At 48.6% G+C, this 72,089-nt stretch overlaps 1 protein-coding gene, 1 long non-coding RNA gene and 2 pseudogenes across 2 annotated transcripts; 3 read left to right on the plus strand and 1 right to left on the minus strand.

Moving 5' to 3' along the window:
* Positions 1-10,358: 10,358 nt before the first annotated feature.
* Positions 10,359-42,466, minus strand: LOC147119447 (uncharacterized; annotated as a pseudogene).
* On the plus strand, positions 20,405-22,359 carry LOC147119448 (uncharacterized). The gene has a single exon (XM_085983648.1). It carries the CDS (start codon positions 20,405-20,407, stop codon positions 21,872-21,874), a length of 1,470 nt encoding a protein of 489 aa, XP_085839774.1. The 3' UTR covers positions 21,875-22,359.
* LOC147119449 (uncharacterized) lies at positions 27,176-37,243 on the plus strand. The gene is made up of 3 exons (XR_015078033.1): positions 27,176-27,579; positions 29,086-29,229; positions 36,177-37,243. It is a non-coding gene; the product is annotated as an uncharacterized LOC147119449 (long non-coding RNA).
* Positions 30,966-31,945, plus strand: LOC147119450 (uncharacterized; annotated as a pseudogene).
* Positions 42,467-72,089: the final 29,623 nt, after the last annotated feature.

Below are 72,089 nucleotides of genomic sequence, written 5' to 3' on the forward strand. Positions count from 1 at the left end.
AATGGGGAGCTGGTGATACGCGGATTTGAGGTCGATAGTCGAGAAGACTCGGTATTGCGCAATCTGGTTGACCATTTCTGATATGCGGGGTAAAGGGTAGGCGTCCAGCTGGGTATAAATATTAACAGTCTGGCTGTAGTCAATTACCATCCGTTTCTTTTCGCTATTTTTAACTATGACTACTTGGGCACGCCACGGACTGGTACTGCATTCAATAATGCCTTCCCGCAGGAGTCTGTCCACTTCCGCCTTGATAAAGTGTCTGTCTTCCAGACTGTACCATCTACTTTTGGTCGCTATAGGCCTACAGTTCGGAGCGAGATTAGCAAATAAAGAGGGCGGGCTGATTTTTAAGGTTGATAGGCCACAGACTGTGAGTGGCGGCTGGGACCCGCCATATGCTAGCGTAACACTTTCGTGGTGGCACTGGAAGTCCAGGCCCAAGATTACATTAACACAGAGTTCTGGCATCACGAGGAGTTTAAAATCCTCGTAGTCCGTGCCTTTTACAGTCAGTGTTACCACACAGTAGCCCAAAATGTCCGAAGTGTGGGGCTTAGCAGCCATAGCAATTCTGCTCCATGTAGGGGTTACCGTTAATGAGTGCCGCCGTACCAGGCTAGGGTGGATAAAACTCTCGGTACTCCCACAGTCAATTAAACATTTCGTTAAATGCCCATTTACCTGTATGTCCATCATAGATTTTGTCAACGGGTGTGGCCTGGATTGATCCACCATGATCGAAGCCACTGTTGGGCCCTGGGCGGCCGTTGAGTCGGGAAAAGATGGCGGATCCCAAGATGGCGGCCCGCACGGCACGCACGAGGCGGTGACCGAGTTGGAAATCGGATTCCCCCTGCAGACTTTGCTAAAATGCCCCTTTTTCTTACATTTGAAGCATGTAGCGTCCTTCGCTGGGCATCGTTGTCTGGGGTGCTTGGCCTGGCCGCAGAAGTAGCATTTCGGGCCTCGAGACATTGCCGCTGTAGTAGGACTCCTGGGTGAACTTCTGTGTGGGGACTCCGGCGGTGCAGTGCTGGTCTGAGACCTGGATGGGGAAGATGGCTGATTCCAAGATGGCAGCCCGCTCGGCGCGCACGAGGCGGTGAGGGCCGCATGGCCGGAAGAATAAGAGTCAGAGTTTTTCTGGGCCATGTCCAACGATCGCGCAGTGGCCACTGCCTTTTTAAAGTCCAGGACCTCCTTCTCCAGCAGTCTCTGCCGGATATAATTCGATTTGAGGCCCGTGATGAAGGAATCGCGGACCAATTCGTCAGAGTACACGTTGGCCGTCACGGCCTTGCAGTTACAGTCCCGGACCAAGTCCTTTCGGCCTTGTAAGAAATCGTCCATTGATTCCTCAGGTCGCTGCCTGCGTGTAGCCAGCAGATGTCTGGCGTACACTTCGTTTACTGGCCTCTGGTATTGGGCCTTCAGGATAGTGATGGCCTCCGCGTAAGAGGTGGTGTCCCGGATGAACGAATAAATCCGATGACTAACGCGAGTAGTCAGTAGACTCAATTTATCTACCTCGCTAGCGGATGAGGCCCTCGCGAAGAGTTCGAAGCATTTGAGCCAGTGTCCAAATTGATTTGATGCTTCAGCAGAATGTGGATCCAAGTCCAGACGCTCTGGTTTTAGGAGTCGATCCATCCTAGTATTCTTAAGTGATTAAAATTGATGTGCCTTCAATAACCACAAAACTAGAAGTTATAGACTTTAACAAGTTGGCTTTTAATCACTAAGATCAGAGCTAACATCTCAACACACCGACTGGCTCACAGGAATGAGTCATACAGATCCTGAGATCTTTAAGTAAGAGAAGTCAGGGGCGGAGCCAAGAGCCAAGACCTGGAACCTTCCAGGTTAGTCAGGAAAGAGGAAGTGAAACTATACACCGTGTGGGGGAGGGTAATATACATGAGTGCAAAACGGATACAGGCAAGACAAACAGATTTCATTACAGGAACAGTTTAGGATTCAGCAAAGGAGGACAAAGGGATTAATTAAGAGGGGAAAAATAGAGTATGAGAGAAATCTTTCAGGGAACATAAAAACTGACTGTAAAAGCTTCTATAGATATGTGAAGAGAAAAGGTTTGGTGAAGTCAAACGTAGGTCCCTTGCAGTCAGAATCAGGGGAATTTATAATGGGGAACAAAGAAATGGCAGACCTACGTAAATACATACTTTAGTTCTGTCTTCACAAAGGAGGACACAAATAACCTCCCAGAGATGTCGGGGATAGAGAGGGAGGAACTGAATGAAATCAGTGTTTGTAGGGAAATGGTGTTATGGAAATTGACGGGATTGAAGGCTGATAAATCCCCAGGGCATGATAATCTACATCCTAGGGTACTTAAGGAAGTGGCCCTAGAAATAGTAGATGCATTGCTGGTCATCTTCCAAAATTCGATAGACTCTGGAACAGTTCCCATGGATTGGAGGGTAGCTAATATAACCCCACTATTCAAAAAAGGTGGTAGAGAGAAAACGGGGAATTACAGACCGGTAAGCCTGACATCAGTAGTGGGGAAAATGCTAGAGTCCATTATAAAAGATGTAATAGCAGAGCACTTGGAAAACAGTGACAGGATCGGAAAAAGTCAACATGGATTTACAAAAGGTAAATCGTGCTTGTCTAATCTACTGGAATTTTTTGAGGATGTAACTGGTAGAATAGATAAGGGAGAACCAGTGGATGTTGTGTATTTGGACTTTCAGAAGGCTTTCGATAAGGTCCCGCATAAGAGATTAGCATGTAAAGTTAAAGCACATGGGATTGGGGGTAAGGTACTGACTTGGATAGAGAACTGGTTGGCAGACAGGAAGCAAAGAGTTGGAATAAACGGTTCTTTTTCCGAGTGGCAGGCAGTGACTAGTGGGGTACCGCAGGGATCGGTGCTAGGACCCCAGCTATTCACAATATATATTAATGATCTAGACGAGGGAACTAGATGTAATATCTCCAAGTTTGCAGACGACACAAAGCTGGATGGGCGTGTGTGCTGTGAGGACGATGTCGAGAAACTCCAGTATAATTTGGACAGGTTGGGTGATATGGCAGATGCAGTATAATGTGGATAAATGCGAGGTTATCCACTTTGGTGGCAAAAACAGGAAGGCAGATTATTATCTGAATGGCAATAGATTGGGAGAAGGGGAAGTGCAACGAGACCTGGGTGTCCTTGAGCACCAGTCGCTGAAGGTAAGCATGCAGGTGCAGCAGGTGGTTAAGAAGGCAAATGGTATGTTGGCCTTCATAGCGAGAGGATTCGAGTACAGGAGCAAGGATGTCTTGCTGCAGTTGTACAGGGCCTTGGTGAGACCACACCTTGAGTATTGTGTGCAGTTTTGGTCACCTTATCTGAGGAAGGATGTTCTTGCCATGGAGGGAGTGCAGCGAAGATTCACCAGACTGATACCTGGGATGGCATGAATGACGTATGAGGAGAGATTGGTTGATTGGGCTTATATTCGCTAGAGTTTAGAAGAATGAGAGGGATTTCACTGAAAGTTATAAAATTCTAACAGGACTGGACAGACTAGATGCAGGAAGGATGTTCCCGATGGCGGGGGAGTCCAGAACCAGGGGTCACAGTCTAAGGATAAGGGGTAGGCCATTTAGGACAGAAATGAGGAGGGATTTCTTCACCCAGAGAGTGGTGAACCTGTGGAATTCTCTGTCACACAGGGCAGTTGAGGCCAATTCATTAAATATATTCAAGAAGGAGTTGGATATATTTCTTGAGGCTAAAGGGGTCAAGGAGTATGTGGAGAGAAAGCAGGGACAGGGTACAGAGTTTGAATGATCAGCCATGATCTCATTAAATGGTGGAGCAGGCTCGAGGGCCCGAATGGCCTACTCCTGCTCCTATCGTCTATGTTTCTATGTAATCACATCCAGGACTGAACCATGTTCATTCTGACACTTGGGGTTTGTTTCTGCTGATATTAATAACCCCTATAACTGTGATGGAGTTTAATATTCTGGATATATAGCTGATTGACTTGTTGGGGCTGCAGTGTTTGTTTAAGAACTGCTGTTTGATCTTTCCCCTTAATTTCTGATGAGAGTCCCTGAATTATTTTAAAATAAAATTATTAACTTTTACTTCAATCGTATATTAATCTTTGGTACAAAATCTACAATTCAGTGTCTGAAAGGTTCTGCTGATGAACATCTCCAATTAGAAAGTGCTAATTAATCCTCGCTGACAATTCTTACTGACTTGCACATTACACACAGTGGCACCTCCATTATCCACCAGAAAGAAGGGGAATGGGAATTGGTGGAGAATCGAGAGTCCCCAAATGTTGCCCCTCCCGTCTGGTACAGCAATCCCTCGGCACGGGAATGGAGACAAGTCCAGTTATAGTAACGGTATGAGTTAAAGGTATTTACTCAGACGGGCGGAAGGTGGGAAGTGGTGTTCCACGGGGATCGGTGCTGAGACCACTGTTGTTCACCATTTATAAGAATGATTTGGACTTGGGAATCAGAAGTACAATTTCAAAATTTGCAGATGACACTAAATTGGGGGATGTTGTTAATATTAAGGAAGACTGCGATAGCATCCTTGTAGAATTATTCAGTTGTGTTCAGTAAATAGCAGCATCTTTTAATTTGCTTTGACTGATCACATCACTATATAGTTATGTGAAAAACAGAAATCATTAACAGCTCCCAATTTCAGAATTGTCAGATTCAAACTCAACTTCTTCCAAGTACAATCTAACATTTCAAAAATTGTAATGGATGTAGGCGAGATATTAGGACTGTTGTCTAACACAATCCAAACACAGTGACACAGAGAGATGGGCAGGTGTAGCTTCACAGTGAATCCTTTCAAGCCTCACTTAGAAGTGGCAGACTGGCAATCTATTGTTCACTAATGGATTTGTGATCTTTGTAAATTAAGAAAGAAAATGCATGGAAATGTGTCAAAGAGTTGATTAACAGAGTGGGGCATGATCTCCCTTTGATTTCTATTTCTGACACCAAGCAACAGAAAAAGGTCATTACAACACGACATAAACAGACTCTTCAGGTGTGAGACATCAGACTTCAGAACAACACGTCTGTCAGCTCTGGCCACAAACCTCAGTACAGTCAACCTTTCAGCAGCTGCAGCCCTGATTAAATAACTAGTAGTTTAACATGTCTAGTCGAGATTTTGTATTAAAATAGAAGAAGTGTATTTGTGACACACACACAATTAATAATTAGAGTTAGAAAGACAGTTAGAAAGATTACCTGTAATCATCTGGCATTATTCTCTGACTATATAATCTGTGTCTATAGGCATCTCTCCACTTCAAAGGAGCAGCGCTCCGAAAGCTTGTGATTTCAAATAAAACTGTTGGACTATAACCTGGTGCTGTGTGACTTCTTACATTTGTCCACCCCAGTCCCAACACCGGCATCTCCACACCCCAATTAATAATTACATCACAATGTGATTGTGAGGATCGATTATCGCCTCTTGATACCTTCCGTGCCCACCGGTCGAGGAAGGTATCAAGTGAACCGGTGGACACCACCTGCTCCCTCTCCAGGGCCACCCGGGCAGGGACAAGACCACGCGACAGCTCCCTGCAACAGTCTCCACCCCAGATCCCCAATGGTGCAGGGAATGACCCCCGTGTAGAGAGCCCTCCACTGGGGAACCTCGCCTCTGCCGGACGGTAAGATGACCCGTCAGTCTGCTTGAGATTGGGCAATAAACTAAATTAATCAATAAATTATACAGAAACCCAAGTCGTCAGCCCTGGTGTGAAGTACGCTGGCCACCACTTTTCCGTTACTGACACCTCAGGCCCCACCCAGTCTGGTTTAATTACTAAATGTTTTCTAACTGATTTCTAACTCGAGTTCAGGCCTGTCATTCTGGGACCTCATTTTATTGTGTTGACTTACTGGAAAGGCTTATAATGGCTTTAATAAACTGACAAGATTTTTATTTTAAAAGCAGGAAAGAGGTGAAAAACGCCACTAGCGATGCCTCAAAACTCACAGAGAAATCCACTTCATCAGCGCCCCTGCCACAGGACTCAATATCCACCCCCTCCACCACTGGTGCACTGTGTCTGCAGTATGTACGGTCTACAAGATGACCACGGTCAGGCCGTGTGGAGTCAAAGGTCAGGCAGCAGAATGGATGGAAAGATCGCAACAAACTTCCCTTAACTCCAACCCTCTGATTTCTATTTTGTAGCCAGCTTTCCATCCATTCTGTTGCCTGGCCCTTCACTCCACACGGCCTGACCTGGGTCATCTTGTCGATCTTACAAAATGTTTATGGATAGCAAGCTGGTTACAGAACAGAGAGTAGAGGTTGGGAGTAGCTACTGAGACTGGCAAAAGGTGGGACGTGGTGTTCCACAGGGATCGGTGCTGGGATCACTGTTGTTCATAAATGATTTGGACTCGGGAATCAGAAGTACCATTTCAAAGTTTGTCGATGACACCAAATTGGGAGGTAGAGTTAATACTGAGGAAGACAAAATGCAAGAAGACATTAATAAATTTCAGAATGGGCGTGTAATTGGCAAATGAATGTCACTATAGATCAGTGTGAGGTGGTGTGTTTTGGTGGGAAGAATAAGGAGGCCACTCACTACTTGGACAACAAGGGGGAGAAATTGGGTTGCTTTGCGCCCCCTGCGATATTCAGCGGGAGGTTAGCGGCGGCGGTAGCCGATAACTCCCCGTGGCACTGCACCGCCGGCAATGATGTCATCACCATGCGCAGCACCCCGGCTGCAACCTTGGGTTGCGACCCCTGACCTATCGCCGGACGATATATCCGACAGGGTCAGGGGTCATTCCTGCAGCCACGGCGATGCCACTTAAAGGGCAGGTGTCGGGCGGCAACTTTTTATTTTGACCGACTGCCAGCACCTGCCCCCTTCCCGTTCTTCGGGCTGTCGGCCGCGATCGCTCAGCCCGGCGCTCCTCTTGATCCGACACCCCGCTCCCCGGTGGTCCAGCAGGGCCCCAGTGTGTGCAGTGCTAGGCCCCTCCCCTTTAATCAGGGAGAGAGGTCTGCTATGACGCGGTGCTATGTGCCGACGGCTGTGGCGCATGAAGTGCCGCGGAATTCACTGGTGGCGCCTCAAGAGGGAGGGGAATGCTTCCAGTAGCACCCCGCCTCCTGCCTGGGGTGCTACCACTGAATTTAATCCACAGGGGCACTAACTTTTTCGGGGGGCTAAAATTAGCCCTGGCGACGTTAGCGACCCAAAGGGGGCGCCACTGAATTTTCCCCCTAAGAGTCTAAATGGGCTGGAGGAGCAGAGGGATCCAGGATACAGATACACAAATCACTAAAAGTAGCGACACAGGTTAATAAGGCCATTAAAAAAAAGCACTGGGGTACATTCCTAAAGGAGCCTCCTATTCCATGCCTAGGAGCTCTGAACCATGGCAGAGAGCGGCTGGGACACATTTCTCACACACCTCGAGATTAACCCGCACGGAGCCTTTGCTGTCAGTGAAGAGAGATGAGAAAGACCAAAGTGCCGTTTGCCCCTCTCAGTGTGGCCCTGAAGGACTGTGTCCAGGCTGAAGTTCTGTTCCCGCCGTACGATCCTCCCCCAGATTGTCCTTTCTGAGCTCCAGCCAGGTGATGCTGAACACTCAGGTGGGAAAGAAGAAAATCTGCAACAATGTGTTGAAAACAAAGCTGATTTATTTGGCATGTAACCAGAATATTAAATTCCAGCTCAGTTACAGGAGTTATTAACATCAGCAGAAACAAACCCCAACTGTCAGAATGAACATGGTTCAGTCCTGGATGTGATTAACAGCAGCAATAACAGCAAAATCCAACCCCTGCGGTCACTTGTGAACTTGCTGGTGTGTCAGCAGGTTGGATGACTGAGGGAAACATAGAAGATAGGAGCAGGAGTAGGCCATTCGCCCCCTCGAGCCTGCTCCGCCAATAAACAAGATCATGGCTGATCATCCAAATTCAGTACCCTGTCCCTGCTTTCTCCCCATATCCCTTGATCCCTTTAGCCTTAAGAAATATATCCAACTCCTTCTTGAATATATTTAATGAACTGACCTCCACCGCCCTCTGTGGCAGAGAATTCCACAGGTTCACCACTCTCTGGGGTGAAGAAATTCCTCCTCATCTCAGTCCTAAATGGCTTACCCCTTATCTTTAGACTGTGACCCCTGGTTCTGGACTCCCCCACCATCGGGAACAGCCTTCCTGCATCTAGTCTGTCCAGGCCTGACAGAATTTTATAGGTTTCGATGAGATCCCCTCTCAATCTTCTAAACTCCAGTGAGTATAAGCCCAATCGACACAATCTACAATAATAATAATAATCATAATCAACTTTATTGTCATTGTTAGTGCACAAGTGCAGTGCAACGAAATGTAGGCTTGCGGCTCCCGAGAGTGTACATTTAGATTAAGACATTTAAACATTCAACATTCATTTGGCTTGTAATACATTTAACATAAACATAGTAAAGTGCATTGGCAGATGTGCAGGCTTTAGAATTTATTTGTGGAGTTCAGTAGGATGACAGCCCTGGGAAAGAAGCTGTTCCTAAATCTGGTCGTTCGGGTGCGAATGCATCTGTAGCGTCTCCCAGATGGCAGGAGGGCGAACAGACTGTGGCTGGGGTGGGTAGGGTCTTTAATGATGGTCCGTGACCTCCGTAAACAGTGTTTCTGGTATATGTGCTCTATGGTCGGTAGCCGGGTGCCGGTAATGCGTCATTCGTCATTCCTGCCATCCCAGGTATCAGCCTGGTGAATCTTCGCTGCACTCCTTCCATGGCAAGAACATCCTTCCTCAGATAAGGCAACCAAAACTGCACACAATACTCAAGGTGTGGTCTCACCAAGGCCCTGTACAACTGCAGCAAGACATCCTTGTTCTTGTACTCGAACCCTCTTGCTACGAAGGCCAACATACCATTTGCCTTCTTAACCGCCTGCTGCACCTGCATGCTTACCTTCAGCGACTGGTGCACAAGAACACCCAGGTCTCTTTGCACTTCCCCTTCTCCCAATCTATTGCCATTCAAATAATAATCTGCCTTCCTGTTTTTGCCACCAAAGTGGATAACCTCACATTTATCCACATTATAGTGCATTTGCCATGGTTCTGCCCAATTACCCAACCTGTCCAAATCGTACTGGAGTTTCACAGCATACCCTCCCACCCAGCTTTGTGTCGTCTGCAAATTCGGAGATATTACATCCAATTCCCTTGTCTAGATCATTAATATATATTGTGAACAGCTGGGGTCCTAGGACCGATCCTTCCAGTACCCCACTAGTCACTGCCTGCCACTCGGAAAACGACCCGTTTATTCCAACTCTTTGCTTTCTATCTGCCAACCAGTTCTCTATCCAAGTCAATACCTTGCCCCCAATCCCATGTGCCTTAATTTTGCACGCTAATCTCTTATGCGGGACCTTATCGAAAGCCTTCTGAAAGTCCAAATACACCACATCCACTGGTTCTCCCTTATCTATTTTACCAGTTACATCCTCAAAAAATTCCAGTAGATTAGTCAAGCATGATTTACCTTTTGTAAATCCATGTTGACTTTGTCCGATCCTGTCACTGCTTTCCAAGTGCTCTGCTATTGCATCTTTTATAATGGACTCTAGCATTTTCCCCACTACCGATGTCAGGCTTACCGGTCTATAATTCCCCGCTTTTTCTCTACCACCTTTTTTGAATAGTGGGGTAACATTAGCTACCCTCCAATACATGGGTACTGTTCCAGAGTCTATCGAGTTCTGGAAGATGACCAGCAATGCATCTACTATCTCCAGGGCCACTTCCTTAAGTACCCTAGGATGTAGATTATCAGGCCCTGGGGATTTATCGGCCTTCAATCCTGTCAACTTCCCCAACACCATTTCCTGACAAATACTGATTTCTTTCAGTTCCTCCCTCTCATTAGTCCCTATGTTCCCCGACATCTCTGGGAGGTTATTTGTGTCCTCCTTTGTGAAGACAGAACCAAAATATGTATTTAATTGGTCTGTCATTTCTTTGTTCCCCATTATAAATTCCCCTGATTCTGACTGTAAGGGACCTACGCTTGACTTCACCAATCTTTTTCTCTTCACATATCTATAAAAGCTTTTACAGTCAGATTTTATGTTCCCTGCAAGCTTACTTTCATAATCTATTTTCCCTCTCTTAATTAATCCCTTTGTCCTCCTTTGCTGAATCCTAAACTGCTCCCAATCCTCAGGTTTGCTGCTTTTTTGGCCAATTTATATGTCCTCTCTTTGGATCTTATGTTATCCCTAATTTCCCTTGTTAGCCCTTCCCACACACGGAGCAGGTGAACCGCCTCTCCCCAGTGTGAACTCACTGGTGTCTCAGCAGGTGGGATGACTGAGTGAATTCCTTCCCACACACACAGCAGGTGAACGGCCTCGCCCCAGTGTGAACTCGCTGGTGTCTCAGCAGGTGGGATGACTGAGTGAATCCCTTCCCACACACAGAGCAGGTGAACGGCCACTTCCCAGTGTGAATACGCTGGTGTGTCAGCAGGGTGGATGATTGAGCGAATCCTTTCCCACACACGGAGCAGCTGAACGGCCTCTCCCCAGTGTGAATTCGCTGGTGTCTCAGCAGGGTGGATGATTGAGTGAATCCTTTCCCACACATGGAGCAGGTGAACGGCCTCTCCCCAGTGTGAACACTTTGATGGCATGTCAGTTCCCTGGAATTTTTATAGCACTTCCCACAGTCCAAGCATTTAAATGGTCTCTCATCAGAGTGAATTCGCTGGTGTCTCAGCAGGCTGGATGAGCGAGTGAATCCCTTCCCACACAGGGAGCAGGTGAATGGCCTCTCCCCAGTGTGAGTGCGCTGGTGTACAGTGAGCTCAGATGATCGCCTGAACCCAGTCCCGCAGTGAGAGCACCTGAACGGTCTCTCATCAGTGTGAACACGTTGATGGTACATCAGATCCCAGGAACGTTTATAGCACTTCCCACAGTGGGGGCATTTAAAAGGTCTCTCATCAGTGTGAACTCGCTGGTGTCTCAGTAGGTAGGATGAATTAGTGAATCCCTTCCCACACTCAGAGCAGGTGAACGGCCTATCCCTGGTGTGACTGTGCTTGTGTGTCGATAGGCCAGAGGATTGGCTGAAGCCTCGTCCACACACAGAACACGTGTATGGTTTCTCCCCGCTGTGAACGGTGCATTTTGCTTCCATGTTCAGAGGCCGATGATATTCAGATCTGATGTGTCGAGTGACTGTCAGATCTTGATGTGATGTTTGGTTTGAGTTTTCCACCTGTAAATCCTCCCCTTCTAATGCCCGGTAAAATTAATATAAAACAGGGAGCGTGAGAGAGAACCCACAAAAAAACAAAGGCAGTGTAGTGATCAATAACATGTCATTCTGTGGTGGACACTAGGTGGAGCAGTAGAGCTGTATAGAACTGTATGTATAAAACTGCACTACCCAGCTGTATAGATATTAAGACTACATTACCCATGAGGCTAGGCTACTCACAAGGCAACAGTCAAGATGGCAGCCTGCACACAGGAGCACAAGGCTGCATCTCTACAGATACTGTACCAAGTCCACATGGCTCAATAAAGTAACTAGCAAAAGCTAGCTGTGTTCATAATAAGAATGTCTATTTATTAATGAACATAACATGGTACCAGGGTGGTGAAGATCTGCTGAAAATTGTGAAAAGCGACATGGAGAATTTGAAGCCACCAGAGCGTTTGAATCTCACAGAAAAAATCGACTACAACTGGCAGACTTTTAAACAGCAATTCGAACTCTACATTGCAGCCATCGGATTCGGTACGAAGCCAGACGCAAGGAAGATAGCGTTGCTGCTTACGGTTGCAGGCCCACAGGCGATAGAGGTATTTAATACATTTGTATTTAATCCAGAGGAGAACAGAGAAAAATTAGAAGATGTGCTAAAAAAATTTGATGCACATTGCTCTCCCAAAAAGAATGAGACGTATGAAAGATACATCTTCTGTTCTCGAACACAGCAACAAAATGAGACTTTTGTTAGCTTTATAACTGATCTGAAACTGAAAGCACAGACATGTAATTTCTCTGAGCTCAAAGCATCCATGATTCGTGACCAGATTGTGTTTGGTATTCATGATAAAAAAGTCAGGGAACGTCTGTTGAGAGAAACCGAACTAAATTTGGAAAATGCAGTGAAAATATGCCAAGCCAGCGAGTTAGCTCGAAATCACGCGAAGACTTTCAGTGAAATCAATAATGATGCGAATGTAATGAGTGATAATGCTGCTGTCGGTGCTGTGTCCTACAAGGGGAAGAAACGTGGGCAGAACAGAAATGAAAAGCAATCGGAGGATGAAATTTTTAATTGTAAATGCTGTGGTTACAAACACCAGTTAAGACAATGCCCAGCGTTTGGAAAAATGTGCACAAAGTGTAATGGAAAGAATCACTTTGCCAAACAATGCTTTTCAAAAGTAAAAACGACGAAAGGGCAACGAGTTAATGTGATTGAGGACACTGATTTAAGTGAGACATTTTTTATAGGAATGGTGTCATGTGACGATATCAAAAAAGATACAGAAAATGTGCAGCCCTCAGAAATAGACAATGCTGAACATAAACTTAATGCAGTAAAAGAGGACAAATGGATGATCCCACTGCAGATAAATGGAGCATTAGTTACATTGAAACTGGACACTGGGGCAAAAGCAAACTTAATCAGTATGAGTGACATTAACAATATGAAAGAAAAGCCCAAAATACAGAAAAAGTCAGTACTACTGAAGGACTATAATGGACAGAAAATAGATAGCTTAGGTGTATGCAGACTTAAAGTGACAGTCAAAGACAAAGTGCATCATCTCATGTTTTCTGTTGTGGCTGAAAGGCTTGATTCACTACTGGGTGACAAAGCTTGTGAAGACTTAGAATTGGTCAAGAGAGTCTACCGTATAAACTGTGCCATAAGCTGACCAGATGACTCAGGTGATGAAGCAGAGAGCCCATCAAGGATGAAAAGGCCAAAGGGTATCCATGTCTTCAAAAAGTCTAGTTTCTCCAAGAAGAAAGAAAAAGACTTCAAGGTCAAAGAGAAGCCAAAGGAAGAAAAGCACAAAGAGGAAAAACACAAGGAGAAAAAGTCCAAAGATATAACCGCAGCAGATGTTGTTAAGCAGTGGAAAGAGAAAAAGAAAAAGAAGAAGCCTGCACCAGAGCAGGAAGCAGTTCCGGTGGATACTCCTTCTTCCCTCAGGCCAATCTTTGGTGTTCCATTAGCCGAGGCTGCTGAGAGGACTATGCTGTATGATGGGATCCAGCTGCCAGCAGTTTTTCGAGAGTGCATTGACTACATTGAGAGTTATGGCATGAAGAGTGAAGGAAACACTGAAACCTTCTCCAAGCAAAGATCGCAAGGAGACCTCGATCTATACAAGAGCAGATTGATGACAATGCCGCAACTGCATCTCGTCATTCACCGCCAGAACAATCTCATGAAGACACATCAGACTTACCCGTGTTGAGAAAATCCACACATGAAGTAAAAGAGCCTGATAGACTTAATCTTTGAGTACAATGTAAAGCTTTGAAAATGTGTTGACTGTTTTGAAAATGTTTATGTTTATAGAGCACTAACAAAAGTGTTACTGATATTATCTTTATTGTTTTCTTAAAAGTTGATTGATATTGATTTTGTTAAACCTCCAAAGAAAGGGGGATGTAGTGATTCTGTGGTGGACACTAGGTGGAGCAGTAGAGCTGTATAGAACTGTATGTATAAAACTACACTACCCAGCTGTATAGATATTAAGACTACATTACCCATGAGGCTAGGCTACCCACAAGGCAACAGTCAAGATGGCAGCCTGCACACAGGAGCACAAGGCTGCATCTCTACAGATACTGTACCAAGTCCACATGGCTCAATAAAGTAACTAGCAAAAGCTAGCTGTGTTCATAATAAGAATGTCTATTTATTCATGAACATAACAGGCAGGTTGTGAAATTGAGCTCAATGAATCTGGTCATTTTTGGGGTCAGCACTAGAAAAAAGTGACCATGAAAGCTGCCGGATTGTCATAAAAACCCAACTGGTTCACTAATGTCCCTCAGGGAAGGGAATCCGCCACCTGGTCTGGGCCTACACAAGACTCTGGCCTCTATGGGAGGAGAGAGAGAGGTGGGAGTGGGAGGGGAAGGGGGCGAAGGAGAGGAACTTTGTACATCTGCAACTCGACCAGAACTTTGACAGAACATCCAAAAGCCGCAACCTCCACCACCTAGAAGGACAAGGGCAGCTGTTGCATGGGAGCACCATCATCTCCAAGTTCCCCTCCAAGTCACACACCATCCTGACTTAGACATATTCACCGTTGCTGGGTCAAAATCCTGGAACTCCTTACCTAACAACATTGTGGGAGTACCTTCACCACACGGACTGCAGCGGTTCAAGAAGGTGACTCACCACCACCTTCTCAACGGGCAACTGGGGATTGGCAATATTCGCTGCTCTTGCGAGCGACGCCCACATCCCAAGAATGAATTAAAGCAAATCTGTATATGTAAACTTGATTAAAAGCCTCTACAGAAATACTTGTTCCTAAAACAATGCTCTTTTACATTGTAGGGACAGTGTCTGTGCAACAACCTAATCTCCCTCCGAATCCACCTCCTTTGACAGTCCCACATTGGAAATTGTTGGACCCTCCTGGGCTCAGAAGTACTGGGGGTTAAACCCAGCAGCTTCTCCTCCATCTCCACTACAGCTCAAACTGAAACAACAAATAGAGCTACACAGGCGGTCAGGGACCTACCTTCCGTCAGCCTGCAATAAAACTCTTCCCCACAGCCGCTGACTAATGGCGGCCGCAGCACCCACAATTCCCCACGCCCCAGAAACCACTCTATCCATGGCGCTGATTTCCCCGCTGAGAGTGCGCATGCTCCCTGGGGCCGCGGGCCATTCTGGGAGCCTGGCTCCTGTCCTTTGTTCTGAGTCGCACTCGGTGGAACCGGCTGAAGAAACCGGGAAGTGGCGACTCAGATGGGGGAGGCGCTGCACCCTGGGTTTCCTGGTGCCGGGGCCCTGGCTGCACGTCTACCGGGCCCGGCCGCTCTGATTCTGATTGAGTTTTTTGATGAGGTAACAGAGAGGGTTGATGAGGGCAATGTGGTTGACATGATGTACATGGATTGGCAGCATAAAAACATAGAAACATAGAAGATAGGAGCAGGAGTCGGCCATTTGGCCCCTCGAGCCTGCTCTGCCATTCAATGAGATCATGGCTGATCATCCAAACTCAGTACCCTGTCCCTGCCTTCTCCCCATATCCCTTGATCCCTTTAGCCTTAAGAAATATATCTTACTCCTTCTTGAATATATTTAATGAATTGGCCTCCACTGCCTTCTGTGGTAGAGAATTCCACAGGTTCACCACTCTCTGGGTGAAGAAATTCCTCCTCATCTCATCCTAAATGGCTTACCCCTTATTCTTAGACTGTGACCCCTGGTTCTGGACTCCCCAACCATCGGGAACATCCTTTCGGCATCTAATCTGTCTAGTCCTGTTAGAATTTTATAAGTTTCAATGAGATCCCCTCTCATTCTTCTAAACTCCAGTGAGTATAAGCTCAATCGACCCAATCTCTCCTCATACGTCATTCCTGCCATCCCAGGTATCAGTCTGGTGAATCTTCACTGCACTCTCTCCATGGCAAGAACATCCTTCCTCAGATAAGGGGACCAAAACTGCACACAATTGTAATACCCACTGGAAATGTTATGTACGCTAAGTATGGTTATCAATCTTTAACTTAAGACACTGTATTATCATTGTTATAAATCCCTGGGTTAAAGTTGCCCATGTGAAGGTACGGCAAGAACTTTTAAGGACACAATGTGACTAAGAGCAGACTTTCCATAATTCTGCACCAGTATCAACTGTTGCAGACAGTGAGGCTGCGCAGTCTCCAGGCAGAAACCCCAGGAGGAAGGGGTGGAGTCGGGTTTTTCGAGCGGGAAAGAGAAGCGACTGGAAGAGAAGAGGGCAGGAGCTCTGAAAAGAGGGCTCAGGAGGCAAATGGCTGCCGCATCCCGTCCCGGGCTTCCAAACTCGGCCGCCGCCCTTCGTATTAGTAGCTCTGCATCCAGAACTCAAAGTGGGATTCAGTGATCGTGAAGAGAATTCAACGAAGGGGTTCGGAGTCGTAAGTCTTGCAGACATTATACATACCATGAGCTCCAACTTAAGCGCGCCAACGAAAGAGTGCACTCGAATTTGGACACAGGGACAGATTCTCCTTTGAATCCATATAAATGGAGAATGTATGTTTATTATGTCTAGATTCATTCTAATGTATGCAAATGTCTAATTTAGGTCATTGACCCGTAATCTTCTTATACTGTCTGACGTTAAAACTATAAAGTAAGATAATTAGAATTAAGCCATGTAGTAGTGATCTCCTTACTGGACTATAGAATACTGTCTACAACAGAGACCACATCTCACATATATCTAGAGAACCGTGAAGAGGTTACACAATACTCAAGGTGTGGTCTCACCAAGGCCCTGTACAACTGCAGCAACACATCCTTGTTCCTGTACTCAAACCCTCTCGCTACAGAGGCCAACATACCATTTGCCTTCTTAACCGCCTGCTGCACCTGCATGCTTACCTTCAGCGACTGGTGCACAAGGACACCTAGGTCTCGTTGCACTTCCCCTTCTCCCAATCTATTGCCATTCAGATAATAATCTGCCTTCCTGTTTTTGCCACCAAAGTGGATAACCTCGCATTTATCCACATTATACTGCATCTGCCCAATCACCCAACCTGTCCAAATCATACTGGAGTTTCTTGGCATCTTCCTCACAGCACACACGCCCACCCAGCCTTGTGTCGTCTGCAAACTTGGAGATATTACATCTAGTTCCCTCATCTAGATGATTTATATATATTGTGAATAGCTGGGGACCTAGCACCGATCCCTGCGGTACCCCACTAGTCACTGCCTGCCACTGGGAAAAAGAGCCGTTTATTCCAACTCTTTGCTTCCTGTCTGCCAACCAGTTCTCTATCCATAGACATAGAAACATAGAAGATAGGAGCAAGAGTAGGCCATTCGGCCCCTCAAGCCTGCTCCGCCATTCAATGAGATCATGGCTGATCATCCAAATTCAGTACCCTGTCCTTGCCTTCTCCCCATATCCCTTGATCCCTTTAGCCTCAAGAAATATATCCAACTCTTTCTTGAATATATTTAATGAACTGGCCTCCACTGCCCTCTGTGGCAGAGAATTCCACAGGTTCACCACTCTCTGGGTGAAGAAGTTCCTCCTCATTTCAGTCCTAAATGGCTTACCCCTTATCCTTAGACTATGACCCCTGGTTCTGGACTCCCTGGCCATCATAAACATCCTTCCTGCATCGAGTCTTTCCAGACCTGAAAGAATTTTATAGGTTTCGATGAGATCCCTTCTCAATCTTCTAAACTCCAGTGAGTATAAGCCCAATCAACACAATCTCTCCTCATACATCATTCCTGCCATCCCAGGTATCAGCCTGGTGAATCTTCGCTGTACTCCCTCCATGGCAAGAACGTCCTTCCTCAGGTAAGGTGACCAAAACTGCACACAATACTCAAGGTGCGGTCTCACCAAGGCCCTGTACAACTGTAGCAAGACATCCTTGTTCCTGTACTCGAACCCTCTTGCTACGAAGGCCAACATACCATTTGCCTTCTTAACCGCCTGCTGCACCTGCATGCTTACCTTCAGCGACTGGTGCACAATAACACCCAGGTCTCTTTGCACTTCCCCTTCTCCCAATCTATTGCCATTCAAATAATAATCTGCCTTCCTGTTTTTGCCACCAAAGTGGATAACCTCACATTTATCCACATTATAGTGCATTTGCCATGTTTCTGCCCAATCACCCAACCTGTCCAAATCGTACTGGAGTTTCACGACATCCGCCTCACAGCTTACCCTCCCGCCCAGCTTTGTGTCGTCTGCAAATTTGGAGATATTACATCCAATTCCCTCGTCCAGATCATTAATATATATTGTGAACAGTTGGGGTCCTAGGACCGATCCTTGTGGTACCCCACTAGTCACTGCCTGCCACTCGGAAAATGACTCGTTTATTCCAACTCTTTGCTTTCTGTCTGCCAACCAGTTCTCTATCCAAGTCTGTACCTTGCCCCCAATCCCATGTGCCTTAACTTTACACGCTAATCTCTTATGCGGGACCTTATCGAAAGTCTTCTGAAAGTCCAAATACACCACATCCACTGGTTCTCCCTTACATCCTCAAAAAATTCCAGTAGATTAGTCAAGCACGATTTACCACGAATGTCCTCCATCTGTGCTGTAACCATTCTATGATTCTATAAAATATTAGCAAGTTTGTTCCACAGAAGTACAGGGCGTATCTGCTTTTATTCATGAATTTAAAAAGTCGCTATTAAAACCTGAGCCAGTGTGTTCTGAGACAAAGAGCCTTGTGTCCAAAAAGGGGGAATAAAGGCCCACAGCCTCCCCTGGCACCGGGCCCTGAACAAGGGACTGGAGAAACTCGCTGCCCTGCGGATCAGACAATCAGCCTACCCTAGTCCCGCCCCTCGGGCACCCCGATTGGATGGAGGACCCGCCGCCAGCTCGCTCCTCCAGCCCCGCCCTGCTCGCTCTCTATTGGTCGGAAGCTCCCGTCAATCAGGCCGTGGGCCCTGGTCACGTGTCCCCGAGAAGCTCACTCGAACCGTCCAGCTAACGCCGTTCGGTCCGGGGCCTCGCGGACTCTCAGGTTTTTCTATTTCTCTTCATTCTCTCCCGATCCACCCCGCGCGATTCTCTACCCAATCGGAGCGGAGAAAACTCACTTTGCGTCACCGATCGCGACTCTGGAACCGATACCAAGGCCTTTCCCGGAATGCCGCGCGCCGACTCCGTCCGACAGGACCCGAGTGCGCAGGCGCAGCTCCGTGTGGGGGAAGTGGGGGTTGGTGTCCTCTGGGCATGCGCGGTTATCACCCTTGGTGACCGGGAGGACTCGCTGTGCTGGACTTGGCCCAAACCGCCGCTCCGTTTGCGCATGCGCGGGTTCTTGGCTGTCAATCAACCATCACCCAGAAGAGGTCGCTGCTGAGACCAGTGGAAAAAGAAAGACTTGCATTTCTATAGCACCTTTCACCACCACCAGACGTCCCAAAGTGCTTTACAGTCAATGAAGTACTTTTGAAGTGTAGTCACTGTTGTAATGTAGGAAATGCAGCAGCTAATTAGCGCACAGCAAGCTCCCACAAGCAGCAATGTGATAATGACCAAATAATCTATCATTTTGTTACATTGATTGAGGGATAAACATTGACTAGGACACCAGGGATAATTTCCCTGTTCTTTCCTACATTACAACAGTGACTACACTCCAAAAGTACTTCATTGGCTGTAAAGCACTTCAAGACGTCTGGTGGTCATGAGAGGCACTATATAAATGCAAGTCTTTCTTTCTCGAAATAGTGCCATGGGATCTTTTACATCCACCTGAGAGAGCAGACGGGGCCTCAGTTTAACGTCTCATCCGAAAGACGGCACCTCCGACAGTGACGCACTCCCTCAGTACTGTACTGGAGTGCCAGCCTAGATTTTTGTGTTTAAGTCTCTGGAGTGGGACTTGAATCCACAACTTTCTGACTCAGAGGCGAGAGTGCTACCAACTGAGCCACTGGCTGACACTAAAGAACAAGCAGTTCTGACGAAAGGTCATCGACCTGAAACGTTAACTCTGTTTCTCTCTCCACAGACACTGCCTGACCTGCTGAGCATTTCCAGCAGTTTCTGTTTTTATTAAAGAAACGAGGGAGTGATTGCTGACAGAAAGAATGTTGGGTCGTCCTGCGCATGCGCACCTCCCTGGCGGCTGAGGCGAAACACCGACTCGCCCCCACCTGAGCCGCGCACACGTACCAGATGTTGCGGCTCCGCATGTGCACCCGATGTTCCAACCGCGGGGTTTTGTGCACTGAGCATGCGCGTTGCGGACCGATCGGGACGGGCGATTGTGGAGCAGGAGGGAGAGCGCGGGGGCCATGAGCACATGCGCGGGACTCAGAGTCAACAGAGCGCTTTTTGGAGCGCCAGGGCTTGTGGGTATTACAGCCGCCATTACTGCTGATCCTTTCAACCAACCTGTGCAGCAGCTGGGGCCTGAAAATCAGCTTCACTGCCCCTAGGGTCGGAAAGGGGAAAATTAAACAACAGTTTGCTTCTGATCCTTTTCTGAACTCAATTTACAGGGTTATAGAAGTGGATCAGTTACAGGCGGGAAGCTCAGACCAAACATCACGTCAAGATCTGACAGAGTCGCTCGATTCATCAGGACCTGAATATCATCGGCCTTTGCACATGGAAGGAGAAAGCAGTGATCGCAGCGATGACAAACCGCACACGTGTTCAGTGTGTGGACGCGGATTCAGCCGATTGCCTGACCTGGCGAGACACGTGCACCGTCACACCGGGGAGAAACCGGGTAAAGGTGGGGATGGCGGGAAGGGATTCAGTTCCCCGTCTGCAATAGAGGTTCAACAGCGCAGTCGCACCAGGGACAGTCCGTTCACCTGCTCCATGTGTGGAAAGGAATTTGTTTGTTCATCCCACCTGCAAACACACCAGCGAGTTCACACTGATGAGAGACCATTTCAGTGTTCTGACTGTGGGAAGAGCTTTAAAAGCCCTCAGGATCTGAAGCAACACCAGCTTGTTCACACTGACGAGAGACCATTTCAGTGTTCTGACTGTGGGAAGAGCTTTAAAAGACCCGGGCGTCTGAAGGGACACCAGCGAGCTCACACTGATGAGAGACCATTTCAGTGTCCTGACTGTGGGAAGAGCTTTAAAAGCGCCCAGTATCTGAAGGAACACCAGCTTGTTCACACTGCTGAGAGACCATTTCTGTGTCCTGACTGTGGGAAGAGCTTTAAAAGCGCCAGGGATCTGAAGCAACACCAGCTTGTTCACACTGACGAGAGACCATTTCAGTGTTCTGATTGTGGGAAGAGCTTTAAAAGCCCCGGGGAACTGAAGCAACACCAGCGAGCTCACACAGATGAGAGACCATTTCAATGTTCTGACTGTGGGAAGAGCTTTAAAAGCCCCCAGTATCTGAAGCAACACCAGCGAGCTCACACTGATGAGAGGCCGTTTAAATGTTCTGACTGTGGGAAGAGCTTTAAAAGCCCTGGGGAGCTGAAGGGACACCGGCGAGTTCACACTAACGAGAGACCCTTTAAATGTTCTGAGTGTGGGAAGAGCTTTAAAATCCCCCGGGAGCTCAAGCAACACCAGCACCTCCACACTGGGGAGAAGCCGTTCACCTGCTCCGTGTGTGGGAAGGGATTCACTCAGTCATCCCACCTGATGGCACATCAGCGAGTTCACACTGACGAGAGACCCTTTAAATGTTCTGACTGTGGGAAGAGCTTTAAAAGCGCCAGGCATCTGAAGGAACACCAGCTTGTTCACACTGATGAGAGACCATTTCAGTGCCCTAACTGTGGGAAGAGCTTTAAAAGCCCCCAGGATCTGAAGGAACACCAGCTTGTTCACACTGATGAGAGACCATTTCAGTGTTCTGACTGTGGGAAGAGCTTTAAAAGCCCCAGGGAACTGAAGGGACACCAGCTTATTCACACTGATGAGAGACCATTTCAGTGTCCTGACTGTGGGAAGAGCTTTAAAAGCCCCCAGTATCTGAAGCAACACCAGCGAGCTCACACTGATGAGAGACCCTTGAAATGTTCTGACTGTGGGAAGAGCTTTAAAAGCTCTAAGAACCTTAAGAGACACCAGCGTCTTCACACTGATCATAGAATCTAACAGCACAGAAGGAGGTGATTCGGCCCATCGTGTCTGTGCCGGCTCTTTGAAAGAGCTGTCCAATTTAGTCCCAAACCCCAGCTTTATCCCCAGAACTCTGCAAACTAGTCCTCTTCAAGTACATGTCCAATTACCGTTTGAAAGTTCCTGTGGAACCTGATTCCAGCATCCTTTCAGATGGTGCGTTCCACATCTTAACAACCCTCTGTGTGAAAACAATTCTCCTCATTTCCCTCTAGTTCTTTTAGCAACTATTTTAAATCTGTGACCTTTGGTTACCGACCCACTTGCCAGAGTGAACAGTTTCTCCCTACTTGCTCAATCAAAACCCCTCATCATTTTGAACACCTCTATTAGGTCTCCTCTTAACCTTTTCTGCTCTAAGGGGAACAATCTCAGCTTCTCCAATCTCTCCACATAACTGAAGTCCCTCATCCATGGTACCATCCTGGTCAACCTCCTCTGCACCCTCTCCAAGGCCTTGACATCCTTCCTAAAGTGTGGTGCCCAGAACTGTACACAAGACTCCAGCTGAGGCCAAAACCCTGCAGCTGTACAAAACCCTGGTTAGACCACACCTGGAGTACTGTGAGCAGTTCTGGGCACCACACCTTAGGAAGGATATATTGGCCTTGGAGGGAGTGCAGCGTAGGTTTACCAGAATGATACCCGGACTCCAAGGGTTAAGTTACGGGGAGAGATTACACAAATTAGGGTTGTATTCCCTGGAATTTAGAAGGTTAAGGTGTGATCTGATCGAAGTTTTCAGGATATTAAGGGGAACAGATAGGGTAGATAGAGAGAAACTATTTCCGCTGGTTGGGAATTCTAGGACTGGGGACATAGTCTAAAAATTAGAGCCAGACCTTTCAGGAGTGAAATTAGGAAACACTTCTACACACAAAGGGTGGTAGAAGTTTGGAACTCTCTTCCGCAAATGGCAATTGATGCGAGATCAATTGTTAATTTTAAATCTGAGATTGATAGGTTTTTGTTACCCAAAGGTATTAAGGGATTTGGGCCAAAGGCGGGTGTATGGAGTTAGGTCACAGATCAGCCATGATCTCATTGAATGGCGGAACAGGCTCGAGGGGCTGAATGGCCTCCTCCTGTTCCTATGTTCCTCACTAGTGATTTGTAAAGGTTTAGTGTAACTTCCTTGTTTTTGTATTCAATGGCCCTATTTACAAAGCCAAGTATCCCATACGCTTTCTGAACCGCCTCAACAACTTGCGGTGGCACTTTCAAAGATTTGTGAATATGGACCCCCAGGTCCCTCTGCTCTTGCACCCTCTCAAAATAGTCCCATTTAGATTATACGGCCTCTCCCTGTTGTTTCTCCCAAAGTGCATCACTTCACACTTATCCTCATTTAATTTCATCTGCCTTGTGTCTGCTCATTTCACAGTCTGTCTCTGTCCTCCTGAAGTCTGCTACTACTATGCTCACTATTTACTACGTTGCCAAGTTTTGTATCATCCGTAAACTTTGAAATTTTACACCTATACCCAAGTCCAGGTCATTTATATATAACAAGAAAAGCAATGGTCCTAATCCCGACCCCTGGGGGAACCCACTGCATACTTCCCTCCAGTCAGAAAAACATCCCTCAGCACTGCTCACTGCCTCCTCTCCCTTAGCCAATTATATACCCAAATTACCAACAGCCCTTTAATTCCCTGTGCTTCTATTCCCCGAGTAAGTCTCTTATGTGGTACTTTATCAGATGCCTTTTGAAAGTCCATATATACAACATCTACTGCACTACCTTCGTCAACCCTCTGTTACTTCATCAAAGAACTCAATCAGGTTAGTCAGACACGATTTACCTTTAACAAATCCATACTGGCTGCCCCTTATTAACCCATGCTTTTCCAAATGGGAATTAATTTTGTCCTTGACAATGGTCTCTAGTCGTTCACCCACCACTGACATTAGACTGATTGGCCTATAGTTACCAGGTTTATCCCTCTCCCCTTTTTTAAACAGGGTGTAACATTTGCAATCCTCCAGTCCTCTGGCACCACTCCCATATATCTGAGGGAGATTGAAAGATTGTGGTCAGAACTTCTGCTATCTCCACCCTAGCTTCCCTCAGCAACCTAGGATGCATCGCATCTGGACCGGGTGACTTGTTAACTTTGAGTGATGACAACCTATTGAGCACCTCCTTTCTATCCATTTTTATTCTATCCAATTTCTCTACTCCCCCCTCCTCTACTGCGACATTAACTTCATCCTCTTCTTTTGTGAAGACAGGTGCTAAGTACTCATTCAGTACCTCAGCCACGCCCTCTGCCGCCGTATGATGAGCCCTTATTTGGTCCCTAATTGGCCCCACCATTCCTTTAACCTTTTACTTTTACTACCCTTAGAGGATGAGACCGGGAAACTAGTGGTGGGGAACATGGAGATGGCAAAGAAGCTGAACAAATATTTTGTATCAGTCATTACAGTAGAGGACACTAAAAATATCCCAACACTGGACAAACAGGTGGCAATGGGGGGGGGGAGGAGCTAAACACGATTAAAATCACTATGAAATGGTTCTCGGTAAAATAATGGGACTTAAGGCGGATAAATCCCCCGGACCTGATGGCCTACATCCTAGGGTCTTGAGAGAAGTGGCGGTAGGGATTGTGGATGCATTGGTGATTATTTTCCAAAACTCCCTGGACTCAGGAAAGGTCCCGGCAGATTGGAAAACTGCTAATGTAACACCCTTATTTAAGAAGGGAAGTAGACAAAAAGCTGGAAACTATAGACCAGTTAGCCTAACATCTGTGGTTGGCAAAATGTTGGAGTCCATTATTAAGGAAACAGTAACAGAGCATTTGGATAAACATAATTTAATAGGACAGAGTCAGCATGGTTTTATGAAGGGGAAGTCATGTTTGACAAATTTGCTCGAATTCTTTGAAGACGTAATATACAGGGTGGATAAAGGGGAACCAGTGGATGTAGTGTATTTGGACTTCCAAAAGGCATTTGACAAGGTTCCACACAAAAGATTACTGATCAAGATAAGAAATCACGGGATTGGGGGTAATATACTGGCATGGGTGGAAGATTGGCTATTTAACAGAAAACAAAGAGTTGGGATAAATGGTTCATTCTCGGGCTGGCAATCAGTAACTAGTGGTGTTCCGCAGGGGTCAGTGCTGGGACCCCAACTCTTTACAATCTATATTAACGATTTGGAGGAAGGGACTGAGTGCAACATATCCAAGTTTGCCGACGATACAAAGATGGGAGGGAAAGCAGTGAGTGAGGAGGACATAAAAACCTGCAAAAGGACATAGACAGGCTAAGTGAGTGGGCAGAGATTTGGCAGATGAAATATAATATTGGAAAGTGTGCGATTATGCATTTTGGCAGAAAAAATCAAAGAGCAAGTTATTATCTAAATGGAGAGAAACTGCAAAGTGCTACAGTACAAAGGGACCTGGGGGTCCTGGTGCATGAAACACAAAAAGTTAGTATGCAGGTGCAGCATGTGATCAGGAAGGCCAATGGAATCTTGGCTTTTATTGCAAGGGGGATGGAGTATAAAAACAGGGAAGTCTTGCTGCAGTTATACAGGGTACTGGTGAGGCCACACCTGGAATACTGCGTGCAGTTTTGGTTTCCATATTTAAGAAAAGATATACTTGCTCTCGAGGCGGTTCAGAGAAGGTTCACTCGGTTGATTCCGGAGATGAGGGGGTTGACATATGAGGAAAGGTTGAGTAGGTTGGACCTCTACTCATTGGAATTCAGAAGAATGAGAGGTGATCTTATCGAAACATATAAGATTGCGAGGGGGCTTGATCGGGTGGATGCGGTGAGGATGTTTCCACTGATGGGTGAGACTAGAACTCGGGGGCATAATCTTAGAATAAGGGGCTGCCCTTTCAAAACTGAGATGAGGAGACACTTCTTCACTCAGAGGGTAGTAAATCTATGGAATTTGCTACCCCAGAGAGCTGTGGAAGCTGCAACATTAAATAAATTTAAATCGGAGATAGACAGTTTCCTAGCAGATAAGGAAATTAGGGGTTACGGGGAGCGGGCAGGGAAGTGGACGTGAGTCTAGATTCGGATCAGCCATGATCCTATTGAATGGCGGAGCAGGCCCGAGGGGCCGTATGGCCTACTCCTGCTCCTACTTCTTATGTTCTTATGTTCATACGTTTATAAAAGATTTTTGGGTTCCCTTTTACATTACCCACTAATCTTCTCTTGTATTCTCTCTCTTGTGACTCAGTGGGTAGCACACTCGCCTCTGGGTCAGAACGTTGTGGGTTCTAGTCCCACTCCAGGGACTTGTGCACATAAAGCTAGGCTGACACTGCAGTGCAGTGCTGAGGGAGTGCTGCACTGTTGGAGGTGCCGTCTTTCTGATGAGACTTTAAACTGAGGCCCCGTCTGCTCTCTCAGGTGGATGTGAAAGATCCCATGGCACTATTTCAAAGAGTAGGGGAGTTATCCCCGGTGTCCTGGCCAATATTTATCCCTCAACCAACATAACAAAAACATTGCTGTTTGTGGGAGCTTGCTGAGCGCAAATTGGCTGCCGTGTTTCCCACATTACAACTGTGACTTTGAGATGTTCGGTGGTCGTGAAAGGCGCTATATAAATGCAAGTCTTTCTTTCATATATCCTTTTTCAATTTCCCCCCACTCTCTGTATTCTCCTGGTTTTTGACTGTATACTGTACCTGACATTTGTCGTAAACCTCCTTTTTCTGTTTTATTCTAACCTCTACATCCTTTGTCATCGGGAGCTCGAGCTTTGGACGCCCCATCTTTCCTCCTAATGGGAATATGCTTGGTTTGTACCCGGTGTCAAATTTTGTTTTATAATGTGAAGCGCGTTGGGACATTTTACTACATTAAAGACGTTATATGAATACAAGTTGTTGTTATTGTCTGAAACTAACAAATTCTCCAGAGGAAAAATAACAGTATTTTTACTCCCAAATATTAAATATTTTGTTCCACGAAGTTTATCTGCTTTTATTCATGAATTTAAAAAGTCTCTATTAAAATCTGAGCCAGTGTGTTGTGAGACAAAGAGCCTTGTGTCCAATAAGGGGAATAAAGGCCCACAGCCTCCCCTGGCCCCGGGCCCTGAAGAAGGGACTGGAGAAACTCGCTGCCCTGCGGATCAGACAATCAGCCGGCGCTAGTCCCGCCCCTCGGGCTCCCTGATTGGTTGGAGGACCCGCCGCCGGCTCGTTCCTCCAGCCCTGCCCCGCTCTTCCGATTGGTCCGAGCTCCCATCAATCACCCGGGCAGTGTGAGCTGAGCATGCGCGGACCTTGGCAGCAGCCGCTGACACATCAGGTGAGAGAGCTCAGGGAGCGGGTTCATGAACCCCGGGGGGACGCGGGCTGCTCACACCCCGAGCTCAGGGAGCGGGTTCATGAACCCCGGGGAGACGCGGGCTGCTCACACCCCGAGCTCAGGTAGCGGGTTCATGAACCCCGGGGGAAGCTGCGAGATTCTCAGCAGCTCAGCTCTGCTCGGTGCTGTGTGAACGGGCTGCTCCACACCCCGGCTGCTCACAGGGAATGCTAGTACGGAGGGCCCAGTGCAGAAGGCCCAAGGTGGAAGACCCAGAGGCGAGTGTCCTAGGCGGGAGGCCCAGCACGGAGGACCCCAGTCGGGGGGCCTAGGGTGGAGCGGCTGGTCGACAGAAGCAGAGTCGGGAGATGCTGTGGGTGAGCATGTTGTACAGTTTCTAAAGTTGAAGAATGGTTTCCAGCCCGAATGAGTTCCAGCGGCCCCATCTGTGCTCCATCTGGTGGCAGCTGTGAGGCTTTTTCTCAGTGACGGGGGCCGGTTTGTGCGCCGCCATTTTGGTGGAGGAAAGACAGACTGTTCCTATCTATAGTATGGTGCTTGAGCGGCCATAAGATGGGAAAAGAGAATGGGATAAAAGTGAAAAAGGAGAAAAGGAAAATAAAAGGAAGATAAAAGGCAAAACAAAGTAATATCGGCAAGGAATAATGAGTGTCTTGATGGCTGGGTCCAGTGAGTGATAACAGCAAGAGGAAGGAAATTTGAGTAGTCGTTTTCTTCTTTTCCGGGATTTGAGAAAGTGGTCGGCTTCTTTTCTGTGGGAAGGTTGAAGACTGTGGACAAGGATCATGACATTATATGGTTGGATAACATCAAGTGAAGACGAGGAGTTATTAGAGGGCCAATAGGACTGGTGTAGAACTGGTATTTACTTGTTTTGTTGAAGAAGTTTCGGGTTTCTGGTTAAAAGTAGTTTACTTGAAGTTTTAATTGATTTCTCATATGGTTACGGGACTTTGTATATTGTGGTGTTATTTAGTGTTAAAGCCTTCCTCAATGTACGGACAAACGAACACTCTAGTGAATGCACAATGCGGACACAAATAATACGCACGGACACACGCATACACAATGGAACTTACGTTCGACCGGATGAAGGGCCCTCGCTCACTAGGATGAAAGCTGGCATCCTATTGGGTGAGCGTGAGGCCTGCCTGGACGGATGAACGAACGCTCGCACGCAGGTAGACAAATGACATGCACGCAGACATGCACAATGGAATTTACACTTGAGCGAACGAATGGAGGAATGAATGACCGAATGATTGAGCGATGCCGGTAGGACTGGTGTATACGGGTTCTTTCTTTTCTTGGTTTATTAAATAGTGGCAGTTTGTACTGCAAACATTATTGATTTACCTGTAAAAATGTATTGTATTTATATTGTTGACCATGAAGCTGTTTTTGAGGCTTAAAAAAAACCCCGGGGGGACGCGGGCTTCACACACACCGAGTGCGGCCCCAGGCCCGATTATAAGAGCAGTGAACATTATCCGCCTCCACCCGCAGGTTCCTGTTTCGCTCCGACCCGAATCTCAACAAAGCGCCAAACTCCGGGACAGACAGGCAGTGAGTCAGGGAGCGTCTGTAAATGGAGGAGAAATGGTGACTGGTCAGGGAGCATCTGTAAATGGAGGAGAAATGGTGACTGGTCAGGGAGCGTCTGTAAATGGAGGAGAAATGGTGACTGATCAGGGAACGTCTGTAAATGGAGGAGTATTGGTGACTGGTCAGGGAGCGTCTGTAAATGGAGGAGAAATGGGGACTGGTCAGGGAGCATCTGTAAATGGAGGAGAAATTACTCAGTATTTTGGGGGCTGGTTTGTGTATCCATAATTTTAATGAGACTCTTTTCTATGTCCCAGCTCCTGTAAATACTGGCTGGAAAGGGGCCGGACTCTCAGGAGGCTCCACACCGCTGGCTGCTCATGTGTCAGTGATCTCCCATCAGATTAATGTGCTTCTGCTGTGTGTGTGTTTAATAAAGTTCCCGAAGCACTTCACGAAAGGTGGGCCTTTGTTACAAGAGGATTTGAGTATGTAATATATCCAAGTTTTTTAAATGGTGAGAGATTGGGAAATGTTGGTGTTAAGAGGGACCTGGGTGTCCTTGTACACGAATCACTGAAAGTTAACATGCAGGTACAGAAAGCAATTAGGAAAGCAAATGGTATGTTGGCCTTTATTACACGAGGATTTGACCATAAAAGTAAAGACATCTTTTACTGGGGCCCTGGTGAGACCACACCTGGAGTATTGTGTACAGTTTTGGTCTCCTTATCTAATGAAGGATATACTTGCCATGAGGGAGTGCAACAAAGGTTCACCAGACTGGTTCCTGGGATGGTGGGGATTGTCCTATGAGGAGAGATTGAGTAGAATGGGCCTATATTCTCTAGAGTTTAGAAGAATGAGAGGTGATCTCATTGAAACACAAAAAAATCTTACAGGGCTTGACAGGGTAGATGCAGAGAGGATGTTTCCCCTGGCTGGGGAGTCTAGAACCAGGGGTCACAGTCTCAGAATAAGGGGTCGGCCATTTAAGACTGAGATGAGGAGAAATGGCCCACTCCTGCTCCTATTTCTTATCAGTAAGTGTAGAACTGAACCCAGCCAGAGTCCGCACCTTCAGGGGAGGAGAGAGAGAGAGGAACCAGTGAGTGTAGAACTGAACCCAGCCAGAGTCAGCACCTTCAGGGGAGGAGAGGGTGGGGAAACCAGTGAATGTAGAACTGAACCCAGCCAGAGGCAGCACCTTCAACGGAGGAGAGGGAGGGGAACCAGTGAGTGTAGAACTGAACCCAGCCAGAGTCAGCACCTTCAGGGGAGGGAGAGAGGAAAACCAGCGAGTGTAGAACTGAACCCAGCCAGAGTCAGCACCTTCAGGGGAGGAGAGAGAGGGGAACCAGTGAGTGTAGAACTGAACCCAGCCAGAGTCAGCACCTTCAGCGGAGGAGAGGGAGGGGATCCAGTGAGTGTAGAACTGAGCTCAGCCAGAGTCAGCACCTTCAGGGGAGGAGAGAGAGAGAGGAACCAGTGAGTGTAGAACTGAACCCAGCCAGAGTCAGCACCTTCAGGGGAGGAGAGAGAGGGGAACCAGTGAGTGTAGAACTGAACCCAGCCAGAGTCAGCACCTTCAACGGAGGAGAGGGAGGGGAACCAGTGAGTATAGAACTGAACCCAGCCAGAGTCAGCACCTTCAACGGAGGAGAGAGAGGGGAACCAGTGAGTGTAGAACTGAACCCAGCCAGAGTCAGCACCTTCAGGGGAGGAGAGGGAGGGGAACCAGTGAGTGTAGAACTGAACCCAGCCAGAGTCAGCACCTTCAGGGGAGGAGAGGGAGGGGAACCAGTGAGTGTAGAACTGAACCCAGCCAGAGTCAGCACCTACAGTTGTCTGTTCCGATTTTCTATTCTTGCTTTGCAGTGATGACTTTTGTAAACTCCTTTTACAGGCTGTGAGAAGGGCAGCATTTACACACCGCAAACTCAAACCCGAATACCATCGGCCTTTGAATGTGGAAGGAGAAATGTTTGTCTATTATGTCTGTGGTAAAAGATTTCAAACATCAGTGTGACTGGAAAAGCACCGAGACACACACACCCGAGTGAGAGTGTTCCAGTGCACTGACTGTGGAAAGAGCTTTAATCAGTTACACAGCCTGAAAAAACATCGCACCATTCACAGCGGGGAGAAACCGGACATGTGTTCTGTGTGTGGATGAGGCTTCAACTGATCGTCCAACCTGGAGAGACACAAGGACACCCGCACCATGGAGAAACCGTGGAAATGTGGGGACTGTGGGAAGGGATTCAATTACCCGTCCCAACTGGAAACTCATCAGCGCAGTCACACCGAGGAGAGACCATTCAGTTGCTCTCACTGCCTGAAGACTTTCAAAAAGTCATCAAACCTGCTGAAACACCAGCAAATTCACACTGGGGAGAGGCCGTTCACCTGCTCATTGTGTGGGAAGGGCTTTTCTCAGTCCAACCACCTGCTGACACACTAGCGAGTTCACAGTAACGAGAGACTGTTCAGGTGCTCTCACTGTGCAAAGACATTTCCCCACTCATCCAACCTACTGAAACACCAGCGAGTTCACACTGGGGAGAGATTGTTCACTTGCTCCGTATGTGGGAAGAGGTTCACTCGTTCATCCAACCTGCTGGCACACCAGCGAGCTCACACCAGGGAGAGGCCGTTCACCTGCTCTGTGTGTGGGAAAGGATTTTCTCATTCTTCCCACCTACAGGCACACCAGTGAGCTCACACTGAGGAGAAGCCATTCACCTGCTCTGTGTGTGGGATGAGATTCATTCAGTCATCCAACTTCCGGACACACCAACTTGTTCACACTAATAAGAGACCTTTTAAATGTTCTGAGTGTGAGAAGAGCTTTAAAAGTACAAAGGATCTGCTGAAACACCAGCGAATTCACACTGGGGAGAGGCCGTTCACCTGCCCCGAGTGTGCAAAGGAATTCACTAATTTATCAAACCTGTGGACACACCAGTGAGTTCACACTGGGGAGAGGCCGTTCACCTGCTCTGAGTGTGGGAAGGGATTCACTCAGTTGTCCAACCTGCAGACACACCAGCGAGTTCACAAGTGACTGCGGGGGTTGGATTCTGCTGTTATTGCTGCTGTTAATCACATCGAGGACTGAACCATGTTCATTCTGACAGTTGGGTTTTGTTTCAGCTGATGTTAGTAACCCCTATAACTGGGCTGGAGTTTAATCTGTATCAATGTCAAATAAATGAGCTTTGTTTCTCACACACGCAGTGTGTCGGGTCCTTGATATCTCGACAATAAGACGAGCTGATTGAGGATTTGTTACAAACTGAGTGGAATCCATCTGAGAACTGAGTTCCCACAATTTGTTAAAAGATAGATCTACAAGATGTCCAAGTCTGACAGGACAGAAAATTCTATTATATCACAGGGTCCACTTCAACTCTCCAGGGCAGTGAGCCCCTGTAACATTGGATTTTAACCTATGGGAAATATTCTGATAATCTGTTATTGTCACGGGGCAAAGCAACCTTGTTACTTTAACATCAGTTTAATCAAACTCAATGGACAATCCAATCTCCAAAGGGAAACGTCTCCTTAAAGCTGATGGTGTCGGCAGTTCTGCAGCTCATTCCTCAGTGTGAGCGTGTCAGAATGAAAAGCTTTAACAACAGCCGATGTTTCACAAAGGGAGACCTCACCAGACCAAAGGCCATTGGTGGAGTTTAATGGGCTGTTTGTGTCACTGGGCTACAGGAGGCCATTTTTAACTGAAGGAAAACTGGTCACAGCAAACAGAGAATTTAACAGACTGTCCCTGGTCCACTTGAACCCCCACCTTCTCTCTCTCTCACTATTTATGGGCACTGCTGCAGTAATTGCTCCTCTGACCATTCCTCTCTTGTCCCTCCTACACCCCTAATACATGGCCCGACACAATCTCCCTCCCCCTACATCCTCACTGTGCTGGAATCCACACCAGTCTCCCTATCTGCTCCCTGTTCTCTCCCTGGATCCGAAAACTACTGAACTCACTCTTCCCCTCCTGAAGTCTACAGGCTCTAAAACTGAAGCTTGGTGTCCATCAGTCCCGACTCCTTGATTTACCTCCCCTTCTCTCCTCCTCTTTCCCCCTTGGTTGTGTTCCACACTCTGGGCCTTGGGCCTTCCCCGGGGATTCTCAGTATGAACAGGTGGGATGTGTTTGGAGACAGGGTGTCCCGGCTCTCCACCTTTAAAGGGACAAGGAGACGACCAGCTGGGCTGAATGGCCCTGCTTTATGGCATCACTGCAGTACCTAGCAACCAACCTCCCTAAGCCCTGCTCATTATGGGCTGGGTTTAGCTCAGTGCTGTTACAGGAAGGGAAACAGGAGCAGGATTCGCCCCGTGTGGAGCCCAGGATTAATGGGGAGAGGTACAGGATCAAATTATACCTTATTGAGTGAGAAATGTCATTGTCCCGGCTCCCTGTCCCTCGGTATCTGTGTCCGGTGAAGAAGCTGATTGGTTTACTCTGTATCTGACCTGTGCTGTACCCGACTGGAGAGTGTTTGATGCTGACACTAGGGGCTCAGCTCCACGAGCACAACATTTAACCCCAAGATGATCTGATAAACCCATCAGCTTCTCCCCTGGACACAGGTCCTGAGGGACAGGGAGTGTCTCTTATATTTTGGTTGGTGTTGTTGATCAAGTTTAAAGACCTCGCTCACACCTCCTCTCACCCTGCTTTGTTCTAATGAGAAGTGACCCAGTTTCTCTCGTCTCTCCTCCTGGGAAAGAGAAGTTTGCCTCAGTTAGAAACTCAAACAGGTGCTTCACTGCAGACAGGTAATCATGAGGAAACATTTCTTTACCCAGCAAGTTATTATGATCTGAAATGCACTGCCTGAAAGGGTGGAGGAAGCAGATTCAAGAGTAACTTTCAAAAGAGAATTGGATAAATATTTGAAGGGAAAACATTTACCAGGATATGGGGAAAGAGCAAGGGAGTGGGACTAATTGGATAGCTCTCCCAAAGAGCTGGCACAAGCATGATGGGCTGAATGGCTGCCTTTTGTGCTGTATCATTCTATGATTCTCTGATAACTAAAGCCTCTCATCTGTGGTATAACCTCAGTGAATTTATTCTGCAGCCTCTCTGTGGCCCTGACATCCTTCCTAGTGTAAGATGCCCAAAACTTATTCTAACTGCAGCCGAACCAATGATTTTGTTTTCTACGCCCCATTTATAAAAAACCTCGGGTAACATTTTTAAGCCACTTTATAAACTTGTCCTCCAACTTTTAAAGATTTGTGTATCTGATCTTCCTGTAGATTTTAGAGATATTAACATAACATGGTTAAAATACATTGAGATCAAATGTCTGATATAATGTGTATTTTGGGAAAGAGAAGTTTAGTCTGAGTTAGAAACTCAAACAGGCGTTTCACTGCAGACAGGTCGCCATGGCAACACTGATAAGAAATTCCATTCACTGAATCGACTGGTTGGAATCTGTAACCAGATCGGGGAAAGAACAGGTTTTGTCTGTTATTAACCACAATATAAGCTTAGAATCAGAGAATGGTTATAGCACAGAAAGAGGCCATTCAGCCCATTGAGCCCATGCCGGCTCTCTGCAAGAGCACTTCAGCTAGTCCCACTCCCCCTCCCTTTCCCCGTAGCCCTGCAAATGTTTTTCTTTCAGGTACTTATCCAATTCCCTTTTGAAAGCCGTGATTGAATCTGCCTCCACCACCCTTTCAGGCAGTGCATTCCAGATCCTAACCACTCGCTGCTTTAGAAAATTTTCCTCATGTCGCCTTTGGTTCTTTTGGCAATCACCTTAAATCTGTGTCCTCTGGTTCTCGACCCTTCCGCCAATGGGAACAGTTTCACTCTCTCTACTCTGTCCAGACCCCTCATGATTTTGAACACCTCTATCAAATCTCCTCTTAACCTTCTCTGCTCTAAGGAGAACCACCCCAGCTTCTCCAGTCTATCCATGTAACTGAAGGCCTTCATCCCTGGAACCATTCTTGTAAATCTTTTCTGCACCCCCTCTAAGGCCTTCACATCCTTCCTAAAGTGCGGTGCCCAGAATTGGACACAATACTCCAGTTGAGGCCGGAACAGTGTTTTATGAAGGTTCATCATAACTTCCTTGCTTTTGTACTCTGTGCCTTCCTTGCTTTTGTTGCCTCTTGTTGCTGGCTCCAGGCACTGGAGCGGTTCCTGTGTGTTCAGTTCTCAGCTGCAGTCAGTACCTGGGCCGGGCTCAACACTTTACCCAGCACATCTCTGTCCACGTTGTCATACTTGACACGGAGGGCCTGCACAGGCTTCTCGTCCACCTCGGTCAGGACGAGAGGTCCCGACCACTTGTACAAGTCTACGGGCATGTTGCGGCCACACTGCGGACAGCCCGGGCTTAGGCTGCGCGAGCTGGAGCCGCGTGAGCTACACTGGAGAAGGTTGAGATTCCAGAAATAGTGGGGAACCGAGGGGCTAATGAGAGTGAGGAACTTAAAGTAATTCATATCAGTCGAGAAAAAATACTTGAGGAACTAACGGGACTAAAAGCCGACAAATCCCCTGGACCTGACGGCCTGCATCCTAGGGTTCTAAAAGAGGTGGCTGCAGAGATAGTGGATGCATTGGTTGTGATCTTCCAAAATTCACTAGATTCTGGAAAGTTCCTCGTGGATTGGAAGGTCGCAAATGTAACCCCGCTATTCAAGAAAGGAGGGAGAGAGAAAACAGGGATCTACAGGCCAGTTAGCCTGACATCAGTCCTCGGGAAAATGCTGGAATCCATTATTAAGGAAGTGGAACAGGGCGCTTAGAAAATGATAATATGATTAGGCAGAGTCAGCATGGTTTTATAAAAGGGAAATTGTGTTTGTCAAATTTATTAGAGTTTTTTGAGGATGTAACTAGCAGGGTAGATAAAGGAGAACCAGTGGATGTAGTTGGATTTCCAAAAGGCATTCGGTAAGGTACCACATAAAGGGTTGTTACGCATGGGGTTGGGGCTAATGTATTATCATGGAGAGAGGATTAGTTAATGGACAGAAAACTGAGAGTAGGGAGAAATGGGTCATTTTCCTGTTGGCAGGCTGTAACTAGTGGGGTGCCGCAAGGATCAGTGTTGGGGCCTCAGCTATTTACAATCTATATTAATGACCTAGATGAAGGGACTGAGTGTAATGTATCCAAGTTTGCTGATGATACAAAGCTAGGTGGGACAGTAAGCTGTGAGGAGAACACACAGAGTCTGCAAAGGGAGATAGATAGACTAGTGAGTGGGCAGTAAGGTGGCAGATGGAGTGTAATGTGGGGAAATGTGAGGTTATTCACTTTGGTAGGAAGAATAGGAAAACAGAATATTGTTAAGGTGAGAAACTATTAAATGTTGGACCTGAAACGTTAACTCTGTTTCTCTCTCCACAGATGTTGCCTGGCCTGCTGAGTTTTTCCAGCGTTTTCTGTTGTTATTTCAGATTCCCTGCATCCGCAGTATTTTGCTATTGTATTAAATGTTGGTGTTTAGAGAGATTTAGGTGTCCTCGTACAAGAAACTCAGAGAGTGTAGCCAGTTCCTGCAGCAAGAACGCATTCAACTCAAATGATACCAACATTAAAGGGTCACAAACGGCTGGTCTGTAAAGGCAGTTTTGTGAAATTGACCAATCATAAGAAACTGACCAAACTTCGTATCCCAGCATCACCCGAGGAACCAGCGAGACTTTTAAAGGGAATGTGTAATACACGCTCTGGATTAAACAGCATAAGAACCACAGACACGACTCCTTTTACTTCATGAATATGCTAATCAAGGAAGTGGCTGGAACAATCGAACCACACAATGGCCTGTGTTTGTGTAAATTCAACTGACTGTCCTGTCCAGCGAAACTCCTCGCTCCAGCTGTTATCCAGACTTACAATTGGCTCCACCGAGTCTGGAACATCTTTTGGAAATGTTAATTTCAGGATTGTTGCTGGATTGAAACCCATTCACTAACCTTTAGTGTGGAAGCAAGTCATCCTCGGTTCCGAGGGGCTGCCTAAGAAGAAGAACCTTTCAAACTGATGATAAGCAAGGAAGTGTCGAATCAAGACATTTCTTTGTGTGATAATGGTTGAACATCCAACAGGATGAAGACATTTCCTTTTTTTATTGTATGGTTTGAAATCGAACAGAATGGCAGAAAAACGAGATTAAGATGGTACAATCAAAAGAGGAAGGGTTTGTGTCAATCTATTGTCACGGGCTTTGATCTTTTGTATTATAAAAGGGTGTTTAGAAAGGGAACAGGGCAACTTGTGAGGAAAACTGCGGAGGGTTTGATCACCCGTACAGATGGAAACAGACTCCCGCACTTGATCGCCGGGGTGAGTGGTGTTTGAAATTAAATAGTTAAAGGAAACGGTGTATGTTGGTATTGTTTGGAGTTATAAGGGAATAGTGCATTGATGTTTGTATGTTATTGGTAGTACAATAAATAGTTAAAGACAGACTGAGTTGTACTGAGTTTGTGAGCCTTGACCATTTTACTCCACCCGGAAGGGGTTCAAGTCGGATTCTGGAATTATAAGACGGGAGGTGCGGGTTCACCTACCTACAAGATTTAGCATGCAGATACAGCAAGCAATTAGAAAGGCAAATGGCATGTTGGCCTTTATTGCAAGGGAGTTTGAATACAAGAGTAAGGACATCTTACTCCAATTGTACAGGGCCTTGGTGAGACCACACCTGGAGTACTGTGCACAGTTTTGGTCTCCTTATCTAAGGAAGGATATACTTGCCTTGGAGGCGGTGCAACGAAGGTTCACTGGATTGATTCCTGGGATGAGAGGGCTGTCCTATGATGAGAGATTGTGTAGATTGCGCCTATACTCTCTGGAGTTTAGAAGAATGAGAGGTGATCTCATTGAAACATGTAAGATTCTGAGGGGGATTGACAGGGTAGATGCTGAGAGGTTGTTTCCCCTGGCTGGAGAGTCTAGAACTAGGGGCCATAGTCTCAGGGTAAGGGGTCGGCCATTTAGGACTGAGATGAGGAGCAATTTCTTCACTCAGAGGGTTGTGAATCGTTGGAATTCTCTGCCCCAGAGGGCTGTGAATGCTGAGTCTGTGTATATTCAAGGCTGAGATTGAAAGATTTTTGGACTCTAGGGAAAGCAAGGGATATGGAGATAAGGTGGGAAAGTGGAGTTGAGGGCGAAGGTCAGCCATGACCTTATTGAATGGTGGAGCAGGCTCAAGGGGCTGAATGGCCCACTCCTGCTCCTAATTCTTATGTTAATGTTCTTATACTCCCTACATCTGATAGGCTCTGTGCTGCTTACCCACAATCCTGAGTTGTTTTCCCACAGTTCCGCCCTCCCACTATAAATAAGGGCATCGCTGCCAGTCAGTAATAAGAGGTGGTGCTGGGCGGAGGGCAGTGTCAGACCCACCTCCCTTATCCTGTAACAGACCAGGGTTCCTGGGGACAGACCCATCTCCCTTATCCTGTAACAGACCAGGGTTCCTGGGGACAGACCCCACAGACCCATCTCCCTTACCCTGTAACAGACCAGGGTTCCTGGGGACAGACCCCACAGACCCATCTCCCTTACCCTGTAACAGACCAGGGTTCCTGGGGACAGACCCCACAGACCCATCTCCCTTACCCTGTAACAGACCAGGGTTCCTGGGGACAGACCCCACAGACCCATCTCCCTTACCCTGTAACAGACCAGGGTTCCTGGGGACAGACCCCACAGACCCACCTCCCTTACCCTGTAACAGACCAGGGTTCCTGGGGACAGACCCCACAGACCCATCTCCCTTACCCTGTAACAGACCAGGGTTCCTGGGGACAGACCCCACAGACCCACCTCCCTTATCCTGTAACAGACCAGGGTTCCTGGGGACAGACCCCACAGACCCACCTCCCTTATCCTGTAACAGACCAGGGTTCCTGGGGACAGACCCCACAGACCCACCTCCCTTATCTTGTAACAGACCAGGGTTCCTGGGGACAGGCCCCACAGACCCATCTCCCTTATCCTGTAACAGACCAGGGTTCCTGGGGACAGGCCCCACAGACCCACCTCCCCTCTCAATGGTGATTCAAAGATATTGTGTAAACCTTCACCTGTATGGGCCTGATACAGGCCAGGTGTGTGGAAGAAACCGAGGGGAAACATCGAGAAAAACTGAGAGGAAACATCGAGAAAGACAGAGGAAACATCGAGAGAGAGAGAGGGGAAACATCGAGAGAGACCAAGATGGAAACATCGAGAAAGACTGAGGGGGCACTTTATTTATTTAATTTTATTAATTTATTAATTAATTAATTAAATTTATTTAATTATAAGTTGTGAGTTCCTCACGATGCTCTCCCAGTGCGGCCACCCTGTAACCAGAGATTATTCTAGAAGCCTGGGTAGAAATATCAATGTAATTACTGTAGAAATTACTTTTTTTACATTATTGCTTGTTCATTTTATGTGCTGTCTTTTTATGTCTTTTATTTATTTTATGTCTGCTTTATTTATATTTAAAGTATGTATGCGTGTATATGTCGGTATGTGTTTTTTTGTGATGGCGCCGATGAAGATGGCTGCCGTCCTTGCGAGCTCCGTGTGTACCAGGCAGCGAAGTGTTCTTGCTGCTTGGTGCTCTCGGCTCGTCACGAAAAAAGCATTTCACTGACTAGATTACACTTCTTGTATTTAGTTATGTGACCAATAAAATTGAAATTGAATTGAAATTGATTCGACGATCCCCACCCAATCAGACAGGCTCTGTCTGAAGGAGACTCTCAGATAAAGTGCGATCTTTTTTTGTATGATAGTAGCAAAGCAAATCCAATGTCAATATGTAAGTCAGATATCCAGGCCAAAGCTTCCTGTGTAACAGTGTGGGTATCTTGTCGGCTGCCTGTGAATTTCCTCTGAGGGCAGTGCTCAATGATGGGCTCCAGGGTCTGATCAGGAGCTCCACAGTCACATGATGGGGAGGCTTTAATCTTCCATCTATGGAGAAGGTGGCAGCATCTACCATGACCGTTTCTGAGGTGGTTGATGGTTGTCCACTGTTTGCGAGGAAGGTTTGATCCGATGACTATTAAACACTCCCCAGGCTGCAGGTTCTGTGGCAGATCCCAGCCCTTGCCTTCTCTGTTTGTTCTCAGAAGTCTTTGTCCCGAGTTGAGAGTCTCTCTGGAGATGGTGCTGGAGTCGATGGGGTTTGAAACATTCACTCAGTGGGTCTCCTCGCTGTGCTCTCACCCTCCACCTTTAATGATCACCAATGGGATTGGGTCTGTCCTTTTTGAACCATTCAGGGTTCTGGGCAGGGGGCCCATTGCCCCCCTGGTGTTTCCATTGACTGTTGAACCCTTAGCTGTGAGTCTGTGCACTTCCCCAGATACCTGAGGGATTCGAGTGGTGGGAGAACACAAGGAGTCTCTTTATACAGAGGGTGTCCTTCTTTCACCTGATTGGTCTTCAAGGGGTGGAGGAGGTGAACCTGGGGCGGGGGGCTGATGCTGATCTGGACTTGTGTGGAGGGAGTGAGATATCGGGGCTGAAACTCCACTCCTGGTCCATCGCTGCCGCTGGTACATTTCGCCCGGTGAATACGGCGGACTCCCCGGGTTTACACTCTCCCCTCATTTAAACATAGATGGTGCAGTGTGGGAGGTGAGGGAGGAGTCTGCTCATTCCCGGGGGCAGATCAGACAAAGTGCTTTGAGTGGTGGGTCCAGCAGTGAAACTGAAACCAAACCAAAGGGAACAAATAAAGATCCAATCCAAGGGAACAAGCAACGGGACAATGGGAAGAAACCACAACCGGCCCAAAAGTGGGATAATCTCCCCAAAAGGTCAGTGCGGACAGTTAGAAACTCCTCCTGGTGACTGTGTGTCTGCAGGACTCGACTTCACTCCAGTGTTTAAAGGCACAGAGCGCTGGCCTCACACCCAGGGGGCAATGTGTGGGAATTCCAGGGGCAGCGAGGACATGCCCGGAAATACCCCGGAGCAGTGAAAGCCCACTGGGCCCCAGGACAAGCTCATCGGAAAACCCAGGACAAGGGCAAATTCAAAACACAGTTTGCAGGCGTGATGCTCTATTCACACATCGAAGGTGAGAGAGATGCTGTGGGTCACACACTAAGCCCAGTAGCTGAAAGTGATTAACAGGCTGGGTTTTGTGTTTAGTGATCCCGGGCATGTTACCAATACCTTCCCTGGATACCAAGGGTAGGAGAGGCACTCTGGAATGTATGGAGAGCTGGGACTTGTCCATGAGAGTAACTGAAGGTCTGAGAACTGAAATAATCTAGAGTTAGAAAGGTGAAAAGGCCAAAAAATGGAGCAGTCAGTAACAGGACATCAATTAGTCTCCTGTTATCTTGGAGAAATCAAATACTCGACACACTGTGTATTTGAAACAAAGCTGATTTATTCGACAGATAATCAGAATATTAAACTCCATCCCAGTTATTGGGGTTATTAACATCAGCAGAAACAAACCCCAAATGTCAGAATGAACATGGTTCAGTCCTGGATGTGATTAACAGCAGCAAAAACAGCAGAATCCAACCCCCGCAGTCACTTGTGAACTTGCTGGTGTCTCAGCAGGCTGGATGACTGAGGGAACCCCCTTCCCACACACGGAGCAGGTGAACGGCCTCTCCCCGGTGTGAACTTGCTGGTGTTTCAGCAGATGCTTGCTGCTTTTAAAGCTCTGCTCACAATCAGAACATTTAAATGGTCTCTCACCAGTGTGAACAAGTTGATGTACAGCGAGGGTGGATGACTGAGTGAATCCCTTCTCACACACGGAGCAGGTGAATGGCCTCTCCCCGGTGTGAGTGCGTTGGTGTTGCATCAAGATGTTTTCTGCTTTTAAATCTCTTCTCACAGTCAGAACATTTAAATGGTCTCTTATTAGAGTGAACAAGTTGGTGTTCAGTGAGGCTGGAGGAGTTAGTGAATCCCTTCCCACACAAGGAGCAGGTAAACAGCCTCTCCCCAGTGTGAACGCACTGGTGTTTAATCAGTTCCTCAGAGCTCTTAAAGCAGTTCCCACAGCAAGAACATTTAAACAGACTCTCGTCAGTGTGAACTCGCTGGTGTTTCGGCAGGTTAGGCAATTGAGTGAATTCATTCCCACACATGGAGCTATTAAACTGTGTGGCAACTGTGTGAACACCTTGGTGTCTGAGCATGTTGCATAACAGACTGAATCCCTTCCCACACACGGAGCAGGTGAACGGTCTCTCCCCAGTGTGACTGTGTCGATGGGTTTCCAGCTAGGATGGGTAATTGAATCCCTTCCCACAGCCCCCACATTTACAGTCCTCACGTTTCTCCATGGTGTGGGTGTCCTTGTGTCTCTCCAGGTTGGATGATCAGTTGAAGCCTCGTCCACACACAGAAGAAGTGTACGGTTTCTCCCCGCTGTGAACGGTGCGATGTTTCTTCAGGCTGTGTAACTGGTTAAAGCTCTTTCCACAGTCAGTGCACTGGAACACTCTCACTCGGGTGTGTGTGTCTCGGTGCTTTTCCAGTCACACTGATGTTTGAAATCTTTTCCCACAGACAGAACAGACAAACATTTCTCCTTCCATATTCAAAGGCCGATGATATTCAGGCCCTGGTGAATTGAGTGACTTTGTCAGATATCTGTGTTGTTTGGTTTGAGTTGATGTTTGATGTGATGTTTGGTTTGAGTTTCCCATCTGTAAATCCTCCCCTTCTAATACCCTGTAAAAGGAGTTTACAAAAGTCATCACTGTAAGTACAGGATAGAAATTCAGAACAGACAATTCTAGTTCCTATGGAACATACTTTCCTCTCTTGTTCCCCCAAACATGTGGTCCAATCAAACTAAAATAAGCCAAAATAAGCAACAAAATTCACTCCAAAAGCAAAGGGACCCTTCCCAACTAAACCAGAATGTTGTTGCCAGTGTCTGAGAGACACTCTGTACCCTGAGGTGCCCAACGGTCGGGGAAGGTATCCAGTGAACCAGTGGACACCACCTGCTCCCTCTCCAGGACCAACCGGGCAGGGACAAGACCGCAGGAGAGAGGCAGGCAGCCAGAGTGACCCCCCATGGGCCCCGCCCATCCTGGGCCTACAAATTGCTGTTTTCGTCAGGCCCAAGAGCAGGGCCAGGAGAAGATCCTCTGACTTACCCACCCCCCTCCGCACCAAGCGGGCAAAGATTAGGAGCGTGGGGCTAAAGTGTAACCAAGAGTTGAGGAGCAGCCCCTTCAGGCAACTATACAGGGGCTGCAACTACTCACATTGAATATATACTCGGCCCATGGACTCCTCTAGGCCGCAATCATCACATGCGGCCTGAGAGTGGGTGAAGGTGATTAAAAACCTATTGTCCAGGATGCTCCATCTCCCGAGCACTGGGACCCAGTTGGGAACAGAGACCCTGAAGCCCCGCGCACTCTGTGGTCCTGGCCAAGATGGCCGCGCATGCGCCGTGATCCCGCCCTGTCTAAGATGACGACCAGTGACCCCGCTTACCCGGGTGGTCGGGCCTGTCACCGCGGGACAAACACGGGGCCTGTGGGCTGTTATTCGGGGCCTGAGGCCTACACCGGGTGTTTATGAAGCTTCCCAGCCCACCCGCGGCTCCAATTCCTCCCCAAGCCCACAATCTCCTACCGCCTCCCGGAACCAACAGCACGGTGGCATAGTGGTTAGCACTGTTGCCTCACAGCGCCAGGGACCCGGGTTCGAATCCGGCCTCGGGTGACTGTCTGTGTGGAGTTTGCACATTCTCCCCGTGTTTGCGTGGGTTTCCTCCGGGTGCTCCGGTTTCCTCCCACAGTCCAAAGATGTGCGGGTTAGGTTGATTGGCTCTGATAAATTGACCCTTAGTGTTAGGGGGATTAAATACGTGGGGTTACGGGGATAGGGTGGGATATGTGTTGGTGTAGGGGTTACGGGGATCGGGTGGGATATGTGTCGGTGCAGGCTCGATGGGCCGAAATGGCCTCTATCTGCACTGTGGGGTTTCTGTGATTCTGTGATTCCGCTTCAGACCAGCGCCACCACTGGCACTGCACATGCTCAGAGCACGGCCCGGTCCCGCGCCTGCGCACTGGGCTCCTGTGGTCAGTGATTGGACACATTCTGCCGCGCGGGGAATTTTTACTCTTATTTAACCCAGTGGTACTGAGGCCAATTATAGACCCTGAGCTGTCTTGGCTGAGATCAACAAACAGCACAGATCAAGGATTAAATGTGGGACCTTCCCAGTCACTTGTGCAGAGTGTTTTAAAATTTGGGGGAGGGTCAGAACAGAATATTTTGAAAGGAATGTTACTCCACCTTTAAAGGAAACCTTCATTAAACTGCAAAAATCTGAAGTCTTTCAAAATTGAACAAGCAAAAAGTAGTGAGACATTTTAGAAAGGCTCAAGTCATTAAAATAGACAGGTTTACAATCACTGCACGAGTACAGGAGGGTGCGACTGTTAACAGGAGCTCTGTCAGTGAAGTGCTCCGACACTCCAAGATAAACCAGACTGTCCCTTTAACTATAAATATACAAAGTAAAGGGGTCACGGTCCATTTAAATATCTGCCCCATTCCCCCAGGCAGTGGGAGGAGGAACAGCGCGCAGTCTCTTTATAACCTGACCCAGCAGGCCACATGAGGAAATCCACCCTATGTGGGGCAGGGCCTTGGGAACCAGCTCTATGGGGGGATCACCTACACAGACACCAAATCCAGGGACCACTTACACAGAGACACCAAATCCAGGGACCACTTACACTGAGACACCAAATCCAGGGACCACTTACACTGAGACACCAAATCCAGGGACCACTTACACTGAGACACCAAATCCAGGGATCACTTACACTGAGACACCAAATCCAGGGACCACTTACACTGAGACACCAAATCCAGGGACCACTTACACTGAGACACCAAATCCAGGGACCACTTACACTGAGACACCAAGTCCAGGGACCACTTACACTGAGACACCAAATCCAGGGACCACTTACACTGAGACACCAAATCCAGGGACCACTTACACTGAGACACCAAATCCAGGGACCACTTACACTGAGACACCAAATCCAGGGACCACTTACACTGAGACACCAAATCCAGGGACCACTTACACTGAGACACCAAATGAAAAAGGACACATTCAGTGACATTGGCATCATCAATAATTATTTCTATCCCTAATCCTAACCCGTAAGCATAACCACTCACCTCTAATCCTAACTACTAATCCCTATTCCTGACCCTAACCACTAACCCGTAACCACAACCAGTAACTCCTAAGTGTAACACCTGCCCTGAACCCCAAGACCCCAACCACTAACCCTAAATCGTTCAGTGTCAATGGTCATTGTGATGTCACCGGTGATGCAGGTTGGTCGTGTTGTCAATAGTCATTGTGATGTCACCGGTGATGCAGCTTGGCCGCGTTGCCAATAGTCATTGTGATGTCACCGATGATGCAGGTCGGCCGTGTTGTCAATAGTCATTGTGATGTCACTGGTGATGCAGGTCGGCCGTGTTGTCAATAGTGTAAGATTATCATGGATTAGTTGGCTTTTAGAATACTTGCTTTACTATCTTATAATCTTCAGTATCTTATAATCATCAGTAATGGATTTATAATCGTGTGTAGGAATTAAATATAAAAGTCTGTAATCATCAACTGTACGCAATGGTAACCTGAATTGGCATGGATAGAAGATTGGCTAGCTAACAGGAAACAGCGAGTAGGCATAAATGGGTCATTTTCTGATTGGCAAGATGTAACGAGTGGTGTGCCACAAGGATCAGTGCTGGGGCCTCAACTTTTTACAATTTATATAAATGACTTGGATGAAGGGACCGAAGGTATGGCTGCTGAATTTGCTGATGACACAAGGATAGGTAGGAAAGTAAATTGTGAAGAAGACATAACGCGTCTACAAAGGGATATAGATAGGTTAAGTGAGTGGGCAAAGATCTGGCAAATGGAGTACAATGTGGGAAAATGTGAAGTTGTCCATTTTGGCAGGAAGAATAAAAAAGAAACATATTATCTAAATGGTGAGAGATTGCACAGCTCTGAGATGCAGAGGGATCTGGGTGTTCTAGTGCATGAATCGCAAAAGGTTAGTATGCAGGTACAGCAAGTAATTAGGAAATCTAATGGAATGTTATCATTTATTGCGAGGGGAATTGAATACAAAAATAGGGAGGTTGTGCTTCAGTTGTACAGGACATTGGTGAGACCACATCTGGAGTACTGTGTACAGTATTGGTCTCCTTATTTAAGGAAGGATGTAAATGCGTTGGAAGCAGTTCAGAGAAGGTTTACTAGACTAATACCTGGAATGGGTGGGTTGTCTTATGAGGAAAGGTTGGACAGGCTAGGGTTGTATCTGCTGGAGTTTAGAAGAGTAAGAGGTGACTTGATTGAAACATATAAGATCCTGAGGGGTCTGGACAGGGTGGATGTGGAGAGGATGTTTCCTCTTGTGGGAGAATCTAGAACTAGGGGTCACTGTTTAAAAATAAGGGGTCGCCCATTTAAGACAGAGATGAGGAGACATTTTTTCTCACAGAGGGTCGTGAGTCTTTGGAACTCTCTTCCTCAGAGGGCGGTGGAAGCAGAGCCTTTGAATATTTTTAAGGCAGAGGTAGATAGATTCTTGGTAAGCAAGGGGGTGAAAAGTTATTGGGGGTAGGCAGGAATGTGGAGTAATTGGATCAGCCATGATCTTATTGAATGGAGGAGTAGGCTCGAAGGGCCGAGTGGCCTACTCCTACTCCTAATTTGTATGACATGTTGAATTATGTATAACATGTAACCCTTTTTCTTATACTTAAAAGTCTGTGAGTAAGCTGTAACCAGACAACCTGGGGTGAGGAAGAGATTGCCGTGGTCGAATAGACTGCAGTTAGCCTGGGAACCAAGGTGAGCTGCAGTTACCACTGTGTGGAATGTTATAACATCCGCAGTGAATTAAAAACAAAGGCCAAGTTCAAGGGCCGTATCACAACCAATGAGACATGTTCCTTTCGTATTGTCATAACTACCCCAGATATGAGTCTTGGGCCTAGAAATTCAGTTGCGTTCGCCAGCCGTTAACGCCATAAGAGGGGTAGATTTCCAGCGCTAGGCACTTAGCGCCCGGGCGCAGGCCGATCTGCGCCTACGCCCAACTTCAGTTGACATTTAGCACCGGCGCAAAGTGTTTGCGCCCGCTCAGCTGCGCGCGCAGCTTATGACGTCATTTCGTCGTGCAACGCTGTTTGTGCGCCCCAAACCGGAAATTCAGTGGCGCCCGCCCAATGTGGGCGTGGCGCTGTTAAGAACTGTGAAGTGGAACGCAGCAGAGGCCCTGCGGGCCTCGGGGAGCGCTAATTAAAGGGCACTTACACTGAACTATAAAGGCCAGCCATTTTGCTGCAATGACTTTAGTGCTTTGGATTTCTGGACAGAGACCAAGGAACAGACCTTACTGATTTGGGACAACATAGGAAAGGTATTTTTGGCTTCTGGCCAGAGCTTTGAAATTTGACTCATTGTGATTTCACTGTTTGCAAGTTTATTATGGGGGCTGCATGGGGTTCCAACCCTCAGTTCCAGCATTATGTGCGAAGGGCTCGCAGACGCTGTGTGAGAGGGCCAGCCATGCCTAGACGCAGAGGGGCCATCAGGCGTCGGCAACGTAGGCCTTACCCACTCAGGGAATACCGGCAGCAGGTGTCCTATCTCACCATGACTGCCGCGCATTGTGTTAAGAGGCTGCGCTTCAGAAGGGAGGTGGTTGCAGAGATCTGCCAGCTGCTTCACAGAGATCTGCGTCCACAGCTGATGTGCAGGACGTCTCTGTCGGTGGAAGTGAAGGTCACGGTGGCTCTGAACTTTTATGCAAGCGGCTCCATCCAAGCCGCTGCTGGGGACATAGCGAACATCTCCCAGTTCGCCGTGCATCGCTGCATCCGGCAGGTCACCGATGCCCTTTTCGCAAGGAGACACCAATTCATCTCCTTCCCCATGACCCTAGAGAGGCAGGAGCAGCGTGCAGTCGGATTTGCCAGGATCGCCAACTTCCCCATGGTGCAGGGCGCCATTGACTGCACACATGTGGCTATGCGGGCACCTATCGACAATGCCGAGGATTACCGCAACCGGAAGGGCTACCATTCCCTCAATGTACAGCTGGTGTGTGACCACAGGCAGCGCATCCTAGCTGTCAATGCCCGCTTTCCAGGAAGCAGCCACGATGCATTTATCCTGCGCCAGACTACTGTGGCTGACATGTTCGAGGCACAGCCTCCACCAAGGGGATGGCTTATTGGGGACAAGGGCTACCCTTTGTGTACATGGCTCATGACCCCGCTCCGCGCGCCCAGGACCCCTGCGGAGGAGGCATACAACGAAAGCCATCAAGCCACAAGGAACATCATAGAGCAAACGATTGGCGTCCTCAAGCAACAGTTCCGCTGCCTGGATCGTTCCGGCGGATCTCTACAGTATTCGCCGGATAGAGTCTCTCAGTTCGTCGTCGTTTGCTGCATGCTGCACAACCTGGCTATCCGCAGGACTCAGGCACTGCCACCTCACGTTGGACCACCACCTCAGGAGGACGAGCAGGAGGACCATGAGGAGGAGGAGGAGGAGGAGGAGTACCAGCCCAGGAGGGAGCCACAAGGTCCAAGGGCCGTCCGCCGGCGGCTTATTGAACGACACTTCTAGGCCCCCTGTCAGGGAATGGCTTGTGGCAATGAACGCACCTGAATGCAGCCGCTCCGCAAGCCCTCAGCCGGTTAACGCAACAACCACTTGAAACATGACACCTGGACAAGCTGAATAAATAAAAAGCTTTATTTAACAAACTCAGGGCCCTTCCCACATGAAACAGAAAAACAGACAAGACCCCCAAAAGACAGTCAAAAACATATCTCACTCCCACAACCTGGGGAGGAATAACAAAAATTGTCCATCCAATTGGCCTTCATCCTCGGCCTTACCAAAATAAGCCCCCCGCCTCCAGAACACAAACACCCCCATATAAAAAAACATTTGCCTTCATCTTCGGCCTTACCAAAATAAGCACCCCCCCTCCAGAACACAAACACCCCCATATAAAAAAAACAGTTGGCAACACACTCTACTTGGTGTGCCGAGAGGGCGAGACCTTGTGCAGGCTTCTCCGGCCCCTGCCCGACCTGTTGCTCCACCTCAACCTGGGCCCTGTGGGTGTTGCAAGGCTGGGGGAAGGCTCCTGAGGGGCACAATGCGTGACGGCAGATGCCCTTGGGGGTCGGCCTAGACGAGGTCCGGCCCTGGAGGGGCCGGCTGCTGACTGCTGCAGCTGTGGCTGGCCAGCATCAGTCTCTCCAGCAGCTCGTCGCACCTTGGCTGGGGGAGTGGCAGTGGCGGCTGCAGCAATGGGGGCAAGCTGGCTGATGCCAGGCGCTTGCTGGTCGCCAGAGACACTGGCACTCACTCGGCCGGGCTGGCACTGCAGCAAGCGCAGCAATCTGGTGAAGGCCAGACCGCTGTGCTGCAGCAGGGCGGCAGGTGCCCTGGCGATGCTTCCGTGACACAGCGAGTGTGGCAGAAGTGAGTGCGCAAACTGCCCTGGTTTGTGCCCGCATCAGATCAGCCAGTGTCTGGACGGCACCACTCATGAACTCGCGACTCGCGTCCTGTGCTGCCGCGATTTGGTCGACACCCCTGGCCTGTGCTGCCGCGAGTTGCTCGACACCCCTGGCCTGTGAGTCCCCGAAATTGGCCACACTATGAGCCAGGGACTCAATGGCCTGAGGCAACTGTCCCACAACCCCCATGAACTCGTTGTGGCGCCGCTCCGAGGCCGCGGACATTTCATCAAGGAGGCGCACCTCCTGGGCGAGGACCGTCTCCGGACTGGAGGGCGGACTCTCCCTCTGGGGAGAAGGCCGCCGAGCTGCCCGACCCTTCCCGCGTGCCTGGACGCCACTGGGCCCAGGAACTGCCCTCCCCTGCAACACTTCCCCCCTCTGGGGAGAAGGCAGCCGTGCTGCCCGACCCTTCCCGCGTGCCTGGACGCCACTGGGCCCAGGAGCTACACCCCCCTGAAACACTTCCCCCTGGCTCTCCTCCAGGCAAGACGTGTCCCCTCCATTGCCATCCCCTGGCGCGGATGAGGGTTCCCCCGATGTACCGCCTTCCTCTTGGTCATCGTCGTCCTCCTCTTCCGAGGGACTGGCACTCTCAGCTTCAGGGACCTCCTCCTCACCAGCTGAAAGCAGGAAGGCACAAGAGTAGCTTTAGAGTGAGGACAGGGCATCAGCGAGGGAGGCATGAGTGGTGCCATTATGCGCATTGGTGGGACAGTGGCAAAGGATGTAGATCTGAAGCGCAAGGGGAACCAGAGAGGTCCAAACGGTCATGTCCTTACCATTGGGTCCCAGCACAGGGTCGGCATCTCCAATAGCAACGGGGCCAGTCACCCGGCCACGCATGAGTCAAGCCACGCTCTCCTCCAGCTGACTGAGCTCCTGGAACTGGGCACGGCCTCCCCCGGTGACAGTCTGGCTCTTCAAATTCCGTGCCAGCTTGGCCTGCAAGAGAAAGGACGGCCTCTAAGTACAGTGTGGTGCCCTGTTGTTGTGTGCACTGCCTCCCATGGTCGAATAGCTTGGCCAGTGTGTAAAGTGCAGAAAGTGCTATTGATGATCATGCCAGTGCCATAGCTGCGGGAGGAGGGCTGGCCATTAGGCCTTTGAGGTCCCTTTGCCCATAATGTGAGGTGCACATGCAAGGATGAGGAGGACACTGGAAAGGGTACTCACCCTGACCAACCGACTGAGGTCGTTGTACTTCTTGCGGCATTGGTCCGCACTCCTGGGGACATCGCTGTTGGCTGACGCCCTCTGGGCGATTTCCCTCCAGGCTCTCCTGTACTGCCTCCTGGGAGCCTTCTTGCCACTGTCCGGGCACAAGATCTCTCTGTTCTTTTCCAACCCCCTAAGCAGCACCCTCAAAGCATGCTCTGAGAAGCGCTGCGCTCGTTCACGGGCCTTCTGCATGGCTTCAGGCGCTATTTGGGTCCACCAGCAGTGTTGAGGCCTAGCTGCAGGGCTCCACTATCCAGGGCGTGGCTGCAGACAAAGTCGACCCTTCCCCCTTTAAGAGCTGGCCGGCGTCAGGGTGTCTGCTGTCAATCAAAACATGACCGCACCTGCGCTGCGCCCGGCCTCGACGTTATCAGTCCGCACCGCCGGCTTAGCGCCTAAAGATAGGGGTGCAACGCCAGTTTCAGCGCTTGCCCAAACTCCTTGGCCAAAGCTACTGAATTTCGGCGAAGTGGCCTCCACTTTCCGGCGGGCGCTAACTTTAGCGCCCACCCGACTTTACCGCCCCAAAAGTGGCGTGACTGAATTTCTAGGCCCAGGTGTGGTCTCCCCAAGGCCCTGTACAATTGTAGCAAGACTTCCTTACTCTTATACTCCAACCCCCTTGCAATAAAGGCCAACATGCCATTTGCCTTCCTTATTGCTTCCTGTACCTGCATGCTAACTCTGTGTTTCTTGCACGAGGACACCCAAATCTCTTTGAACAGCAACATTTGAAAGTTTCTCACCATTTAAAAAATATTCTGTTTTTCTATTCCTACCAAATGGAATAACCTCACATTTCCCTACATTATACTCCATCTGCCACCTTACTGCCCACTCACTTAATCTATTTATATCCCTTTGCAGACTCTGTGTGTTCTCCTCACAGCTTACTGTCCCACCTAGCTTTGTATCATCAGCAAACTTGGATCCATTACACTCGGTCCCTTCATCTAGGTCATTAATATAGATTGTAAATAGCTGAGGCCCCAACACTGATCCTTGTGGCACCCCACTAGCTACAGCCTGCCAACCTGAAAAAGATCCGTTTATCCCGACTCTCTGTTTTCTGTCCGTTAACCAATCCTCTATCCATGCCACTATATTACCCCCAATCCTATGAGCCCTAATCTCGTGTAATAACCTTTTATGTGGCACCTTATCGAATGCCTTTTGGAAATCCAAATATACTACATCCACTGGTTCCCCTTTATCTACCCTGCTAGTTACATCCTCAAAAATCTCTAATAAATTTGTCAAACACGATTTCCCTTTCATAAATCCATGTTGACTCTACCTAATCATGTTATGATTTTCTAAGTGACCTGATACCACTTCCTTAACAATGGATTCCAGCATTTTCCCGATGACTGATGTCAGGCTAACTGGCCTGTCGTTCCCTGTTTTTTCTCTCCTTCCTTTCTTGAATAGCGGTGTTACATTTGCTGCCTTTCAATCTGCTGGGACCATTCCAGAATCTAGGGAATTTTGGAAGATCACAACCAATGCATCCACTATCTCTTCAGCCACCTCTTTTAGAACCTTAGGATGTAGGCCATCAGGTCCAGGGGATTTGTCAGCTTTTAGTCCAATTAGTTTCTCTAGTACTTTTTCCCTACTTATATTAATTACGTTAAGTTCCTCACCCTCATTAGACCCTTGTATCCCCACTATTTTTGGTATACATTTTGTGTCTTCCATTGTGAAGACAGATATAAAATATTTGTTTAAAATTTCTGCCATTTCCTTATTCCCCCATAATAATTTCTCCTGTCTCAGCCTCTAAGGGACCGACGTTTACTTTTGCTACTCTTTTCCTTTTTACATACTTGTAGAAACTCTTACAATCTGCTTTTATATTTCTTGCTAGTTTTCTCTCATATTCTATTTTTTCCCTTTTTATCAATTTTTTGTTCAACCTTTGCTGGTTTCTGAAACTCTCCCAATCCTCAGCCTTATTATTATTCTTTGCTACATTATAAGCTTCTTCTTTCAATCTAATGCTATCCTTAACTTCTTTAGTTAGCCACGGTTGGTTTGCTTTTCCCGTGGAGTTTTTGTTTCTCAATGGAATGTATTTTTGTTGAGAATTATGAAATATTTCTTTAAATGCTAGCCACTGCTTATCTACCACCATACCTTTTAATCTATTGTTCCAACCTACCTTAGCCAACTCGCCTCTTATACCTATGTAATTGGCTTCATTAAGTTTAAGACTCTAGTTTCGGACTTAGGCAAGTCACTCTCAAAATTAACGTGAAATTCTATCATATTATGATCACTCTGCCCCAGAGGATCTTTTACTATGAGATTGTTAATTAACTCTGTCTCATTACACAATACAAGATCTAATATAGCCTGTTCCCTTGTTGGTTCCATGACATATTGTTCTAGGAAACTGTCCCGAATGCATTCCATGAACTTGTCCTCCAGACTACCTTTGCCAATTTGATTTGTCCAGTCTATATGAAGATTAAAGTCCCCCAAGATTATTGCATCACCTTTGTTGCAAGCGCCTACTATTTCTTTATTGATATTCTGTCCAACGGTATAGCTACTGTTAGGGGGCCTATATACTACTCCTACCAGTGTTTTCTGCCCCTTGTTATTCCTTATCTCCACCCATACTGATTCTACTTCCTGATCTTCCGAGCCGAGATCCTTTCTCGCTACTGTCCTTATGTCATCCTTTATTATCAGGGCTACTCCCCCTCCTTTTCCATTCCACCTGTCTTTTCAAAATGTCAAGTACCCTGGAACATTTAGTTCCCAACCTTGGCCACCTTGCAACCATATCTCTGTAATGGTTATTAGATCAAACCCATTTATCTCTAATTGTACCACTAGTTCGTTTATCTTGTTACGAATGCTTCGTGCATTCAGATAAAGGGCCTTTAATTTAATTTTTTTACCATTATTCCCTGCTTTGACCTTATTCTCTGCTGCACTGCTACCATTAAACTCCTGTCACACTCAAGTTATTTTTACTCAAATCGTTACACTGTTCTATTGCCTTGACCTTTCTCTTTAGATTTCTAAATTTCCCCTCAGCTGACCCCTCCTGCCCTTTATTTTAGTTTAAAGCCCTAGTTATTCGATTAGCCAGGACGCTGGTCCCAGCCCGGTTTAGGTGCAGCCCGCCTCGACAGAACAGCTCCCTCTTTCCCCAGTACTGGTGCCAGTGCCCCATGAATTGAAACCCCATTTTCCCACCCCACCCCTTGAGCTACGCATTTAACTCTCTGATCTGCTTGACCCTACACCAATTTGCACGTGGCTCAGGTAGTAATCCAGAGATTATTACCCTTCTGGTCTGCTTATTAGTTTAGACGCTAGCTCCTCAAACTCCCTCAGCAGAACCTCATTCTTAGTTCTACCTATGTCATTGGTTCCTACATGGCCCACGACAACTGGATCCTCCCCCACCCACTCCTAGTTCTTCTCCAGCCACGAGGAGGTATCCTTAACCCTGGCACCGGGCAGGCAACACAGGACTCTCTTTCGCGGCTGCAGAGAACAGTATCTATCCCCCTGACTATACTGCCCCCTACTACTACCACATTCCTTCTTTCTCCCCCCACTTGGATGGCCCCCTGTACCACAGTGCCGTGGTCAGTTTGCCCATTCTCCCTGCCGTCCTTTTTGTGGTGTATGTAACCTGTTCCACCTTAAGAGAACTTAAGCCTGTTCCACCTTAAGAGATGTACTACTTTCTCTGGCTGCTGTATACGTAATACCGGTGGTGACCACTGGTATATAAGCACTGTGTAGTAATATTGTATTTAGTATAGTCCTGACCTCCAACCAGTAAAGACCTGTTGAACTTTAATCTTGTAGTCTGTGTTAGTAATTACAACTAGAACACACAGACTTAACAGTGGTGACGAGTCCGATTCTTACCCTGCGGCAGTTTATATCCACGGCGGCTTCGTCCACAGAACGGACGTCGAAGAGAGGCTTCCACCCTCATCACCCTGCTGGAAGACACGTCGCGCGGCAGACATCGAGAAACCAGAGTGCAGAAGACATCCTGAACTTGAAGCCTCCATCAGCGGCTGTCAGCTATCTTCTTTCTACCTCGGTGGTGGGTAAGCCGGGCAGCGACGCGACCAGAAAGTCGGCCGCGTTGGCTGTACAGATGGGGAGGGAAGACGGAGGAATAAGGGTGGTGAGATCGATCGTGACCGGAAATAAGGGCCGGGCCGCATTCGGGCTGAAAGGCGCAGCGCGGGGACATCGATCGCGGCTGGTGATAAGGGCCGGGCTGCATTCGGGCTAAAAAGGCGCAACGTCTGGGGCAACTGAAGGCGCGAGAGCCACGGTGAAGCGGAGACAGCGTCGGGGGACGGGTGAAGACCGCCAAGCGCGGGAAAACCGCCATTTTGTAGGCGGAGGACGAAGACAAGAGCGGAAAGCCGCCATCTTGGATAAAAATAAAAATAAATTAAATTGCAACGATGCCTACACATGGGAACATTAATACCTTTGATAGCGACATCGAAGATTGGGCCATGTATGTAGAACGCATACAAAATTATTGTAAAGCAAATAAAATCCCAGATGAAGAGAAAGCACTAACTTTATTAAACTTAATGGGTGTGAAGACATACGGGCAATTGAAACACCTTTTATCACCAGATGAACCGGCGGATAAGACGTTCGAGGAGATTGTTACTGTCCTGAAAAATCATCTAAACCGCACGCCGCTGATGCTAGCGGAACGATTTAAATTTTACAGCAGAAGGCAGCTGAAGGATGAAAGCAATGCTGAATATTTAATGGAATTGCGTAAGCTAGCAAAGTACTGTCAGTTTGGAACGAGACTGACAGAGGCGCTACGAGATAAATTTGTGTGTGGTTTATTAAAAGGAGATACACAAAAGCGACTGCTCGAGGAGAATGAGCTGACGCTTGAGAAAGCGGTCACTATGGCAGCAGCACACGAAGCCGCAGCGAGAGGCACGGCAGTAATGCAGCTACGGTCACCGGAACTCAGTACAAATAAATTGGGTTTGAGTACTGTAAAATGTTATCGTTGTGGAAAGACAACGCACGATCAGAACCAGTGTTGGTTTAAAAACCAAGAATGCAGAACGTGTGGCAGGCTTGGCCACATAGCTAAAGTATGCCGGTCAGGAAAGAAGACCAGCAACAAAAAGTCACCGCAAGGAAAATACATAAAGGTACACAAGGCGACAAAGAACAGTTCGACCGAACAGAAGTCAGATTCAGACGCTAGCAGTAATGAACTGGGTAGCTTAAGAGTACACAACGTTGGTAAGGATGCAGATCTCCAGACAATTTGGGTCACCCTTCAGATAGCAGGAGTCCAAGTAAAGATGGAATTGGACACTGGATCGGCATTGACGGTCATGAATAAGAAAGATTACAAAAGGTTATTCCAACATATTCCCCTACAGGATACGGAGATTATATTGAAAACATACACGGGGCAAAGAGTGTACCCCATCAGAAAGATAGAGGTAAAAGTGGTCCACAAGGGCGAAGAAAGCCAAGTAATGGACTTATATGTGCTACCTGAAGGAGGTCCACCACTACTGGGACGGGAGTGGATTAGGAAAATGAATATGGACTGGCACTCCTTGAAGGCACTAACGGTAGATTCCGGGGAAACAGATGTCAAACCTAGACGATTGTCCAAAATATTGGATGATGCTAAAGAGGTGTTCCAGCAGGGACTGGGAACACTGAGAGGAATTACGGCAAACATCAAGATTGATGAACATGCACACCCAAAATTTTTTAAAGCCAGACCGGTACCCTATGCAATATGACCTACTGTAGAAGCGGAACTGGAAGCGCTAGAACGTTCAGGTGTACTGGCTAAGGTAGATTGGAGTGAGTGGGCTACGCCCATTGTTCCCGTTATGAAACGTCCTTCGAGCAACAAGCCAGGAGAACCAGGGAAGGTTCGCATCTGTGGAGATTTCAAAATCACCGTTAATCCGGTGCTTCACACGGTGCAGTATCCGCTTCCGCGGATTGAGGATATTTTTGCTTCGTTGTCTGGCGGGAAACACTTCACCAAGATAGACCTGGCGCAGGCGTACTTGCAGATGGAGGTTGAAGAAGAGTCACGCCAATACCTCACAATCAACACGCATCGAGGTTTGTACCGGTACAATGGGCTGGTTTTTGGAGTGGCATCGGCTCCAGCAATTTGGCAGAGGGCCATGGAGCAGGTATTACAGGGAATTCCAGGCACACAATGTTACCTGGACGATATTCTGATTACAGGTGATGGTGATGAAGAACACCTCGCAAACTTGGAACTGGTGCTCAACAGACTGAAAGAGTATGGACTTAGAGTTAATCGGCAGAAATGTGAGTTCTTCCAGAAGCGGATCTCATACTGTGGTCATGTCATTGACCGGGAGGGGCTTCATAAGTCTCCTGACAAGATAGAGGCAGTTGTAAAGGCTCCCGCTCCGGATAATGTCTCTCAGTTGAGGTCGTTTCTAGGATTGATTAACTATTATCATAAATTTCTACCAAATCTATCCACGGTACTGCACCCGCTAAACGCTCTTTTACAGAAGGGGGTACCATGGGAATGGAGCAAAAACTGTAAGAAGGCATTTCGCAAAAGCAAAGAATTGATCACCTCAGAGGAAGTGTTGGCTCACTTCAACCCGACACTGCCTATTCGGTTGGCTTGTGATGCTTCTCCATATGGTATTGGGGCAGTACTCTCACACAAGTTGCCAAATGGCACGGAAAGGCCAGTCGCGTTTGCATCCAGATCATTGACCTCCGCTGAGCGCAACTATGCGCAGATCGATAGGGAGGCTCTCAGCCTTGTATGGGGAGTGAAGAAGTTTAATCATTACCTGCAAGTCCAAAAATTCACACTTCTGACAGACCATCAGCCGTTGGTATCCATTTTTAACCCTAAGAAGGGTGTTTCAGTGATGACAGCACAGCGTCTCCAGAGATGGTCCCTTTTCCTAGGGGCACATCAATATCAAATAGAATTCAAAGGTACGAAGCAGCATGGCAATGCTGATGGGCTGTCGCGCCTGCCACTACCTGAAGAAGAAGAAACGACGAAAGTTGACCCTGTTGAGTTATTTCATTCGACCATCATCGAGTGTTTACCAGTCACCAATGCAAGTATTGAAAGAGAAACCAGGAACGACCCGACACTGTCCAGAGTCTACGAGGTGACAGTGAAAGGATGGCCAACACGTGGTGATCCTCTGTTACCGGCATTCTCGGCAAGGCGAGACCAGCTGTCCGTCTGCCATGGTACTTTGATGTACGGGACAAGAGTGATTATTCCTCTCAAGTTAAGGGAAAGAGTTCTAAAAGAACTGCATGAAGGTCATCTGGGGGGAGTTAAGATGAAAAGTCTTGCTAGGGCTTATGTATGGTGGCCGGGTATTGACCAACAGATAGAGGAGTTGACGAAAAGCTGCGCTGGGTGCCAAAAAGTGCAAAATGCACCTCCGATCGCACCACTACACCCATGGGAATGGCCTTCAGCCCCATGGCAACGCGTACATATTGACTTTGCTGGCCCATTCATGGACTCCATGTTCCTAATTGCGGTGGACGCACATTCCAAATGGCCAGAAGTGATCAAGATGAATACCACTACTTCAGAAAAGACAATTGCGGTGTTAAGAACAATATTCGCAAGGAACGGATTGCCAGAACAGATCTGTTCGGACAACGGACCACAGTTCGTGTCGGAAGAATTCCAAAAAATTCTTAAAGAAGAATGGGGTGAAACATTATACCTCTGCCCCATATCATCCGGCGACAAACGGGTTGGCCGAGAGATTTGTCCAAACATTCAAAAAGGCAATAAAGGCCATGAACGATGATCAGATTCCGCTACAGCACAAGGTGGACAATTTCCTAATGGCATATCGAAACGCCGCTCATGCAGTGACTAACCAAAGTCCTGCCATGATGTTTTATAACAGGAGGTTGCGGTCCAGGTTGGACTTGTTAAAACCAAATGTGCGGAGGGAAGTGGAAAACAAACAGTTCCGGCATATTAATAACAAGACCACTCGAAGTTTCGACGTAGGACAACCAGTGTTGGCAAGGGGCTATGGAAACGAAAAATGGCAGTCCGGAACAATTCGGGCCAGACAAGGACCTCTGATGTACACAGTAGATATTGGTAACAATGTGATAAGGCGTCATGCGGATCAACTGGTAGAATCGAGAGCAAGGGTCGAACCCATGGTTGCGACAAAGACAACTGTGGAAGACGTTAATGAACCTGAAGCATCTACCTCGGCAGGGAATGTACCTGATGATGATAACACCCAATGCATGGGAGACCAACTAGAGGAGTCACCTCAGCAACAGGAATCAGAGACCACTGAAAGGCGTTATCCAAACCGAATCAGAAGGCCTCCTGAGAGACTGAACCTTTGAACTGTTTATACCTGAAGTTATATATGTTATTATGTTATGTTAAATGGGGATATGACTGTTAAGCTAAAAAGGGAGGATTGTGGTGTATGTAACCTGTTCCACCTTAAGAGAACTTAAGCCTGTTCCACCTTAAGAGATGTACTACTTTCTCTGGCTGCTGTATACGTAATACCGGTGGTGACCACCGGTATATAAGCACTGTGTAGTGATATTGTATTTAGTATAGTCATGACCTCCAACTAGTAAAGACCTGTTGAACTTTAATCTTGTAGTCTGTGTTAGTAATTACAACTAGAACACACAGACTTAACACTTTTCCTCATCCATACAGGTAGAAAGTACCTCGTACTTGTTGGGCAAGGTCCAGGGCTGAGGCTCCTCCATCACTACTTCCTGGGTCCCCATACCTTCCTGACTCACAGTCACACCCTCCTGTCCCTGACCACTGATGAACTCTAAAGTAGTACTTAACCTAAAGGGTGTGACAGCCTCCAGGAACAAAGTGTCCAGGTAACTCTCCCCCTCCCTGATGCATCGCAATGTCTGCAGCTCGTCCTCCAGCTCAACAATTCTGAGCCGAAGTTCCTTGAGTTGCAGACACTTCCTGCAGATGTGGTTGCTCGGGATCGTGATGCTCTCCACAGACTCCCACATGCTGCAGTTACGACACATCACCTGCCCTGTCATCTCAAACCTTGTTTTATTCATTAATTAATTAGTTAAAGATTTTATTCAATTGATATTTTGGGTTGATTGTTTGATTATTTTATTTAGTTTAAGTTTTAATTTACTAAGCACTAGCAAGTTACAGTTTCTCAGCTTTTAATTTAACCCCCTTCCCTAACTTAGAGATCAAAAAAGAGCTGTAATACTCACCAACCAATCACCTACCTGCTCTCCTGTGGTGTCACTCTTTGTTGTTGTTTTTGAATCGGAGCCTCGCGCTGCCGCGGCTTTAATTCAGGTCCGCTCTCGGGCCGCTCTTTATCCTCTCGCCGCTGCCGCTGCTTTAATTCAGGTCCGCTCTCGGGCCGCTCTTTATCGTCTCGCTGCTGCCGCTACTTTAATTCAGGTCCGCTCTCGGGCCGCTCTTTATCCTCTCGCCGCTGCCGCTGCTTTAATTCAGGTCCGCTCTCGGGCCGCTCTTTATCCTCTCGCCGCTGCCGCTGCTTTATTTCAGGTCCGCTCTCGGGCCGCTCTTTATCCTCTCGCCGCTGCTTTAATTCAGGTCCACTCTCGGGCCGCTCTTTATCCTCTTGCCGCTGCTGCTGCTTTAATTCAGGTCCGCTCTCGGGCCGCTCTTTATCCTCTCTCCGCTGCCGCTGCTTTAATTCAGGTCCGCTCTCGGGCCGCTCTTTATCCTCTCGCCGCTGCTTTAATTCAGGTCCGCTCTCGGGCCGCTCTTTATCCTCTCGCCGCTGTCGCTGCTTTAATTCAGGTCCGCTTTTTATCCTCTCTCCGCTGCTTTAATTCAGGTCCGCTCTCGGGCCGCTCTTTAACCTCTCGCCGCTGCCGCTGCTTTAATTCAGGTCCGCTCTCGGGCCGCTCTTTATCCTCTCGCCGCTGCTTTAATTCAGGTCCACTCTCGGGCCGCTCTTTATCCTCTTGCCGCTGCTGCTGCTTTAATTCAGGTCCGCTCTCGGGCCGCTCTTTATCCTCTTGCCGCTGCTGCAGCTTTAATTCAGGTCCGCTCTCGGGCCGCTCTTTATCCTCTCGCCGCTGCTTTAATTCAGGTCCGCTCTCGGGCCGCTCTTTATCCTCTCTCCGCTGCCGCTGCTTTAATTCAGGTCCGCTCTCGGGCCGCTCTTTATCCTCTCGCCGCTGCTTTAATTCAGGTCCGCTCTCGGGCCGCTCTTTATCCTCTCGCCGCTGTCGCTGCTTTAATTCAGGTCCGCTTTTTATCCTCTCTCCGCTGCTTTAATTCAGGTCCGCTCTCGGGCCGCTCTTTAACCTCTCGCCGCTGCCGCTGCTTTAATTCAGGTCCGCTCTCGGGCCGCTCTTTATCCTCTCGCCGCTGCCACTGCTTTAATTCAGGTCCACTCTCGGGCCGCTCTTTATCCTCTCGCCGCTGTTTTAATTCAGGTCTGCTCTCGGGCCGCTCTTTATCCTCTCACCACTGCCGCTGCTTTAATTCAGGTCCGCTCTCGGGCCGCTCTTTATCCTCTCTCCGCTGCTTTAATTCAGGTCCGCTCTCGGGCCGCTCTTTATCCTCTCGCCGCTGCTGCTGCTTTAATTCAGGTCCGCTCTCGGGCCGCTCTTTATCCTCCCTCCGCTGTCGCTGCTTTAATTCAGGTCCGCTCTCGGGCCGCTCTTTATCCTCTCGCCGCTGCCGCTGCTTTAATTCAGGTCCACTCTCGGGCCGCTCTTTATCCTCTCGCCGCTGTTTTAATTCAGGTCTGCTCTCGGGCCGCTCTTTATCCTCCCTCCGCTGTCGCTGCTTTAATTCAGGTCCGCTCTCGGGCCGCTCTTTATCCTCTCGCCGCTGTTTTAATTCAGGTCCGCTCTCGGGCCGCTCTTTATCCTCTCTCCACTGCCGCTGCTTTAATTCAGGTCCGCTCTCGGGCCGCTCTTTATCCTCTCGCCGCTGTCGCTGCTTTAATTCAGGTCCACTCTCGGGCCGCTCTTTATCCTCTCGCCACTGTCGCTGCTTTAATTCAGGGCCACTCTCGAGCCGCTCTTTATCCTCTCGCCACTGTCGCTGCTTTAATTCCGGTCCGCTCTCGGGCCGCTCTTTATCCCCTCTCCGCTGCCACTGCTTTAATTCAGGTCCGCTCTCGGGCCGCTCTTTATCCTCTCGCCACTGTCGCTGCTTTAATTCCGGTCCGCTCTCGGGCCGCTCTTTATCCCCTCTCCGCTGCCACTGCTTTAATTCAGGTCCACTCTCGGGCTGCTCTTTATCCACTCGCCGCTGTTTTAATTCAGGTCCGCTCTCGGGCCGCTCTTTATCCCCTCTCCGCTGCCACTGCTTTAATTCAGGTCCGCTCTCGGGCCGCTCTTTATCCTCTCGCCGCTGTTTTAATTCAGGTCCGCTCTCGGGCCGCTCTTTATCCTCTCGCCACTGCCACTGCTTTAATTCAGGCCCGCTCTCGGGCCGCTCTTTATCCTCTCACCGCTGCTTTAATTCAGGTCCGCTCTCGGGCCGCTCTTTATCCTCTCTCCGCTGCCGCTGCTTTAATTCAGGTCCGCTCTCGGGCCGCTCTTTATCCTCTCGCCACTGCCGCTGCTTTAATTCAGGTCCACTCTCGGACCGCTCTTTATCCTCTCACCGCTGCATTAATTCAGGTCCACTCTCGGGCCGCTCTTTATCCTCTCGCTGCTGCTTTAATTCAGGTCCGCTCTCGGGCCACTCTTTATCCTCTCTTCACTGTCGCTGCTTTAATTCAGGTCCGCTCTCGGGCCGCTCTTTATCCTCTCGGCGCTGCCGCTGCTTTAATTCAGGTCCGCTCTCGGGCCGCTCTTTATCCTCTCGCCGCTGTTACTGCTTTAATTCAGGTCCACTCTCGGGCCGCTCTTTATCCTCTCACCGCTGCCGCTGCTTTAATTCAGGTCCGCTCTCGGGCCGCTCTTTATCCTCTCGCCGCTGTTACTGCTTTAATTCAGGTCCGCTCTCGGGCCGCTCTTTATCCTCTCGCCGCTGTTACTGCTTTAATTCAGGTCCACTCTCGGGCCGCTCTTTATCCTCTCACCGCTGCTTTAATTCAGGTCCGCTCTCGGGCCGCTCTTTATCCTCTCGCCGCTGTTACTGCTTTAATTCAGGTCCACTCTCGGGCCGCTCTTTATCCTCTCACCGCTGCTTTAATTCAGGTCCGCTCTCGGGCCGCTCTTTATCCTCTCGTCGCTGCTTTAATTCCGGTCCGCTCTCGGGCCGCTCTTTACCCTCTCTCCGCTGCCGCTGCTTTAATTCAGGTCCGCTCTCGGGCCGCTCTTTATCCTCTCTCCGCTGCCGCTTCTTTAATTCACGTCCGCTCTTGGGCCGCTCTTTATCCTCTCGGCGCTGCTTTAATTCAGGTCCACTCTCGGGCCGCTCTTTATCCTCTCTCCACTGCCGCTGCTTTAATTCAGGTCCACTCTCGGGCCGCTCTTTATCCTCTCACCGCTGCCGCTGCTTTAATTCAGGTCCGCTCTCGGGCCGCTCTTTATCCTCTCGCCACTGCCGCTGCTTTAATTCAGGTCCGCTCTCGGGCCGCTCCTTATCCTCTCCCCGCTGCCGCTGCTTTAATTCAGGTCCGCTCTCGGGCCGCTCTTTATCCTCTCGCCGCTGCTTTAATTCAGGTCCGCTCTCGGGCCGCTCCTTATCCTCTCCCCGCTGCCGCTGCTTTAATTCAGGACCACTCTCGGGCCGCTCTTTATCCTCTCGGCACTGCCGCTGCTTTAATTCAGGTACACTCTCGGGCCGCTCTTTATCCTCTCATCACTGCTTTAATTCAGGTCCACTCTCGGGCCGCTCTTTATCCTCTCATCACTGCTTTAATTCAGGTCCGCTCTCGGGCCGCTCTTTATCCTCTCGCCACTGCCGCTGCTTTAATTCATGTCCGCTCTCGGGCCGCTCTTTATCCTCTCATCACTGCTTTAATTCATGTCCGCTCTCGGGCCGCTCTTTTTCCTCTCACCGCTGCTTTAATTCATGTCCGCTCTCGGGCCGCTCTTTATAACAAACTTCCTAACAAACAGACCCCAGACTGTCAAATTAGGTAACCACACCTCCTCCCCCCTGACCCTGAACACAGGGGCCCCACAAGGATGTGTGCTGAGCCCCCTCCTCTACTGCCTCTTCGCCCACGACTGTGTGGCTGTTAATGGTTCCAACACCATCATCAAGTTTGCGGATGATACCACGGTAGTAGGCCAGGTCACCAACAACGATGAGTCAGCCTACAGGGAGGAGGTCCTGCATCTCGTGAAGTGGTGCGCCGATAACAACCTGGCCCTTAACATCAAGAAAACCAAAGAAATCATTGTGGACTTCAGGAAGTCTAAAGGCGGAAGTCACACCCCCATCCACATCCATGGGTCTGTGGTGGAAAGGGTGGACATCTTTAAGTTCCTCGGAGTCCACATCACGGAAGACCTCTCCTGGTCCCTCAATACCTCCTCTCTGGTGAAGAATGCCCAGCAGCGCCTATATTTCCTAAGGAGGCTGAAGGGATGTAACCTGTCACCCCTGATCCTCTCTAACTCTTACCGCTGCACAATAGAGAGCATCCTGACGAACTGTATCACAGTATGGTATGGCAGCTGTAGCTACAATGACCGGGAAGCCCTGCAGCGGGTAGTCAAAACTGCCCAACGCATTACCGGCACCCGACTACCGACCATAGAGCACATATACCAGAAACGCTGTTTACGGAGGTCACGGACCATCATCAAGGACCCTACCCACCCCAGCCACAGTCTGTTCGCCCTCCTGCCATCTGGGAGACGCTACAGATGCATTCGCACCCGAACGACCAGATTTAGGAACAGCTTCTTTCCCAGGGCTGTCATCCTACTGAACTCCACAAATAAACTCTAAAGCCTGCACATCTGCCAATGCACTTTATTATGTTTACGTTTATGTTAATGTATTACAAGCCAAATGAATGTTGAATGTTTAAATGTCTTAATCTAAATGTACACTCTCGGGAGCGGCAAGCCTACATTTCGTTGTACTGCACTTGTGCACTAACAATGACAATAAAGTTGATTATGATTATGATTATCCTCTCTCCACTGCCGCTGCTTTAATTCAGGCCCACTCTCGGGCCGCTCTTTATCCTCTCGTCGCTGCTTTAATTCAGGTCTGCTCTCGGGCCGCTCTTTATCCTCTCGTCGCTGCTTTAATTCAGGTCCGCTCTCGGGCCGCTCTTTATCCTCTCTCCGCTGCCGCTGCTTTAATTCAGGTCCGCTCTCGGGCCGCTCTTTATCCTCTCGCCACTGCCGCTGCTTTAATTCAGGTCCGCTCTCGGGCCGCTCCTTATCCTCTTGCCACTTCCGCTGCTTTAATTCAGGTCCGCTCTCGGGCCGCTCTTTATCCTCTCTCTACTGCCGCTGTTTTAATTCAGGTCCGCTCTCGGGCCGCTCTTTATCCTCTCTCTACTGCCGCTGTTTTAATTCAGGTCCGCTCTCGGGCCACTCTTTATCCTCTCTCTACTGCCGCTGTTTTAATTCAGGTCCGCTCTCGGGCCGCTCTTTATCCTCTCTCTACTGCCGCTGTTTTAATTCAGGTCCGCTCTCGGGCCGCTCTTTATCCTCTCGCCGCTGCCGCGGCTTTAATTCAGGTCCGCTCTCGGACCGCTCTTTATCCTCTCTCCGCTGCCGCTGCTTTAATTCAGGTCCGCTCTCGGGCCGCTCTTTATCCTCTCTCCGCTGCTGCAGCTTTAATTCAGGTCTGCTCTCGGGCCGCTCTTTATCCTTTCATCGCTACTTTAATTCAGGTCCGCTCTCTGGCCGCTCTTTATCCTCTCGCCGCTGCTGCAGCTTTAATTCAGGTCTGCTCTCGGGCCGCTCTTTATCCTCTCGTCGCTGCTTTAATTCAGGTCCGCTCTCGAGCCACTCTTTATCCTCTCTCCGCTGTTGCTGCTTTAATTCAGGTCCGCTCTCGGGCCGCTCTTTATCCTCTCGCCGCTGCCGCTGCTTTAATTCAGGTCCGCTCTCGGGCCGCTCTTTATCCTCTCGCCGCTGCTTTAATTCAGGTCCACTCTCGGGCCGCTCTTTATCCTCTCGCCGCTGCTTTAATTCAGGTCCGCTCTCGGGCCGCTCTTTATCCTCTCGCCGCTGCTTTAATTCAGGTCCGCTCTCGGGCCGCTCTTTATCCTCTCGCCGCTGCTTTAATTCAGGTCCGCTCTCGGGCCGCTCTTTATCCTCTCACCGCTGCCACTGCTTTAATTCAGGTCCACTCTCATGCCGCTGCTTTATCCTCTCGCCGCTGCCGCTGCTTTATTTCAGGTCCGCTCTCGGGCCGCTCCTTATCCTCTCTCCGCTGTCGCTGCCTTAATTCAGGTCCGCTCTCGGGCCGCTCCTTATCCTCTCTCCGCTGCCGCTGCTTTAATTCAGGTCCACTCTCGGGCCTCTCTTTATCCTCTCGCCACTGCCGCTGCTTTAATTCAGGTCCGCTCTCGGGCCGCTCTTAATCCTCTCGCCACTGCCGCTGCTTTAATAAGTGTGTTCCACTAGGATCAGTGCTGGAACCACTGTTGTTCACAACTTACATTAACGATTTAGACTTTGGAACCAAAAACACAATTTCTAAATTTGTCGATGACACCAAATTGAAGGGTATTGTCAATACTGAGGAGGCCTGCAACAAATTGAGGAAAAGACATTAATAAATTTGCAGAATAGGCATATAATTGGCAAATGAATTTCAACACATAAATGTGAGGTATTATATTTTGGTCGGAAGAATAGGGAGGTCACTTATTACTTGCTGGGCATGAGCCTGGGTGGGGTAGAGGAGCAAAGGATCTCTGAGTACAACTACACAAATCACTAAAAGTAGGGTTTATTTCTAGAGGGATAGAATTGAAAAGTAGAGAAGTTATGCTAAACTTGTCTCAAACCTTCATCAGACCACACTTGGAGTACTGCATACAGTTCGGGTCGCCATATTATAAAAAGGATATAGAGGCACTGGAGAGGGTGCAGTGAAGATTTACAAGGATGATACCAGAAATGCGAGGGTATACAGATCAGGAAAGGATGAACAGGCTGGGTCTCTTCTCTGGAAAGGAGAAGGCTGAGGGGTGACCTAATAAAGGTTTTTTAAATTATGAAATGCTTTGATAGAGTGGATTCAGAGAGATCCCACAAACACCAGTAAGGCCTACAGCCTCCCCTGGCCCCGGGCCCTGTACAGATAACTGTGGCTGTAGTAAAGACAGCTGCTTGACGGTAGCTGTAGTAAAGACAGCTGCTTGACGTCAGTCGTATAAATAGGAAGCCATCTTGGCCATGCGGCAGTACTGCAAGAGCTGGCACTGACTCAAGACCTAATAAAGAATACTCAACGATATCTACTCGTAAGCATCTTAATACTAAGATATAAGATAACATTACATGGTACCAGGATTTATAGAACGCACGATACGGGCATACCACAACAATGGAAGAGATAAAACCACCGACTAGCCTGCAACTTAAAGGAAATCTGGACGGATATTGGCGCGAATTCAAACAACGCTTTCTTCTCTACCTCACAGCGATCGACGCCACGACTAGCTCTGGAACACGTAAGGTAGCTTTGTTGCTAACAGTGGCTGGCTCGCAGGCAATCGAGCTGTATAATACATTTACGTTTGCAGCTGAAGGTGACAAAAATGATCAGGACAAGGTGATAGATTTGTTCGATAAATACTGCACACCTAAAAAGAATGAAACGTTCGAGAGATTTGTTTTTCGCTCCCGCGCGCAAAAGCAAGGAGAATCCTTTGATGTTTTTCTGACGGACTTGAAAACAAAAGCACAAACATGTAACTTTGGAGACTTGAAGGAATCGATGATACGCGATCAGGTCGTTTTCGGAATATTGACAAGAAGGTGAGGGAGAGAATGCTTCGGGATAATGACTTAACTTTGGATGCTGCAGTAAAAATATGTCATGCTAGTGAACTCTCAGCCATGCACATGCAAACATTCGATGGGAGAACTACAGCAACGGGCGTGAGAGCGCTGGGACTGGACAACCTACCAGTGGATGTAGTATACAGAAGGGACACAAGTGGGCGCACAGAGTTCAGGACTATGACGCCATACGATTGCAGACGGTGCAGCAATAGACAAGTGGCAAGACAGTGTCCGGCTTATGGGAAGAACTGCGCAAAATGTAAAGGCAGGAATCACTTTGCTAAAATGTGCTTTTGGGAAGAGAAAACCGAAGGTAAAAAGACAGTGCATGCTATTGAGACTGAAGACACAGAATCAGAGACTTAGTATGTTGGAATGGTGCAAAATGACTTAAAACAGGGTAAAGATATGGAAAAGGAAGTACATTCCGTCGGACTAAAGACTGAAGTTTGGATAGCCCCCTTGCTGGTAAATGGCACCATTGTTCCCTTCAAGCTAGATACAGGTGCTAAGGCAAACCTCATAAGCTGGAGTGATGCACGGAATCTCAAAGTGAGACCAAAAATACTGAACAAGACAGTGGCTTTGAAGGTGTACAATGGACAAAGTATTGAAACAAAAGGAACGTGTAGGCTGAATGTTAAGGTAAAAAAATCGCATTCACCCATTGATGTTTGTTATAGTGCCTGAAGGACATGAGTCACTGTTGGGGGATAAGGCATGTGTGGATTTGGGCTTGGTAAAACGAGTCTATACTATTAATGAACTGAACTGTGTGCAGAGTGCCCCCCAAGACAGTACAAATATAAATCATGATGCTATAACACACAATTACGCAGATGTATTTCAGGGTTTCGGAGCACTGCCCTTTACATACTCCATCAAACTGAGAGATGACGCACAACCTGTGATTCACGCACCCAGGAGAGTTCCGGTGGCCCTCCATGAGAAATGGCGGAAAGAGCTAGACCGCATGGAGGGACTAGGGCCTAGAAATTCAGTTGGTTGCGCCAGCCGTTAGCGCTTTAGGAGGAGTAGATGTCGGGCGCTAGGCGGCTAGCGCTCGGGTGCAGCGCGATCTGCGCCTCGCCCCAACTTCACTAGAGATTTAGCGGCGGCGCAAAGTCTTTGCGCGCGCTCAGCTGCGCGCGCAGATCATGACGTCATTTCCTCGTGCAACGCCCTTTGTGCGCCCCAAACCGGAACTTCAGTGGCGACGCCCCATTGTGCGCCTGGCACCCCTAGCGACTGTTAGACTGGAACGGTGCTCAGCCGATGCGGGGCGCGGGGGGCGCAAATTAAAGGGCACTCCTCCTGCACTATAAAAGGCTGCCATTTCGCAGCACTCCTTCTTGAGAAACGGATCTTTGGAGAGAGACCAAGGTAGATAGCTTTCTGCTTTGGCCCAACACTCGGACAGGTACTTCTGGCTTCAGGCCACAGCTTTCCACTAGTCTTAGCCTTCATTGACATCTCATTGTTTGCCAGCATATTATGGGGGCTGCAATGGGTGTCAACGCTGGCTTTCTCAACTACATCCAAAGGGCTCACAGACGCCGTGAGAGAGTGGCAGCCCTGGCTAGATGGAGAGGGGGCAACAGGCATCGGCAAAGGAGGCCTTACCCACCCAGGGTATACCGCCAGCAGTTCTCCTATCTCAACATGTCTGAAGAGCAGTGTGTTCGGAGGCTGCGATTCTGAAGGGAGGTGGTCACAGAGATCTGCCACCTGCTTGGCGGTGATCTGCAGCCACAGCTGAGGTGCAGGACGTCTCTGTCGGTGGCAGTGAAGGCGACGGTGGCTCTCAACTTCTATGCCACCGGCTCCTTCCAATCCGCTGCTGGGGACATTGCCAACATCTCCCAGTTCGCCGTGCATTGCTGCATCCGCCAGGTCACCAATGCCCTTTTCCAAAGGAGACGTCAGTTCATCTCCTTCTCCATGGCCCTTGCCAAGCAGCAACAGCGTGCAATGGGCTTTGCAGCATTCGCGGGCTTCCCCATGGTGCAGGGCGCCATTGACTGCACGCATGTGGCTTTGCGGGTGATATACCTATCAATTCCTCCAATAAAAGGCGAAGAGTTACGAAGGTGACTAAAGGTTTTTATTGACTAAATAACAGAGCCCACTCTCGTGGGTGATCCGATCCAAGCAGGAGGAATACCAGCCAGTCGCTCACCTTTATACCTGGCCTGGTGGGTGGAGCCAAGGCGGAGTCGGCAGTGGTCATCCCAGGTATAGCAGTGTGGCGAGAGGCGACCTCGTACCGTGATACAATAGTGGTCAGTGATACAGTTATAACGAACAGTGGTGAACAGTGCTAACTACTAACAGTGATACGATAGTGAACGTGGTTTACCACAGCGGGCACCTCTGGAGAATGCCGAGGATTACCGCAACCGGAAGGGCTACCATTCGCTGAACGTCCAGCTGGTGTGTGACCACAGGCAGCTCATCCTAGCTGTCAATGCCCACTTTCCAGGCAGCAGCCATGATGCCTTCATCCTGCGACAGACTTCTGTGGCAGACATGTTCCAGGCACAGCCTCACCCATGAGGATGGCTTATCGGGGACAAAGGCTATCCTTTGTGTACCTGGCTGATGACCCCGCTCTGTGCGCCCAGCACCCCTGCTGAAGAGGGATACAACGAGAGCCATCAAGCGACCAGGAACATCATCGAACAAACAATCGGCGTCCTGAAGCAACGGTTCCGCTGTCTGGATCGTTCCGGTGGAGCCCTACAGCATTCGCCGGAGCGAGTCTCCCATTTCGTCGTCGTTTGCTGCATGCTGCACAACCTGGCTATCCGCAGGACTCAGGCACTGCCACCAGAGATTGGAGGACCACCTCAGGAGGAGGAGGAGGAGGAGGAGGAGGAGGAGGAGGACCAGCACAGGAGGGAGGCACAAAGTGCAAGGGCCGCCCGTCGCCGGCTTATTGAACTTCGGTTCTAGGCCCCCTCTCAGGGAATGGCTTGTGCCAATGTCAGCAGATGAATGTAGCCGCTCCACAAGCCCTCAGCCGAGCAGGGCAACCAGGACTTAACCAAAAAACCATGCACAGTGCAATTTAACAACAATAATTTATTGAAAACCTCTGCCCTTCCCACATTACATGCTCATGTGGAGAAGCCCCCTCCAAAAACACAAAACTACCAGTCTCGGCCTTACAAAAAGAAAGAAAGACACCAGTCTCGGCCTTACAAAAACACAACAGGCATTTGAGCATACCTTCTACTTTTTGCCCTGCGAGGGCGATGCCTTGCGCATCCTTGCCTGGCCCCTGCCCGCCCTGCTGCTCCTCCTCAATGGGAGCCCAGTGGCTGCAGCAAGGCTGGGGGAAGGCTGCTGAGGGGCAGATGGCGTGACGGCAGATGCCCTTTGGGGTCGGCCTGCACCAGCTCTGGCCTTGGAGTGGCTGACTGCTCCAACTCTGGCTGGGCAGCAGCAGTCTGTCCAGCGGCTCGTGGCAGCTGCAATGGCAGAGTGGCAGTGTCGGCTGCAGGAATGGTGCCAACCTGGCAGATCGCAGGTGCTCGCTGGTCGCCTGGTACAGTGGCACTCGCACGGGCCAGCACTGCAGCATGCACAGCAAGCAGCTGAAGGACAGACTGCTGGGCTGCTGCTGCGCGGCGGGTGCCCTGGCGATGCCTGGCTGATCCAGCGAGGGTGGCAGCAGTTAGTGCCCGTGTGGCCCTGGTCTGTGTCCGCATGACACCAGCCAGTGAATGGACGGCACGACTCAGCACTTGGCTAGAAGCCGACTGTGCTGCCGCGAAGTCCTGCAGACTCCTGGCCTGTGCTGCACTGAATTGTTCCAGACTCCTGGCCTGTGCTGCACTGAATTGTTGCAGACTCCTGGCCTGTGCTGCTCCGAATTGCTGCACACTCCTTGACAGAGACTCTATGGAGTCAGGCATCCTTGCTGATGTGCCTCAATAATTCCGAGACTCGAAGGTAGCAGAACAGAACAAGGCTTTTATTAACTTAGAACGAAACACGTAAGCGAGAGAGATGTCGTCCTTCTGGAGATTGGGGCTAGACTGAAGCTAGCTTACAAACGGGGCCAGGTATGGGCGGAGCCCTACACACAGCACATTCCAGCACATTCCAGTATACAATACAGCACATTCCAGTACACAATACAATGAGGCCTGGGGGAAGGGAAATGACACTGAAACCGATCTCAGTCACAGGCAGTGATGAATGGAAATATTTCATCACATTCACCCCTTCTATAGATTTAGTCTGCTCGGGGGTTTGATAGTCCTCTGCGACCGACGTGGCTGTTGCGGTGCCACGGGTGTCGGCTGGGTGTCCCCGGTAGCCTCCTGGGTCTCTGCCGGGGGTGCCGCCAGGGTTGTTGAAGGGGTAGTTGGTGGGGGTGCCGTTGGTCGGTGTTCTTCCGGGGGTGATGAAAGAGTAGTGGGTGGGTAAGGGTTGCTGTGATCGTCGTTGCCGCTATTGCCGTGGTTGTTGTCGATGCCAGCTGGGGCGACGTCTTTTATGGACACGGTGTCCTCCCTT

This window comes from Somniosus microcephalus, chromosome 4, assembly GCF_052327205.1.
Source record: "Somniosus microcephalus isolate GS21.2 chromosome 4, FLI_Smic_1.0, whole genome shotgun sequence".
Taxonomy (NCBI): Eukaryota; Metazoa; Chordata; class Chondrichthyes; order Squaliformes; family Somniosidae; genus Somniosus; species Somniosus microcephalus.

What these genes read in the sequence shown, in the direction of transcription:
- LOC147119448 (XM_085983648.1), top strand. Translation starts at nt 20,405, where the DNA reads ATGGAAGGAGAAAGCAGTGATCGCAGCGATGACAAACCGCACACGTGT.